The 72,089-nt window shown below is 41.4% G+C and overlaps 1 protein-coding gene across 1 annotated transcript; it reads left to right on the plus strand.

Annotated features, from left to right (window-relative positions):
• The first annotated feature begins 5,772 nt into the window (after positions 1 to 5,772).
• Positions 5,773 to 51,327, plus strand: LOC136866740 (neuropeptides capa receptor-like). The gene is made up of 5 exons (XM_067143849.2): positions 5,773 to 6,025; positions 24,388 to 24,478; positions 39,297 to 39,496; positions 46,242 to 46,481; positions 50,921 to 51,327. The coding sequence occupies exons 1-5, from the start codon at positions 5,773 to 5,775 to the stop codon at positions 51,325 to 51,327; spliced, it is 1,191 nt and encodes a 396-aa protein (XP_066999950.1).
• The last annotated feature ends 20,762 nt before the right edge of the window (positions 51,328 to 72,089 follow it).

Here is a 72,089-nt window from a genome sequence, read left to right on the forward strand (position 1 = left end):
AAGTTACAAGATTGTGAGCAACTGCAACGTGACCTCGAAAATATTGTGAGATGGACAGCGGGCAATGGTATGTTGATAAACGGGGCTAAAAGTCGGGTTGTGAGTTTCACAAATAGGAAAAGTCCTCTCAGTTTTAATTACTGCGTTGATGGGGTGAAAGTTCCTTTTGGGGATCATTGTAAGTATCTAGGTGTTAATATAAGGAAAGATCTTCACTGGGGTAATCACATAAATGGGATTGTAAATAAAGGGTACCGATCTCTGCACATGGTTATGAGGGTGTTTAAGGGTTGTAGTAAGGATGTAAAGGAGAGTGCATATAAGTCTCTGGTAAGACCCCAACTAGAGTATGGTTCCAGTGTATGGGACCCTCACCAGGATTACCTGATTCAAGAACTGGAAAAAATCCAAAGAAAAGCAGCTCGATTTGTTCTGGGTGATTTCCGACAAAAGAGTAGCGTTACAAAAATGTTGCAATGTTTGGGTTGGGAAGAATTGAGAGAAAGAAGAAGAGCTGCTCGACTAAGTGGTATGTTCCGAGCTGTCAGCGGAGAGATGGCGTGGAATGACATTAGTAGATGAATAGGTTTGAATGGCGTCTATAAAAGTAGGAAAGATCACAATATGAAGATAAAGTTGGAATTCAAGAGGACAAACTGGGGCAAATATTCATTTATAGGAAGGGGAGTTAGGGATTGGAATAACTTACCAAGGGAGATGTTCAATAAATTTCCAATTTCTTTGAAATCATTTCGGAAAAGGCTAGGAAAGCAACAGATAGGGAATCTGCCACTTGGGCGACTGCCCTAAATGCAGAGCAGTATTGATTGATTGATTGATTGAACCGCACGGCTAACTCACTCGGTACCCGAAGAGAGAGAGAGCATCTCGATTAACAACAGTTAGTGTAATGTTACTGTTGAGCAGTTGAGCGTTCGTAATTCTGTTTACCCTCCAGGGTCGGTTTTTCCCTCGGACTCAGCGAGGAATCCCGCGTCTACCGCCTCAAGGGCAGTGTCCTGGAGCTTCAGACTCTGCGTCGCGGCATGCAACTGGGGAGGACGACCAGTACCTCGCCCAGGCGGCCTCACTTGCCATGATGAACAGGGGCCTTAAGGGGAGATGGGAAGTTTGGAAGGGATAGACAAGGGAGAAGGAAGGAAGCGGCCTTAAGTTAGGTACCATCCCGGCATTTGCCTGGAGTGGAAGTGGGAAACCACGGAAAACCATCCAGGATGGCTGAGGAGGGAATCAAACCCCCCCCCTCTCTACTCAGTTGACCTCCCGAGGGTGAGAGGATCCCGTTCCAGCCCTCGTATCTTTTAAAATTTCGTGGCAGGGATTCGAACCCGGGCTTCTGGGGGTGGCAGCTAATCACACTAACCACTACACCACAGAGGCGGACTTTTAGAATATTGTACGCCGTATTTAGATCATCTCGACGTTTATGTATACATTGGCAATTCGAGCACGGTACATTATAATAGGCATGTACATAAATTAACGTGTTTATATTGATAATCTCGCGCACTGTCCTATTATTTCTGATGATGTTACTCTTTAATTTTCACGGAAATAAAAAAGACTTTTTCCAGGACCACACTAGCTTCTGCTGTAATGTTATTAGTTTCAGTTGAATTGTCTTGTAGTTATCTCAATACATCTCTCTCTCCTATTTCTCTCTTTCTCACACAGAGCCATAGCGAAAGCAGTGTAATGAGAAGAGTCTGCCGGTTTTTGTCAAGCTAAAACCACAGGACCAGTAGTGGTCGAGAGATAACACAGTCCATCAGCCACTCTCACGGCACTGGTTTGCTGACCGGATAAAAACAGACGACTAACTATAAGAGATTCTCCCTCTGTTCGCTGAGATAGGAGCAGGGAAGTAATTAGAAAACCGACCCTTACTGCAGTGAAATTATCTTTTTTGTTTCGCAGAACATTTGCTAATGTCAGCAAGCATGGACTACTACTACAAATATTCGAGAGCCGGTCTAATTTAATAAAAGCTGGGAGACTGAGGAGTAAAGAGAAGAGACGTTAGAAATGAGGAAATTAAAGATAATGGTTGGAGCAGGAAACGTTAAGAGAGGTAATTCAGGTGGAGTCTATTATACTTCTCCGAGCAGTTGATGATAACACGGAAACATGTGTTTTAAAAAATGCGTAAATGGAACTCAATCAGTGTTATCTATTTCGATTTAATAAAATATTTGTGTTCTTCAGCAAGTCAATGCGAGGTGATGTTTACAAAGGAACTGGGAATTTGGTCAAGTTTAAAATATTAAGACAGTTTCAGAAAAAGATACAGTTAATCATATAGATATTGTTTTGAATAGTGATATTGAACTGTAGTAAAATGCATAAAAAGATGTAAGAGATGGCCATGTCATCTTTCTTTAAAATAATAACAAGTTCTGGCTGCGACATATTTAAGATCCACTGAGATCTTCCTACAAATGTTTAATTATTAATTTTTATTTGCATGTACGCGTGGTTCAGTGCTTTCAGCAGCATCGAAACATTTTTGTGCCTGGCACCTATTGCCTCATTTATCTTCGTCTGTTCGTAGCATAAGTTATGCAGAATCAAGGATGTATAGAATTGTGTAAGTGGAAGAAAAGTGGAAAGAGGACTTTTTACATTTTACCTTACGTCGCACCGATATAGATAGGTCTTATGGCGACGATGGGATAGGCGATGGGATATGAAAGGTCTAGGAGTGGGAAGGACGCATCGGCGGCCTTGATTAAGGTACAGCTCCAGCATTTGCCTAGTGTTAAAATGGAAAACCTCGGAAAACCATTTTCAAGGCTGCCGACAGTGGGGTTCGAACCCACTGTCTCCAAAATGCAAGCTCACAGCAGTGCAACCCTAACCGCATGACCACTTGCTCGGGAGACTGCATTTTCTCCATGCTCTTCTATCCAGCGCTAGATGCGTCGCTTGATATAGATACCTCCTAACCAACTCCTTCATCTGGTCAATCCACCTTGCTGGAGCTCTACTTTGTGTCCTTGTTCCTTGCACTTCGCCCTCTACGATCAGCCTTTCCATATCTCCAGTCCTCCTGGATATGTGGCCAAAGTATCTCAAGTAGGCCTGTCTAATCTTCCTCATGAGTCTGTCTTTGTACCTTGAGCTCTTCTAGGACGGACGCGTTCGTCCGCGGCTCGGTCCAGGATACTCTTAGAACTCGATGGTACACCCATATTTCCATCGCTTCAATTTTCCTCATGTCAGCTGTATTAATTGTCCAGGTTTTAGCTTCGTATGTGGCGATGGATCAAACCAGAGCATTTGCCAGCCTCAGTTTGGTGTTGTTAGTGTTGGCTGTAAGTTTACAGATCTTACTCATTTTCGCCGTCACATTGCGTGCCTTTAGAAGGAGTCTCCTATCTCATCTGAGCAGCCCCCATTGCTCGTTGTCAGGGCGCCGAGATGAAGGAATCTGCCCACCACCTCAAAGCCTCCTATATTTATCATGTGTGGCAAGTTGTTTGCCAGATCTACGATCATGACCTTTGTCTTACCAATGTTGATCTCCATTCCACACTCCGCGCTGGCTCTTGTGAGCCGGTCCATAATAATCTCAAACTCCCTGGCGCTCGATGCTGTGTTGAGGTTATTGTTTGCATATCACAAGCTGCTGATCGTCTTTCTTCCTACGCAAATGCCTCCTTCTCAGGAGTATGCTATGAGTATGTGGATGTTCTAGAGAGAGACGACAGGATGCACCCTTGCCTGACGCCAGCCTCATTCTGGAATGGTCCTGAGAGAGTATCGTTGATGCGAACGTGGGACCTGTTGTTACCTTAAAGTCCCTTGGCGGTATTTATAAGGTGAAATTGCGTTCCCGTATCCCGCAGTATATCCCAGAGTGCACCGAACCTCACTTTGTCGAAGGCTTTTCTGAAGTCGGCGAAACACAGAAACATCGTGACGTTGAATTACATGGCTTTTCCGATAATCTGACGTATATTCAAGATCTGTTCTTTTGTACCGTTCCCTGGGACAAATCCTCGCTCTTCATCTGCGATCTGAGGTGGCAATAAATTCTTGAGCAGCTTATTGACGGTGTGGTGGAGGACCTTGCTGGCGTGCTTTATCAAGGCCACAATGCGACAGTTGCTGCAATAGGTGAGAGCTCCCTTCTTCTAGATGGGGATGAAGATCGACTAGCACCATACATCTGGCCACTTTACCGTCTCCCAACCCTTCTTTCACAAGTCCAACAACAAGCCTATTCCAACTTCTCGCATTTCTTTGAGAATATCTGCCATGACGCCGTCCACTCTAGGCGACATGTTCCGCTGAAAACATCTAAGAGTGTTTCCCACCTCTGATCTCACGATTGTTGGCTCTCTCTCTTCTGCTCGGATATTTTGGGTTCTTGAAGCTCGTGCTGTATCATTCTTATAACATTTCTTGCAGTAACACCTGCATACTTCGGTCATTCTTTCGGAATCCAGTTTGTTCTCCCCATTTGCACTGAACTCCCTGGACAAGTATATCCATTTTCTCTTGGTCAGCATTGTGATCCAATTCTTGACTGATGTTTCTGTGGTGGATATTCTTGTCTCTCTCGGTCTCTACCTTAATTCTTCTGTTCATCTCCATCAACTTAGCTTCGTTGTCTTCATTGGCTTCCCATTCAGACGTCAGTATTCTTCTTTCTTCATCCAGTGTCGGTGTACCATTCGTTATCCAGTGGTTTTTCTCCGTGAGTGGAATCGGATCACACTTTTAGCTGCCTCTTCGATCCAGCTTTGGACCTGCTTCCGCGACTCGTTGCTGTCTTAAGTCGCTTCAGGTCTCTCGTTGTTAAATTAGCTTAAAACAGGGTCAGTGGACCCTGTAGGAATTTGTTATATATCTATATGTGGTTTTCACTTCCTTTTTTTTTTTTTTGCAATTGTGTTTTACGTCGCACCGACACAGATAGGTCTTATGGCAACGATGGGATAGGAAAGGCCTTGGAATGGGAAAGAAGCGGCCGTGGCCTTAATTAAGGTAGAGTCCCAGCATTTGCCTGGTGTGAAAATGGGAAACCACGGAAAACTATCTTCAGGGCTGCCGATAGTGGGATTAGAACCCACTATCTTCCGGATGCGAGCTCACAGCTGCGCGCTCCTAACCGCACGGCCAACTCGCTCGATTTTCACTTCCTTAAGGATTGTACTGAAGAAAGTGGAGCTGATATTTGCCAATTCTTTGCTTAAGTAGGACGAGTACCGTGAGAGTAAAAATACAGTATTTATACTCGTAATTCATAAATATCAGATAATCTTCCACGACTACAGTTGTAACACAGATAATTAAATATGGATAACCGTTATATTGTTTTGAATTACGAATAGCCATTATTTAAAAAAAACGTATATTCAACACGTTTTGTTAATATTCTGCACTTCCTTTCAGCGATGAAAGTTTTATATACAGGAAACATAATCCTCAATATCCTCAATACCCTCAGGTCGCGCAGTGAGAAATGGGCAAACATGCGGGATAGTATAGGCGACCAGACGCAATACGCGAAATATGCGACTGGAAGGACAGAGCAGATCCATTCTGCTATTTTAAATGTCGACCAGCAGGTTGAGTTGTCAAGACTGTATCTTCAGTGACTGACGATAAAATAAAGAGAAGTAAAATTAGTGAAATAAAATGATTATATTTATGTCCTCCAGAATCTCAGAACTTCTAATCTAACCTAACTACTGAAGTGAATGTATATCTAAAGAACAATCAAACAATGAGAATGCTATGAATATGTCTGAAGATAATGTTTCTGCTGTGTGGAATGTCTCCTTGGAGACATACCTGCTCCTTATGCGAGGTCCAAAACACCTAGAATTCCATATTGTGCTGCCAATCACCATCGTGTATGCTCTCATCTTCGTGACGGGAATAGTTGGAAATTTCGCTGTGTGCGCAGTCATCATGCGCACGTCTGAGATGCACACCTCAACCAACTACTACCTCTTCAGTCTGGCCATCTCCGACCTGGCACTTCTTCTATTAGGTGAGTATTAGTTCAACTTTTACACAAAAGAGTCTTTCGATTCCTTCACTTCATTATAGAATAGTTTATGTTATAATATATGTACCACTGCAGATTGATGGGCTATCCCTCGTAGACGAGTATGGTTGTCTTCCTGAAGAACTTAGGTTTTGTGAGAACTTAAGTGACCGTAGAGATTATCCTTTAGTATACTTCATTTTGATCCTCACGGATGGTTTGAGCCTTGCGGAGTTCTTGATAAGCCAGGGAGAGTCCAAAGACTGTTTGGGAAATAATGTTAGTACATTATAGACAAGGAAAGCATAATAAAATATATGGAGTTGTTTAGTTTCCTTAATGGCCCAGTCAGTTATACTGACCGCCGAACGGTGTTTCCCAGGGTAAAACTGGAAAATGTTACGTGTCACATAATTACTATTGTATCGGACATCACAACTACGTTCAAAAACTTATAGTTTCGTACTTTGAGAAATTAAGGCCATATACAGCTCCACTTCACTCCGGCGTTAATTCTGATTACTCCGCACGGAATTATTTAGCTTAGTGTATAAATACTAATGCGATCTTTCAAGATGTTGATCTTATACCTGTTTTTCTGATACTAATGCAACAAACCCTTATTCACTTTGGTAATTATCGTTGTACATCGTCGATGATTAAATCCATTCTGAGCTGAAGACATCGGGCTATTCTGATTCAAAATATAATTAAGATGTTTATTATGACATTCACAATCAAGAGCAAGATGAATATTAATGCGAATTTCCGAAACACCCTTTTTTTTTTCTTTTTGCTAGTTGTTTTACGTCGCACCGACACAGATAGGTCTTATGGCGACGATCCGAAAACACCTTGTTCATGCTCTTGGTGCATTAGCTTACAGAAGACAAAAGCAAAGAAAATACAAGTGGGCATAAGGGAGAGAGACCATCCCACTGGAATTTCATCACAACGTCGCCCGATGCAAGTCTATTTTGAGTGAAATGAAATACATGGTAGATTTAAGGTAAATGAAAATCCACAGCCTGTTCCAGTCTTTTGACTGGGTCAGGGATAGAATGAATGAAGCCCCATCTAGCGGCGAGAATAGGAATTGTGCCAACTGCGGAAGCCTGTTGCACTCTTCTGGAGCAATGATTAATGACTGACAGATGAAATTAAATTGGAGATTGGAATTAGAGATGACAGGGAAAACCGGAGTACCCGGAGGAAAACCTGTCTCGCCTCCGCTTTGTCAAGCACAAATATCGCATGAAATGACCGGGATTTGAACCACGAAACCCTGCGGTGAGAGTCCAGAGCACTGCCACTTGAGCCACGGAGTCTCCTGAAATACACGGCAAATAATTCAGTACTATTTTAGCTACATGTGATCGATGATAACTACAGCAAGGGATGAATGACATCGTAGTGGGCAATTATTACGTCAGTAAAGAAAACATAGTCCGCCTGTGTGGTGTAGTAATTAGCGTGATTAGCTGCCACCCCCGGAGATCCGGGTTTGATTCCCGGCTCTGCCACGAAATTTGAAAAGTGGTACGAGGGCTGGAATGGGGTCCAATCAGTCTCGGGAGGTCAATTGAGTAGAGGTGGGTTGGATTCCCACCTCAGCCATCCTGGAAGTGGTTTTCCGTGGTTTCCCACTTGTCCTCCAGAAGAATGCCGGGATGGTACCTAACTAAGGGCTACGGCCGCTTCCTTCCCTCTTCCTTGTCTATCCCTTCCAATCTTCCCATCCACCCCGCAAGGTCCCTGTTCAGCATAGCAGGTGAGGCCACCTGGGCGAGGTACTGGTCATCCTACCCAGTTGTATCCCCCGACCCGGAGTCTGAAGCTTCAGTAAACAAAACATAAAATAAATAAAAACTGATTTAATTATTTTATTATTTACGGTTTTTATAGCCTGTAATTCACATTATTTCTTGCAAACTTATATGGCTTGTCACCTTTTGTTGACACCCATGGCTAATTATAAAGCCCGAGCATACCTTTCAATATATTTGATGCCGGGCTGAGCAGCTCAGACGATAGAGCGCTGGCCTTCTGAGATCTAGTTGGCAGGTTCGATCCTGTTTCTTTCTGGCGGTATTTGAAGGTGCTCAAATACATCTTCCTCGTGTCGGTAGATTTAAGGGCGCGATTTTTGAAATTTGTTATTATTCTTTGGGGGCTGGAGTGAAACCACCCTGTAATATGTAATACATACGAGGATATAAATAACAAACGCATAAGCCGTAAGTCACTAAGGATTCACAAAGGCTAAGTCTGCAAACAGCAACACCAAGAAGTCAATATAAGGTTAATTTAGGTTATGTTAGGTAGATAATTAAATTTCTTTTCATTTCAACTGATTCTCAGTACGTCAGAAACTTATCACAGAAACAAGATTAAAATACGTTCTTACTCCGGATCATGTTGCAACTCTTGTTAACATTGGTGTATCACTGCGGCATGTGTCTATGTTTCTGTTTCAGTTCCTCGTACGTATTTATGGCAGCCTTCTGAAGAGAGCTTCTTCTTAGGTGTCATAATTAAAATTTTCATAGAAACTGGGCGAAATTAGACCGTTAATAATAAATTTGTTCGTTCGTCATTTCACACCAGCTACATTATTAAATACATTCTTCAAGCATGCCACAAATCTACTTACCTGGTATTATCTAAATTGATTAACAATCCTGCAGAAAAGAAAATATGCAGTAGTTATTCTCGCAAACGTATAATCTCGCAAGCCACGACAAAATTATGACTATACATAGTGTCAACATGGGAGATTAATGGTAACCGTAAGACGTCGTATCGGCGAGTAGGGTTCCTAAACTTTATGGTTAGTTACACTGAAACATTTTATTTTCTACTTTTACAATCTGTTTTACGTCGCACTGACACAGATACTGTAGGTCTTAAGGCGACGATGGGATAAGAAAGGCCTAGGAATGGAAAGGAAGCGGCCGTGGCCTTTATTAAGGCATTTGCCTGGTGTGAAAATGAGAAACCATGGAAAACTATCTTCAGGGCTGCCGACAGTGGGGTTCGAACCCACTATCTCCCGCATACAAGCTCACAGCTGCGCGTTCCTAACCGCATGGCCAAGTCGCCCGGTTCCTTCAGTATTAATAGGGGGGAAAGTGTAAGGTTGTGCCCATAGTATACGATTATATGACGAGTAGTATAGCTGAGACCTAGATTTACCTAGCGATATCGGCACATAATATGTCTCGCTTACAGTTTACCAGAAACAGCCTGTGATCTACAGATTGATTTTCGTAATACCTCGTGCAGGGTTAAGGAGTGAGACATTGCCACGCAGAACATGCATTCAGCTGTTGTTTGTGTATGTGAACTCATCAGTTAATTATTGTATCACACATCACAACTTAAGTTCAAATGAATTACTATCCTTTAGTTTGAGAAATTAATACCATGTGCATCTAACGTTAAGTCGTGTTAATACTCAGGAAATCATTTGCAAGCCGCCTCTGTGGTGTAGTGGTTAGCGTGATTAGCTGCCACCCCCGGAGGTCCGGGTTCGATTCCCGGCTCTGCCACGAATTTTGAAAAGTGGTACGAGGGCTGGAACGGGGTCCACTCAGCCTCGGGAGGTCAACTGAGTAGAGGTGGGTTCGATTCCCACCTCAGCCATCCTCGAAGTGGTTTTCCGTGGTTTCCCACTTCACCTCCAGGCGAATGCCGGGATGGTACCTAACTTAAGGCCACGGCCGCTTCCTTCCCTCATCCCTGCCTATCCCTTCCAATCTTCCCATCCCCCTACAAGGCCCCTGTTTACCATAGCAGGTGAGGCCGCCTGGGCGAGGTACTGGTCATTCTCCCCAGTTGTATCCCCCGACCAAGAGTCTGAAGCTCCAGGACACTGCCCTTGAGGCGGTAGAGGTGGGATCCCTCGCTGAGTCCGAGGGAAAAGCCGAACCTGGAGGGTAAACAGATGATGATGATGATGAAATCATTTGCAGCGGCAGTATCCAGTTGTTCATTTGTTGAGTATGGACAAGATCACCCTGATTACTGAAGATCTTGCGGTATGGGGAAAAGTAGTCCTGTTATAAATTCAAGGTGTAAGGGAATGTTTTAACAAAGACATGAAACACACATAGTAGCCTATATGAGGAATGCTTTCGACTCATTTAATTCTACCGTGTTGATATTGCCCAGAAAGAAAACAACAATGTTTCCTGCTTTCTGAAAATTTCTCACACGTGTTAACTGTAAACAGATTATTTTAAAGTCGCTCTCCGCCTTATTCAATCACAATTGCATTTTCGGTCATATTATGTTAGTTATATCTTGCGGTATGCAATATTGTTTCCACAAAAATCTGAAACAGAACATGAAACACTAAACTTGTAGCTATAGACAACACAAACAACGATCCTTGTGCCCAGATCCAAGCGGCCTTCATGATTGTTTCTCATCGGTTGTAAAGTCCGGCTCCATGGCTAAATGGTTAGCGTGCTGGCCTTTGATCCTGTGGATTCCGGGCTCGATTTCCGGTCGGGTCAGATAATTTAAACTGGGTGTGTGTGCCGTATTCATCATAGGTAGGGCCCATAACTGGAGGGAATCGTTTTAATTACCTATGTTATTTTAGTATAGTAATATAATGCTTCGGTACATGTAACTTCATGGTTAGACTACACAACCATAAACTGGACGAACATTAGTCTTAAATCTCATATTTAGTGTTAAATTGTTTGTAAGATGTGCCTTTGCTGGTGAGACCTAGTGTTTACAGTGCACTATGACTTCTGGTATGGGCTTTCATTGACCTGCATCAGTCTCATCCTTTGTTTTGACGATATATGAAAGTATGAGCGATACTAGCAACACCGTTCTTTATGCAGCCAGCCCCCATTATGAGTGGTGTGAAAATTTCACTCATAGAGTCAGTTGATACGTGCATTTCATTGGGCTTGGTTGAATGAAATGTAATAGCAATGCCTGACTCAGTGAGGAAAGCAACGGGACACTTCCTCTCTCCTCATTTTTCCAGCATTCTTCTTCAGTGAAGCCTAGGTAGTTTAAGGCACCCGATGGCGGAGCTGTTCAGTATAAAATCAGCCTTCGGACTGGGCATTCAACATACGTATGTTTCTAAAATATTGTATATTGTTGAGAGCATTCACATTTCCAACTCATTGGCTGAATGGTCAGCGTTGAGGCCTTCGGTTCAGAGGGCCCCAGGTTCGATTCCAGGCCGGGTCAAGGACTTTAATCGCGTCTGATTAATTCTTCTGGCTCGAGGACTGTGAATTTGTGTTTGCCGCAACACTATCCTCGTCATATTCAGTCAACACAACACACTACCAACCACCACAGAACACGCAATAGTTATTGCATCCCTCCTTATACGGTTGGCGTCAGGAAGGGCATCCGGATGTAAAAAGGGCCAAATCCACATTTGCGACTTAGTTCTCACCCGAGACCTCACAGATGTGGGAAGAAGTTGAGAGCACATGCTGCAGTGCCATTTTAGATCGGCATGGATTCCTGAAATATCACGGCCACGAATTTATTTTCAGCACACATTTGTTCTACTTATACTAGTCCCTCAATGGCTATTAGACGACGCACAAATAATAATATTAATTGTTCCGGGGATTCCGTGGCTCAAAGAGGTGTAAGAAGCGTGAGGGGTGAATGGGTGGACAAGGAATTAACTAGAGCATAATTTATCAAAACAAATTTTGAAATTTTACTTCTTTCTTGTTTTTCTCTATTTTAAAATTGATTAATAGAAAATATCTGAATGAATAATAACAATATTAATAAGCTCGTCAGCTCTACAAATCACAAGGACTTAAAGTCTAAAAACAGGTACAAAATTTACAATATTTAACGGTTTGGTTGATTTACATGGAAAAGAGCGATATTGCCCTTGACAGGTACAATATTTTTCAAAGAACATGTTTTGCTCTCGAAAGTTACACTTGTAGGCGCCTACGCTCTAACTGTCCCATAGTCCAGCCTCGCAGAGGCATCAATTTCTAATTACACACTTACAACCTACCGGCTGATCTTAATTAATGTATTTACAGACCGTTGCCCTGATGCGGGCTGATCTATTGCTCAACAGTTTGTAACACACTGTTCCTAAAGGGAACTCTACTCCAGAAAAACTTAACACATATCAATAAATTACAGGGGCATAATTGCCGATATTAAATTGGCCTAGTGTAAAAGGGAAAGGTTAAAAATGATTGGCCATAAACAAGGCGAAACACTTGCCGTCCTTATAGAAACAGATAAAATCCTAAGTGGGATTATGGCCCAATGATACAGAGGCTAAACCTATTCTACACCGGGGTAAATAAATGAGAAATATTAAATACCAATTAAGTGTTAAGAATTTTAGAGGTTTAGAAACTTTATTCACCCCATGCCAAGTTCAATGGGAATTAACAGAGGGTAAACACTCTTTGTTCTCTTATTTCCCAGTAGAGAATAAAATAGATTCCTTAGACTTGTCGAAAATTCTACATTTAAACTACCAACTTTAGAAATTTACATGAAATAAAATAGGTTGAAACCTTCCCCTTAAGCTACCCGGAGGAGCTATCATATGTTTATGAAAATTCTGCCATTACCTTGAGTTGCTGGGCATTCCGAACGCCGTCTGCGTCCCATGCCTCCTTAGTACACGCCGCACTCAAATATCTGGAGCAATGAAAACAATACGGTCCTAAAGCTCCAAGCTTTTACAGTATTTTTGAGGATAAGCTTCCAGAACTCTTTACTGATAGGCTGTATTCCTGTACACACTCCCAATTTTAATTGGCTAGAGAAAACATTCACAAAATTCTGATAGGTTGACTGCTATTGAAAAAGGAACCAGCAGAAGTGTTGACAACTTTGATTCATGAGCAAAACCTAAAGTTTACCAACTGTGAAATGAAGTTTCCTTTAAGAATTAATTAACGTTGATCCCGCCAGAGGGGGCGCTTAAACCGATGATAGAGACATCTAACAGTTGGATACCAAAATGTCTTGTAATACATCAGTTCAAGTTAGATTTGATAGATGGCGCAATAGAAGGCGCGCAGTTTAACTGGCCGGAGAAGGTGTACCCACCGTACAATAATAATAATAATAATAATAATAATAATAATAATAATAATAATAATAATAATAATAATAATAATAATAATAATAATAATAATAATCGCATGGCTTCCACTGCCGTGTTGATGACATTTTATAGACGCCACCTCGGCTGCCTCTGTGTCAGTACTGACGATCCATGGTACACTCAGATGGCAGAGGAACCAGAACTCAGTCTACTCCACCTATGGCTCAGTTTAAATTAATTTTGTTGGGTGACCACCGAATGTCATCAAAGGTCTTTTAAATGATGACATTATACGATAGAATGTAGTGTCGAATGGACTTTTTTCCGCCGTCCAGAATAGTTGCCCAGTTATACTTCCTCTTAAACCACCGCCACCACCACCTTCAAGCATCCGACTACGAATCATGTGCGTACGGAGCAGTATTAGTAGAATGAATGAATGAAAGAATGATAGAACGAATGATTTCCCTCCTTTTATTTCCCTACATATCCAGAAATGTCTGAAGGATGTTCTGTCCATTTAAATGACATATAAATTCAGTAAATAGAGCTGTGAAGTTTCGATTTGATAATGAAAATGCTAATCTACAGCCTGTTTCCCGTAAATTGACCGGTTCAGGAATGGAATCGAATGAAGCCCCCATCTAGCAGCGAGGATAGTAATTTTGCCGGCTGCCGAAGCCTGCCGCACCCTTCTGGGCAATGATTAATGATTGACAGATAAAATGAAATGATACTGTAGTGTTGCTGGAATGAATGATGACAGGGAAAACCGGAGTACCCAGAGAAAAACCTATCCCACCTCCGCTTTGTGCAGCTCAAATCTCACATGGAGTGACCAGGATTTGAACCACTGAATCCACTGGTGAGCGGCCGGCGCTCTGCCGCCTGAGCCACGGAAACTCTCTCTGATTTGATTAAACATATTCTGTCTTATAGGATGTAAATCTGTCACTTACATACGTGTCCTATAACGTACACAACTACCAGATATAAAATAATACAAAAAATAATAGCTTATTGCATCAACCATACCTGATTTACAGTTTAGCATCGGCTATATGACCCATATATGCCGTGTTACGCGCGTTTAGTTTCATTCAGTTCATTATGCCCTGCCTGTTCTTGATTATTTAAAATATTTAACAGTGCCTTCCAGGTTTATGCCATTCTTGATTTAATAAGAACAGCCTATATTTTCTCGGGCTTTCATTTGCTGACTGCTCTCTTCCGTATACTATATTTTATCCTTAAGTTTCTGTCCCTTTGCAAGTCATTTATGAAATAAACCTTTCGTTTCTTTTCCCCATAGTAAGCATTTGTTTGCCTTTTATCCAGTCTTTGTTTATATACCTCCATTAACCACACTTTTCGTCCTCTTATTGCACCAAGCGAGTTGGCTACGCAGTACGAGTTGTAAGTTTGGAAAGTTGCTTCTTATCATTTACCCTGATGAAAAGTTTTCAAGGTATCCATCCATTCACGCCAGATAAATAATTGGATTGTAACTCAATTAAGGTCATGTCTGTTACTTTCACAGATTTAACCTTTTCTTACCCCAACATCGATGAAAACATATCTGTTGTAGTCTGATGTTAAATTGATACCTACCGAGCTCGATAGCTGCAGTCGCTTAAGTGCGACCAGTATCCAGTATTCGGGAGATAGTGGCTTCGAACCCCATTGTCGGTAGCCCTGAAGATGGTTTTCAGTGGTTTCCCATTTTCACACCAAGCAGTACCTTAATTAAGGCCACGGCCGCTTCCTTCCTATTCCTAGATCTTTCCTGTCCCATCGTCACCACAAGACCTATCTGTTTCGGTGCGACGTAAAACAAATAGCAGAAAAAGAAAATACCTAATGGTTCCTCATGCTATATTCCTATTACATTATAGCTTTGAATAGTTATGCCCATTCTTGACATAACCCCTTGCCAATTGGTTTTCTACATCTGCTACTTTTCGTATCACTTCCTTGTGAATATTTGCATTTAGTAGTAGTAGTAGTAGTAGTAGTAGTAGTAGTACTGTAGTAGTAGTTGAAGTAACGGCCGATGCGTCATCATCAGCTATACAAATAGAGATTTAAATGCATTTCGAATATTCTTAAATGTCAAATGATGGTGAACAGATATTAGCAACAGCTCGCTAAGTAGTTTTATTGCGAAACTACGGTAAGATCTTTCAGAGTAAAGTTATCTGAGTAGTTCAGTTTACAAAACGGGGAATAAGTACGATACTTTCGATTTTTATTGTTACTTACAATTGATATTCTAAATATATATATCACAATTTATATTAATCTTTCAAAAATTACAAAAGTACAAATTAAAATTAAAAATTTCCAATCAATGAATCAATCAATTAAAATGATTGTTTAAAGAAATGTAGTGAGCTGAAAACGATAAGCACACCTGTATAACAGAATAACAGTCTTGAGACAGTTTTACAACAGGAATTACAATTTATAATTTAAAGAAAGGAATACAAAAATAGAATAATACTCTTTTGAGAAAAAAACTATGTCCGCCTCTGTGGTGTAGTGGTTAGCATGATTAGCTGCCACCCCCAGAGATCCGGGTTCGATTCTCGGCTCTGCCACGAAATTTGAAAAGTGGTACGAGGACTGGAACGGGGTCCACTCAGCCTCGGGAGGTCAACTGAGTAGCGGTGGGTTCGATTCGCACCTCAGCCATCCTGGAAGTGGTTTTCCGTGGTTTCCCACTTCTCCTCCAGGTAAATGCCGGGATGGTACCTAACTGAAGGCCACGGCCGCTTTCTTCCCTCTTCCTTGCCTGCCCCATCCAATCTTCCCATCCCTCCACTAGGCCCCTGTTCAGCATAGCAGGTGAGGCCGCCTGGGCGAGTTACTGGTCATTCTCCCCAGTTGTATCCCCGACCCAAAGTCTGAATCTCCAGGACACTGCCCTTGAGGCGGTAGAGGTGGGATCCCTCGCTGAGTCCGAGGGAAAAACCGACCCTGGAGTGTAAACAGATGAACGAACGAACGAACGAGAAAAAACTATACAAAGCAAAGTGTTGTCAATTCTCATCCCATCACCATCTAAATACCCAGTACATAAAATAAGAGTTTTGTTTGCACATTACTCAGAATTTTGAAAAGAACGGTATTTCCGTATCGGTCGTATCCTCAGTAACAAGGAAATGCACTTGTTAATTTTCCGCCATGTAAGTCAGTCAGTCTGTCTGTCTGTACGGACATCACGAGAAAATTTCTTAAGGTATTTTAAAGAAAATCGGTAAGTAAAGTCGGGGAATGATGCACTAAATCTAGGCTATGAATAATTTTATTGACGTGTAGTTAAATGGTAGTTTAGGGGAAGGCCTAAAATGTAATTCCCAAATATCTATGTTAATAATGGTCCTATCGGTAGAATTAAATATTTTATTTTAGCCTACCGGCTATGATAACAGAGATATTCGTGAATTTAGTGTTTTTTTTTTTTGCTAAGTATACATCAACGCCGAACCACGAGAAAATGGGTGAATAGAATTTAATAAAAATCGGTATTCAAAGTTCGGGAATAAGGTGATAGAGGCTAGGTTATAAATAATTTTTATTCACGCTGGATGAAATGAAAGGTGTCTAAAATTTAATTTTTATAATACATAATTTATTGATCCTTTTGAAAAGTATTACATACAGTAACAAAAGTTATAGAGAATACAAGTTCCAGTCATTTATGTCTTATACAGTTTTACCGTACCGCCTATGACAAGAATTAATTTAGACTTTTTGTTATTTAGTCCATATCAACGCCAAGCATTGTTAATGGCAATATTGTTTAATCGTGTTAACTAGCGATGGTTTTTGTCATGATTGCCTTAAGATGTAAAACCGCGCGGTCATCGGTCAGTATCGGCAAGAAAAGTTGTAAAGATGATTATAAAAAGTGAGAAGAAATCGTAGACTCGCTGAGTGGCTCAGAGGGTTGAGGCGCTGGTCTTCTGACCCGAACTTGGCAGGTTGGATCCTAACTCAGTCCGGTGGTATTTGAAGGTGCTCAAATACGTCAACTTCGTGTCGGTAGATTAACTGGCACGAAAAATGACACTTGCGGGACAAAATTCCGGCATCTCGGCGTCACTGAAAACTGAAAAATGTAGTTAGTGGGACGTAAAGCCTATAACAACATTATTATTAACAAATCGTAAAGAAATGATCGCTTTAAGAATAAGACAAGAGAGAGTCATGAAGAAGGAAGAACTGCCTTTACGTTAGAGTTCTAATATCACAGAGTCGGAAAAAACTTTATGTGAAAGCCTACACTACCGAAAGCTCATAAAACTGATCAACAATAGCATTACATTGACCCTTGTTGTGGTGTGATTTGTCTCTTCTGTTGCCACTCATCTCCGATAGATGGGATTACTGCTACGTCCCGAGTGGGACAGCATGCCTCAATATTGGCGGAAAGTAGCTGGGAAGTTAGATAACTTTGCACATTCTATAAGATTCTCCCGTCAACCACGGCTACTGTAGCTAGTGTAAAATAAATTTTTAAAAAAATCCCAAATTTCTCAATATTGCGGCTTTTTACCATTTTCCAACGAGCAGTCATGGTTGAGCTTATAATGCCCACTAACGTCCATCCACTCCTATTGTTTGACGTTAAGTTCCAATGCACTGCCGCCGCTATCAACCAAGTTACAGCATTATCTTTTTGATTCTTCTGCCAGTTGAAATTTTCCAGTAATTAACTGCTCATTTCATAACAAAGACAGACCTCCTTGTATTTTCCGCACTGTATTAACAGTCCGTGGTCAGACATTAGACATCGACTTATAGCACATGTGGTAAGCTGATCGTGGAATGAGAGGGGGTGGGGTGGGGGCGCTAACAAGCACCGAGTTAAGCAGCCTCTCTGGCGGGCATTAAGCTATTAAGCTACGTCAGTCAGTGTGACAGTTGACACAACATCTGCCTCACGTATCAGTCGCGAGTGACGTGATTACAGCCCACAGATATAATTAGCTTGTCCTGAAATACGGGAGATGGTACAAAAGTCATGGCAACTATATTTTTTTACACGAAGGCGGGATATACCAAAGAGAAATATACAGACGGGAGGGAGGAGCGTAAAGTGCTGTAGAATTTATGATTAATGTCGAGAGTTTTACCAGATGTAGGATATAAAGCCAGGAAACTGTCAGCCATGAAATACTTGTGCCACACAATGTTTATTCTCAAAGAATACAGAAACCTTTACCACAGACCCTTAAAGTAGTGCCCAAGATTGTCCAAAATACGTTTCCAATAATGTGGGAGACGTCGGATGCCAGTCACTCATCATATGTTAATTTTGCAATCACATTTTTCACAGCGTTCGCAATGTTCTCTCGCATGCCAAACCATCTCCCACAGAATGATTCTTTTACTTTGGCGATGAGGTCAAAATCTCACGGAGACAGGTCCGGCGAGTATGGCGGCTGTTCCAGTAATTCCCAAGCTTTTCTTGCCTTGTCACATCCATTCTGCATGGAGTCTAACTTACTGCTGCAGTCCCATCGCCCTGTGGTACCTGTCCACCGCACCACTGCCTCGTGCTGTGTCCATGCACTATGAGTGCCATGCCTTCGAGAATATTATGACCGGACGAGTTGGCCGTGCGCGTAGAGGCGCGCGGCTGTTAGCTTGCATCCGGGAGATAGTTGGTTTGAATCCCACTATCGGCAGCCCTGAAGATGGTTTTCCGTGGTTTCCCATTTTCACACCAGGCAAATGCTGGGGCTGTACCTTAATTAACGCCACGGCCGCTTCCTTCCAACTCCTAGGCCTTTCCTATCCCATCGTCGCCATAAGACCTATCTGTGTCGGTGCGACGTAAAGCCCTTAGCAAAACAAAAAAAGAATATTATGACCATTTTATGGTAGTACCGCGCGAATGTAAAGAAAAATTTCTTGCTATGACTTATGCCCAAATCCTGTGCATAAACACTTAATTTTTTTTGCAATAAACTAGTATATATATAAGCCTGTCTTCGACAGTCGAAATTATCATCTACAAAGTAATTGGAAGTTTTAAGTGGACTATTAATATGTTGTTTTTGTTGTTGTATGAGTCATCAGTTTATAGACTGGTTTTATGCAGCTCTCCATGCCACCTTAACTGGTCGAAACTTTTTCATTTCTACGTACCAAAGTCACAAAAGTATCCATCCACATTCTGGTGTGATAAATACTTAGGTAAAAGGGCATACAAATGCCTTCACTAAGCCCCGAACATAGTCTCTAGCAAAGTAACATTAAGGCAGAATTATTATATATATCATTACATATTATGTGTACCTCCGTTTCTGTTAACAATCCATTGATGTACGGATATAGCGTAATAAACGGTAACACAACAGTATTCGTCCGCGGTGTTCTGTGTGATGTCTAACGTCCTAACCTGGGGAAATACATGAGTCAGGGTTCTTACGAGCACTACGTGGTGATGGTGCAACACGTAAACATCTCGTTCAGAGCTACAGTGGGTAAGATAAGGGAAAGCACATTTTGAATAGGAGCGAATTGTTGAAATTCCCAAAGAAGGACATTCCCAAGACAGGAATACTACGAGCAAGAGCAGAATGCATTATTCAGACATTCAAAACCACTTCGAATGCGATAAATAAACCTAGAACAGGACGCCCTAGGAAGCTCACACAACGTGAAGAGAGACGCAGCCGTGCCTCAAAATCCGCATGTTTCTAGTCCTGTGCTGCGAGAAGATGTAGAATCATGAGGTGGGACGGACATAAACACCGATACTGTAAGACAAGTGTTACGTATAGTTGGTATGAAGATCCGTATAAGCAAGTAAGGTAAGGTAAGATAAGGTAAGTAATGTAAAGTAAGGTAAACGGACGGAAGAGGTTGAGTTTGGAAAACAATATATCAGTAAGCCTCTTATATTCTGGACACGAGTAGTATTTACCCATGAATTTAAATTCATTTTGTTTGATACATCGGCAAAACGTAGTGTGTGGAGAAAGAAAGACGAAGAAATCCACAGGAAAAACCTTCAGCATGCAGTTAAATATGGAGGGGGGGGGGGGTCGTATGTTGGAGGATGGCACAAACAACTTGTACATAATACCTGCAACAAAGGATACGATGGTGTGTTTGGACATTTCAAAGCAGCAACAGAATCCTAATGTCGAAAAATTAGTGTCTGTTAGTGACTACGACTCAACAAGATATTGACCTTAAACACACTGCGAAGGTCGTTAAGCACTGGTTGCTTTACAGTACACCTTTTGTACTGCAAACACCTCTCCAGTCGCCAGATTTAAACCCCAGAGAGCATTTATGGGCGGAACCGAAACAGAGACTGCAGCAAAAGAGGAAAAAGTAAGGAAAGATGGAAGCCACCATTTCTTGAAGAGTGACAGAAAATAGCCCCGGAAATCACGGCAAAACTAGTTCACACCATGCCGAAGAGACTTCAAGCTGTCATTGCTGCCAAAAGAAATTCAACTGGATACTGAAGAGTTATTTGTTCTGTGAGCCAAGTGCGTGTGAAGTACAAGTGGACGAATACTTTTGCAGCACTACTTGTGGGAACAAACAGCTAAAAAAGCCACTCTTTTTAAACATGTTGTGTTATTATTTGATTGTTTTACATTAACACATTCTAATTTTCAAATAAAAGGTAACTAAGTATTTCAACATGGATTCCCTTGCTACCTTTCAACTACTGACTGTTATTTACGGCCACATCTGTGAATGCGACTACCTGTAATATTGCTGCATCCTACAACTGCTCTTATCTGCTTGTCATATTCATAACATCGTCTACCCCTACCGTTTTTACCACCTTCACTTCCCTTAAAAACCAACTGAACAAGTCCTGGGTCTCTTAAGATGTGTCCTATCATTCTGTCTCTTCTTCTCGTCAAATTTAGCCAAATCGATCTCCTCTCACCAATTCGATTCAGTATCTCTTCATTCATTATTCGATCTATCCATCCCACCTTCAGCATTCTTTTCTTCTGTAACACCACAATTCAAAAGCTTCTCTTCTCTTTATTTCTGAGCTCGTTATCGTCCATGTTTCACTCCCATACAATGCCACGCTCCAGACGAAAGTTTTCTAAAACATCGTTCTAATTCCTATATGAATGTTTGAACTGAGCAAATTCCTTTTTTTTTTTTTTTTAAAGAAAGGTCTTCTTTCTTTCTTTCTTTCTTTCTTAATCTGCTTACCCTCCAGGGTTGGTTTTTCCCTGGAACTCAGCGAGGGATCCCACCTCTACCGCCTCAAGGACAGTGTCCTGGACCGTGAGACATTGGTTCGGGGGATACAACTGGGGAGGATGACCAATAGGCTACCTCGCCCAGGTGGCCTCACCTGGGGAATGGGAAGATTGGAAGGGATAGACAAGGAAGAGGAAAGGAAGCGGCCGTGGCCTTAAGTTAGGTACCATCGCGGCATTTGCCTGGAGGAGAAGTGGGAAACCACGGAAAAGACTTCCAGGATGGCTGAGGTGGGAATCGAACCCACCTCTACTCATATGACCTCCCGAGGCTGAGTGGACCCCGTTCCAGCCCTCGTACGACTTTTCAAATTTCGTGGCAGAGCCGAGAATCGAACCCGGGCCTCCGGGGGTGGCAGCTAATCACACTGACCACTACACCACAGAGGCGGACAAGGTCTTCTTTACTTGTGCTAGTCTGCATTTTATGTCCACCTTACTTCTGCGTTCGTCTGTTATTCTGCTACCCAAGTAACAACATCTACTTCCTTTAAGACTTCATTTCCTTATCTAATATTTCCTACATTACCTGACTTCGTTCAACTGCTCTCCATACTTTTGTTTTGGATTTATTTATTTGCATCTTGTACTCTTTATCCAGGGCTGCCTGGCCGAGGCGGCAAAGGCGTGCTCGGTTCGCCCGGAAGGATGTGTGTTCGAATCCACGCCAGGAAGTCGTAAAAATTTAAGAAAGGAGATTTCCACTTCCGAAGGTGCACATGGCCCTGAGGTTCACTCAGCCTATACCAAAAATAAGTACTAGATTAATTCCTGGGGGCAAAGGCGGCCGGGCGTAGAGCGAACCACTCTACCCCATCAAGTGCCGAGGTTACGGATAGTGGAAGCCTTTACCTTCCACCCCTCCAAGGCCCTTCATGGCCTGTACGGAGATGACTTTGCTTTTTACTCTTTATCCAAGACTCTGTCCATGCCATTCAGCAACTTCACCAGAACTTCTGCAGTCTGATAAAATATCATCAGCAAATCTATTAATATATCTTATGAATAAAAGGTACATTTTCTAAATGTATACGGCATTCAAATGGAATCTAGGTATTGTAGTATTTCCTTACAAAACATATTGAGTGCAGTTGTAGCTCGGAGTTGTACTTGAAGAAATTTTATAATACAACCTCTCGTACCCTGCCGACAAACATTCCGATGGTAAATCTATTTTCAACTAACGGAACTCGAAACGTCTAACGGCGTTGGACCATATAGACTTGACGCCAGGTGGGCTACTTTGTCTCATGCTTATCGATAGAGATAAGCCCCAAAATTAAAAACAATCAAATTCACTGAAAGATAAAATTTTTCACTAAACAGTTCAAGTATAATGGTTAACATTGCATTGCTCCAGTAACTCATAACTGGTACGAGTTTAAGTCTCTCAAATACAACTGTGGAAGGCAACAGAAGCCAGGATGTATGGAACTCAACATGCCGATAGATATATCTGTGTACCTACGTCATTTTGGTGAATATCCGACGACGACTTCGCTGATAGAATCGTATTTTTCTTTTAAAAAGTACAAAAGTCGTGGTCGTGAGGGGTTCATTGTATTTTTGTTATTTTCTCATGGTCAGTTAGCACCCGAAACCTTAAGAAATGTGGGGGGGGGGCAGTTACTCGCTTAACATTAACAGTACCAATAGGAAAAGTAATGAAATTCAGAAAGGGAGGAAAACTTAGAATAACAGATGTTTTCACCTGCAGCGACAAACCACTGGAAATTATTCCATCGTTTAAATTCTTGGAAATCCCGCTCCTAACTATAGGTTTGACCATCAAACTTCAACCTCCACATTGCATATAAAAGACGACAGCAGCAACAAATGCCATGTATGAAGTTCCAAAGCTTCAGGATCTGTCAATAGACACAGTAATGACTCTACAGGGTGATGTACACGGAGCGTTTTTGGCCGAGTCGGCCGCCGAGTCTGCCGCCGCCTGTGCCTGATACACAGAGCGGTTTTTGCCGACTGTGACAAAACACATGAGCAAGCGCGACGTTAGATGAGGCAAGACAAAATACAATTTTCAGACCACTAAACAGAAAAAACATGGCTGCCGTACCGCGCCAAAGCTAACATAGCAAGGAGTAATCTAATAATGTATGAATTGATATTTACCAATGTTACCGCGTGAATTCAGCTGAATGTGTGTATTCTATCTATGGCGCTAGAGCGCACACAAAGTCTTCAAAACGCTCGCTGCACCGCCAGCAAACGACACACCGAGCCCGCAAATCTGCCGCCTGTCGGCGAGCACCGCTCTCTCTGTTTCAACCCATCTGTTACAAGAGAAACATGCGCCGACTCGGCAAACACCGCTGCGTGTGTCATCAGCCATGAGCTTAAAGACGCCCCAGTAATAACGTACGGTATCCAGTTAATATGGCGAAAATTGACTGTCCCGAATTTGAGAAAATTGGAAAATATAAAGGCTAGATTTCCGAAACCAATCCTTCATGTTTCAAAATATACGCGAAACCTATTTATATACACAATGGCCAATGATTCATTCTTCTTTAGACTACCGAATACTGCTGCATCGATCGCGCTGCTAGAGGGAAAACGACAGAAAGCACAGCGAATACCAAACGAGTTCTTCAACATTGAAGTAGTCTAACTTCAAATTGCACGTTATGTACACGCGCTTTGACATCCACAGGTTCCATAAGAATATATGTCTAACCAATGGATTCCACACCCTGCGGCAAGCCCTGTCCTCGTTACCACCTAATGAATTGCGCCAATAGAACGCATCCTCACAGTGTATCCGCTAAGCACTGGTGAAAAATTGTGAATAATATATATGACCCGTTATGTTTCTATGGATGTTACATGCATGTGATGCTTGTGTAGTATTTCATTATATTATGTATACGCATAGTGCTTAATAAATTAGTTATATAAATAACAAATAAAATAAAAAAAGTTTAAAAATACCATTTTTGCGTTTTCTCCCCTCGCTACCATGACCATAATAATTTCCTTTATGTTTACCTGTCCAGGTCTGCCCAACGAAATGAGTATGATCTGGCAGCAATACCCATGGGTTTTGGGAGAGGCACTCTGCAAGTTCCGAGCTATCGTTTCCGAAATGTGAGTATGAAATACTGTGATTGAGATTCGTTGATATTTGTAAATTACAAAATTTCTTACACTGATACAAGTTAAGTTTTCGAAACCTAAACATATTCTTTAGTGGAATTTGACAAAATGTGACACATTAACTGTATATAGTACGTAATCACTACTGATCTGCATTTAGGGCAGTCATCCAGGTGGCAGATACCCTATCTGTTATTTCCCTAGCCTTTTCTTAACTGATTGCAAAGACATTTGAAATTTATTGATCATCTCCCTTGGTAACTTATTTCAATCCCTAACTCCCATTCCTCCTGAATTCCAACTTTATCTTCATATTGTGATCTTTCCTACTTTTAAAGACACCACTCAAACTTATTCGTCTAATAACGTCATTCCACGCCATTTCTCCACTGACAGCTCGGAACATACCAATTAGTCGTGCAGCTCGTCTCCTTTCTCCCGAGTCTTCCCAGTCTTCCGAGCTATCGTTTCCGAAATGTGAGTATGAAATACTGTGATTGAGATTCGTTGATATTTGTAAATTACAAAAATTCTTACACTGATACAAGTTAAGTTTTCAAAACCTAAACATATTCTTTAGTGGAATTTGACAAAATGTGACACATTAACTGTATATAGTACGTAATCACTACTGATCTGCATTTAGGGCAGTCATCCAGGTGGCAGATACCCTATCTGTTATTTCCCTAGCCTTTTCTTAACTGATTGCAAAGACATTTGAAATTTATTGATCATCTCCCTTGGTAACTTATTTCAATCCCTAACTCCCATTCCTCCTGAATTCCAATTTTATCTTCATATTGTGATCTTTCCTACTTTTAAAGACACCACTCAAACTTATTCGTATAATAACGTCATTCCACGCCATTTCTCCACTGACAGCTCGGAACATACCAATTAGTCGTGCAGCTCGTCTCCTTTCTCCCAAGTCTTCCCAGCCCAAACTTTGCAACATTCTTATAACGCTACTCTTTTGTCGGAAATCATCCAGAACAAATTGAGCTGCTTTTCTTTCTATTTTTTCCAGTTCTTGAATCAAGTAATCCTGGTGAGAGTTCCATAATCTGGAACCATACTCTAGTTGGGCTCCTACCAGAGACTTATATGCCTTTTCCTTTACATCCTTATTACAACCCCTAAATATCCTCATAACTGTGTGCAGAGATCTGTGCCCTTTATTTACAATCCCATTTATGTGATTACTCCATGAAGATCTTTTCCTACGTTAACACCTAGGTACTTACAATGATCCCCAAAATTAAGTTTCACCCCATCAACGCAGTAATTAAAACTAAGAGGCCTTTGCCTATTTGTGAAACTCACAACCTGACTTTTAACCACGTTTATCGTCATACCATTGCCTGCTATCCATCTCACAACATTATCGAGGTCATTTTACAGTTTCTCACAATATTGTAAATTACTTATTACTCTATAAAGAATACCATCATATCATGTATATACTGTAAGAAAACATAAAGATCCAAAAATACTTCCTTGATTTATTTATTTAATCGTGTCAGAAACATACATTATACAATAATAATAAGAGGACAATAACAAATCTGGTACTATAATCATTAATCATTTCTGATGATGGCAGGTAACGATGTGATTTAAGCTCTCCATAAATACAAAATTAATTAAATGTGGTGTGACCAGTAAGCGGCTAATTTACATGCTCCCTTGGTAGCGCCCATCACATTCTGGAGAGTGCAAGTAGTTGGACACAAGTTACAAACATGGAGATGGCTCATTGTCTGTTCTTCACCACATTCACATAGAGTGGAGTCACAGACAAAACCCCACTTTCTCATGTTGGTCTTTGTTCTTCCAACTCCTGAACGCAACCTGTTGAGCGTCTTCCATGTTGACCAGCTTTCCTCGTGGCCTGGAGGAAGTCTTTCGGAAGGCGTCATCCATCCTGCAAGGTGGCTGGATCTGGAACGCCATGAATTCACTCTGAAGTTCGATGGTGATTCAGTGAGGCTTTCAGTTCTATGGAGAAAGCTTTTCCTTGATTTGAGCCGTTGGGTTGTTGGATGGTACCCATATAAAGTATGGGTCGTCAAGTTCAGTGCTTTAGATTTCTCCAGTCTGGATGCACACTCACGGCGGATATCTGGAGGTGGGATACCTGCTAGACAATAAACTTTATCAAGTGGTGTAGAGAAATCTACACCACTTCCTTGATGAAGTCCCCTCTTAATTATTATAGGGTCAGATAAAGCTTCACCTACTCTAATTCTCTGAGATCTATTTTCTAGAAACGAAGCAACCCAATCAGTCACTCTTTTGTATAGTCCAGTTGCACTCATATATGCCAGTAGTCTACTGTGATCTACCCGATCAAATGCCTTGGATAGGTCAATCGTGATACAGTCCATTTGACCTCCTGAATCCATGTTATCCGCTATTGCTGGAATCCTACAAGTTGAGCTTCAGTGGGATAACCTTTCCTGAACCCGATCTGCCTTCTATCAAACCAGTTATTTTCGCAAACATGTCTAATATAATCAGAAAGAATGCTTTCTCAAAGCTTACATGCAATGCATGTCAAACTGACTGGCCTGTAATTTTCAGTTTTATGATTATCACCATTTCCTTCATGCAGAGGTCCTGCTATAGCAATTTTCCTTTCATTTGGTATAGCTCCTTCATGCAAACAATCATCAAATAAGTACTTCAGACATGGTACTATATCCCAACCCATTGTCTTCAGTATATCCGCCGAAATCTTATAAATTCCAGATGCTTTTCTTGTTTACGAACAGTACTACGCTGCCGATCCATCAGTCCAAAGTTCCAGTGCTGGAATGATCAGGAAGCAATTACATGTACAGGGGTTTTCAGGAAGAATAGCAAGTATTTCGGGAGGCAGAAGTATGGACTCCTTCTATGTGTCTAATGTGGAATGCCTGTGGAATAACAGCTCTTGGTAATGTATGCAAAAGAACAATTTTAAAAAAAATTATTGAAGACACATAGATACATTTTTGTGCATTTATTGAGTTAAAAACCCTTCATAGTGTGCAACAGTTCAATCTTAATCATTTATTGATGCAAAATCCACACATGATGTGCAACTGTTCAACACAAATGACTTCTCGATGATTTGATGAAGTACAAACATGGCATCCCACGAAATAGTTCACAGTACATGTTCATAAATTGCACCACTGAAAGCAATGCACATTGCAGATTTCTTGACAATAGTACGTGTAGCTCTTCGGAGGTAGTCTAGGCATTATTTTATGAGGGCAGAAGTATGCGTAATACACTGACTGATAGAGCAAATGCAACACCAAGAAGGAGTGGTCAGAACTTTATGCCAATTGCAGGGTAGACTGACGTCACTGAGGTATGCTCATGATGTGAAATGCGCCGCTGTGCTGCGCACGTAGCGAACGACAAATGGGACACGGCGTTGGCGAATGGCCCACTTCGTACCGTGATTTCTCAGCCGACAGTCATTGTAGAACGTGTTGTCGTGTGCCACAGGACACGTGAATAGCTAAGAATGCCAGGCCGCCGTCAACGGAGGCATTTCCAGTAGACAGACGACTTTACGAGGGGTATGGTGATCGGGCTGAGAAGGGCAGGTTGGTCGCTTCGTCAAATCGCAGCCGATACCCATAGGGATGTGTCCACGGTGCAGCGCCTGTGGCGAAAATGGTTGGCGCAGGGACATGTGGCACGTGCGAGGGGTCCAGGCGCAGCGCGAGTGACGTCAGCACGCGAGGATCGGCGCATCTGTACCTCGACGTGTTTCTGCGTGCATCGCCGCTCGCGGTGGTCCTACATCCTACTGAGTCGATGCCGTGCGCATTGTGTAACCTGCATATCGGTTTGAAATAAACATCAATTATTCGTCCGTGCCGTCTCTGTTTTTTCCCCAACTTTCATCCCTTTCGAACCACTCCTTCTTGGTGTTGCATTTGCTCTGTCAGTCAGTGTATAAGCGACTAAACGTTTATTGTGTTTAGATTTTATTTGTAGATTTCACATTTCATCCATAACCAAAGACGAATATCTATAGGACGAAAGTTTGTGCATTAACAAGTCATTTGTGCCTTTAAAAGATTTTTTTTAAAGATTGTTGTATACGCACATATAACCTATAATATCACACACATTGGAAACTAGACACATATCTATATGTCCTTTCTTACTAAAAATGGTCCTTTACTGCCTCCGGAACACCCTGTTTATGGTGTAATCCCAGGAAATTGTTTAATAATAATAATAATAATAATAATAATAATAATAATAATAATAATAATAATAATAATAATAATAATAATAATAATAATAATGTTTCGTTTCGAACGATTATGAACCACGTGATTTCACCTATCTCATTCCTCGTGATTTAATTATTACCTAGTACTCCCTCATTCGTTCCTGCTGATACTTTCTCTTCACAGTCCACAATTTTCCTATTTCCACCTTCGGCTTTTCTTGAAAATCCCGATGTGATCAAAGTTTCTCCCGATGTCTTTATGTCTGACCCCCCTTTTCTTTCCGATCTATTTCGTTTACAGAACCAGTTCCCATCCTGGAAGAATTATTATTATTGTTATTATTATTATTATTATTATTATTATTATTATTATTATTAGTAGTAGTAGTAGTAGTAGTAGTAGTAGTAGCAGTAGTAGTAGTATTTTATGATCAAATTCCATGGCTGATTGGTCAGTTTCTTGGCCTTTAGTCCTCAGAGCACTGGGTTCGATTAGCGGTTGGCCCGAGAGATTTTATTCTTAAATGATCACTTCATTTAGTTCGGGAACTGGGTGTTAGTGCTGTCCCTAATATTCATGCAACTACCAGTACACACTGCACACTATCTCCACCACTCCACCACGCAGTTTGTTGTTCACCTCACAAGTCGCCCATCCTCATCGGAGGGTCTGCCTTACAACGGTCGCACCAGGCTAGCGGTAGCCACGTATTATTATTATTATTATTATTATTATTATTATTATTATTATTATTATTATTATTATTATTATTATTATTATTATTATTATTATTAAATACTATACAAACGTGGAGATATCCTGGTGATAACGTCTGCGTACGGTAGAATAGAAAACGCTTCCTGAATAAAAAGTAATTCCTTTTCGAATGATACATAACAATACTTACTTTAATATGAAATATAACTTAATGTTTACGATACGTGAAGGCTACGAGAAAAACGTTATATTGAAATATCAAAAGAAATGTTCTACTACCAGGAGATAATGCCCTTTTCAAACACAACAGCAATTCCAACCTGTAAAAGAAATACCGTACAATCTGTAGTAGATCTACATTGAGCACTACACTCTTAGCTTATTATAACAATTTACAACATAATTGATTTGAATTTGAAGGTACATTAAATTCATTCTAGTGATTGATCTCTTCTTGAGTCTATCCTACTAGCCTACCTACATCCAGAAAATTACTGGACCCCTGTGATGTTCTGCGAACTAGTTTGAGCAAAAGCACCTTGATGACACGAAAAGTTTAATCAGCAATGAGTAGGCCTAGCCCGTGTCTCCGATTTTTCAAACATGTTTTAAGTAGATGCAATAATACATCAGGTGGACCGTGATCGCCGTGGCTTCTACTTACAAATATCACTCATGTACAAGTTATGAATGGGATATCTACTAACTGATTTTCACATGGGCACTACTACCAGCAGGCAGGTTACGTCGGAATATGAAGGAATAACGACCGGATGGTCACTCGCAGCACGTTTCTCAGCGCTACCCGTCTAATGTAACCCCCTGCATTAGTAAACCTCATTACATTTGCTGTCTGAATATTGGCAATGGCTAGTATATTCAGCAACGACGAATACACAGAAATCATTTTAATCTATAGAAAATCTGGTCGAAATGCAGCCGAAGCTCGCATGCGGTATGTACAGGAGTTTACAAACAGACGTCTGCCTCCTACACACGTATTAGTTTTGTTTCATACAAACAAATCTTTTATAGAGTGGAATGTGTGCACGTGTATAAATTAAAAAAAAAATACTTTTTTTTTTTTGCATCTTTGGCGTATTTACAAATGCAACCTATTATGGAACGTGTGCAATAAAATGACTGTCGTGCTATTTGTTTCATGACATCCTAAAATAGAGCATTTTGTAGCATTCCTTCGAAAACAAGTGATTAGCCCCCATGCATCACTAGTGCATTCGGGACATTCGTAAGTAGAAAGTACGGCGTTCGCTCGTGGGCCTCCTGGTATATACACAACTTCGTCCTATTTGCTTCCAACATGTGACAAAAATACGATTCCATGATGTCTGCTAAGACCGTCAATAGTTAAAACTAGGTTAGAATGGACGTAAAATGAGTTGTTATTTGCTCTATGAAATAATGTTCATTTTACGTATTTCTACAAACCATTATATTCCATTTGTACGTCAGTAGTTCCCGGTCAACGTCTGCTTCTTCATGGCCATTAACTACTTCAGAGCCTTGTTTTAGATGTATGCAGAGGCTTTCTTTGCCAGGTTTTTCGAAAAAAGAAATCATGTAATTGTAAGTATAACCTTATTTGGAACGTCATTGAAAATTTTGTAGTAATGCCGAAGAAACTTTTATTTCGTAGAATTATCACGTAAGGTTGTGAATATTCACATATACCAATTGTGTGAAATTGTCACTCATAAAGTCTGCGGGTGTACACGTTTAAGTGATATTTGTTAAATAGTGAGTAACAGCAACTTCTGATTTGGTAAATGAAATGGCGTATGGCATTTAGTGCCGGGAATGTCCGAGGACAAGTTCGGCTCGCCAGATGCAGGTCTTTTGATTTAAAGCCTGTAGGATGAAATGATGTTGAAGACGACACATACAGCCAGCCCCGTGCCAGCTAAATTAACCAATAATGGTTAAAATTCCCGACCCTGCCGGGAATCGAACCCGGGCGCCTGTTACCAAAGGGCAGCACGCTAACCATTTAGCCATGGAGCCGGACTTCTGATTTGGTGGGGAAAGAATTAGTAAACTATCTCACTGCTCATTTCTTGAGGACGTCTCTCTAGTAATACCTTGGTTATGAAAGCTGATCTGTTGTAGATCTACCGTTCTTTGGGCTGAGTATTTAACAAACAACGTACTTCGATCTAATCCAAAGGCAACAAACAACTAGAAATATAGAAAACATTTCTTTTCTAGAGTGAATGTAATACTTTACGCAATGATCTTATACGTAGTTCTGGCGGGCAGGCCCACTCTACATCATCCGAACATCAAGAGCAAAATTTTACTAATTAAAACCGAGTGAGTGGCTGTGTGGTTTAGGCCACGTAGCTGTCAGCTTGTATTCGGGAGATCGTGGGTTCGAAGCCCGCTGTCAGCAGTCCTGAAGATGGTTTCCCGTGGTTTCCTATTTTCACACCGGGCAAGTGCTGGTGCTGTACCTGAATTAAAGCAACGATCGCTTCCTTCTCAACCACTCCTAGTCCTTTCCTATCCCACCGTCGCCATAACACGTCTCTCTATAGGTGCGGTGTAAATAAAACCTAATTAAGAGCATTTCAGTCAAAGCTGGTTTTAAAAATTATCTGTATACACCGACTTGACCAAAGAGAAGTTTCATACGTAATAATAATAATAATAATAGTAATAATAATAATAATAATAATAATAATAATAATAATAATAATAATAATAATAATAATAATAATAATAATAATAATAATTGTTACCGTGGTTTGGTGGATCAGCAGAGGAGAAAGAAGGTGCGGGGGTGAACAGGTCCCAAAATACGAAATTAAAGTTAAGATAAAATTTAACAAGGTTATATTTTCTTTTCAAGATTAAGAAATAACAAATAGAACAGGTACTCAGTAGCCGAAACACAAATCGATAATGTACAATTACAGAGTTACAGAATTTGGGCTCCGAGAGCCAGACACACAATTCTTGAGCTATAAGCCCAACCTTACGATATACAGAATTCAACAAAGGGGCAGAAGACCCCAATCATGCCCAGGAGCACTTGCTCCCAATTACACAGTAAAGCCTCCTCGAGGTGCGCAAAAAACAAAATTTTAGAAAGAGCAACCCGCTCTTAAGTTTAGGCCTATCAAAGGCCACACCAAACTCCACTTTCAAGATGTCCTCCAAGGACATGAAAACAGGGGTAAAATTACCCAACCTACTGAGGCCTATTAAGTAAAGAAACAGGTCAATTACATGGCCTCTAAAATACCAACTTGAGAGGAGGCGTTCTTGCACTCCTACTACACTTTATTTAAAACCTACTTGGCGCTAGGCCTCTAATGCAAGGGCTAATCCCATACTAAAGTGGTGACTTATAGAAGGAGACAATTTACATTACGTTAAGGAAGAAACGGTTGTGAAAATAAGTTCACCTCAACGCAATATGAGTGGGAGCTCGAGAGGGTTAAGCACTCTCTATCCCAATATGTAGTTTAAAAACGATAGAATTGATACCAAGTGTCTTTACATTTTAGAGGAAAGTTACATGGTAAAAAGGCTTCGGACCTGCCCCGAGAGTTAAACTGCTGAGCTAGCAAGAAAAGAAGTTATTAAACGGCCATTACCTGGTGGTTGAACTGCTGCCCGAAGAAAGAGGCGCTACCCGCCCCCTGCTACGTACTTTACACACTGATAGATGTTACTGAAGTGGCGCGGAAACCCGAAAATCAGCAGTTTATATACCCTCGTGGAAAGTTCGAGGCGTTTCAGGAATGAGAACACCCTCCCACAAGAATTTTATTGGCTAACAACGAAAACCCCTACACTAGATGAAGAAGAAACACATTATTGGTGGAAAATTAATTACAGAAATTCCTTATTGGTCAAATTCAAAACTGGCGGAAAGAAAGGGTTAATATTGCCAACTTAAACAATAACTGAAAGAAATTTAACAAAGAACAAACTTATGAATTCAAAATTTCTCCAAAAACACAGTTCTTTCACTTCGCACTAGGGTGCATAATTGTAGTCCTTCAGTAGTGCCATCTGGAAGAGAATGTCCACACTTCTTAACACAGGCAAAACAAAAATACATCGAAAACGACCCAGTTCAGAAACTTCAAAATTTACAAGTAGGGACATCTTCTGAGAAACTTGAGAATTAACACAGTAGATAAAGTTCAGACTTCCTCCAGTAGAGGAGTTTCAACTGGCGCAAAGTTTGAATTAGCGGCGTGGAGGTGTACCGCCCGGTACAATAATAATAATAATAATAATAATAATAATAATAATAATAATAATAATAATAATAATAATAATAATAATAATAATAATAATAATAATAATAATAATAATAATAATAATTTCGTGTGGCTATTTCTAACCGAGTGCAGCCCTTGTAAGGCAGACCCTCCGATGAGAGCGGCATCTGTCATGTGTAGGTAACTGCCCGTTATTGTGTTGGAGGATAGTGATATGTGAGGTGTGTGAGTTGCAAGGATGTTGGGGACAGTACAAACCCAGCCCCGGCCCATTTTAATTAACCAATGAAAATTAAAATCCCTGATCCGGCCGTGAATCGAACCCGGGACCCTCTTAACCGAAGGTCAGTACGCTGACCATTCAGCCAACGAGTCAGACATAATAATAATAATAATAATAATAATAATAATAATAATAATAATAATAATAATAGTAATAATAATAATAATAATAATAATATTTAATATCTCACTAAGTACTTTTTCAAAGGGTTCGGAGTCATCGAGGTACCGGAATTTAATGCCGCATGAGTTCTTTTTCATACCAGTAAATCTACAGACACGAGACGGGTGATCACCTTCAAATACCACCGAACTGAGCCGGGGTCGAACTCGCGAACTTGAGCTTAGCAAACCAGCGCTTTACCGTCTGGGCCACGCATCTTGGAATAATAATAATAATAATAATAATAATAATAATAATAATAATAATAATAATAAACAAACAAAGGAAGACATCGATGGCATGTACAGCTCATTATGAAAGGTCTGCCAAATCTACTGCTGCCCAGCCAAATGGCCGGCAGGTTGGGATGTTACGTAGTGAGCGTGACGACAGTCTCAGTCGTATTACTTGGATTTCGCGCTAATATGACAGGAGTCCACGAGGCAGTGTGAGCCTCATTCTGCCATTCAGTCCAGAATTAAAATTCTTAAAAACACTATTTTATTGTTATAACTTAAGGTTTCAAAAGCAATGTATGTACAAGGAAGTGATACAGTGGAAAATAATCTGCAAGTATGTCTTACATTTGTATATAACAGAAGAGAAATCATGGACTTGCACTCGGAACACAAACGATAGCAAATGAAATTATTGTAATAATAAAAATAACAATAATAATAACATGTCAAGAAAATATTTCAAAACTTAACTGCGATTTCGTCTATGGCCTTCATTTAAATTATCTATTAAACTGGTTTTATTATTTTCGTGTGACTATTCTAGCTGAATACAGCCCTCGTAAGGCAGGCCCTCCGATGTGGGTGGGCGGCATCTGCCATATGTAGGTAACTGCGTGTTGTTGTGGTGGAGGATAGTGTTATGTGTGGTGTGTGAGTTGCAGGGATGTTGGGGACAGCACCAACACCCAGTCCCCGAGCCAAGGGAATGATATGGTTTTGTTTGGTAATAGTTAGGGGAAGGGGGTCAAGATGGGGACGGTAAGAAAAAAGTAGTTCAGGTGCGTAATACATGTTGATAATATATTCATAAATAGTTCCATTTTGTTGCGTCACTATCTGTTTCTCATAGTGCACTAAAATAGTTTTTGAAAAGTCAAACACAAAAACTCCACACACAAAAAATCGTGCATACTACCGATGCCCCGTCTTGCCCCGTATGTGGGGCAAGATGGGGTGGGGGTTTCCTTGTCTCCATGGTGCTGCCACTGGCCTGGAAACTTGCATTTTCAGTAAAAAATTATACTAAAATTTGAATCTATTCCCATAACCTTGAATTACTAATATCAACGTAAAGTATTACACCATAATAAACCATCATAAGGCTCGTAGATGGCATAATGAGCAAGAATACAATGTAAATTCATTTTTATGGTAAAAATGTATGGATTTTTAAATGACCGATTTTTTTTCGTGTGACCTCCTGAGAGGCCGTGTGCAGGTCTCTAAAGTCGACTCCCGTGGGCGACCTGCGCATCGGGATGAGCGATGGAATAGATGAAGATGAATGAAACTAGGCAAGGGTGTTGAAGGAAGGTAGCGTCAGAAGGTACCGTCTCAGCATTTGACTGGTGTTGAAAATGGGAAACCACGGAAAACCACTTCAAGGACAGCCGACTGTGGGGCTCGAACCCACGCGTCTACCGAGTCAGCAGAGAGTTTGGCCCCATGACCTATCGCTGCGCTTTAGCCAGCGTAGCCACTGCCGTCGGTAATGACTGATTGAGAACCCCACTTCCCTTTGCACTCGGTATTTGATCCCTGGGCCTATACTAGGGGACATAATTTATAAAAATGAAATATGGCTAGAAATTATGTAAGTACATACAGGGGAAATACTATTTATCCTAAAGGGCAAGATTAGGACTGGGGCAAGACGGGGACTTGCCCCAAATGTAATATTGAGACTAACGGAATAAAAATATCTTTATTCATTTATGAATTACCTCCACAAGCTCAATATATCTATACATTAAGGTACAGTCTAACGGATAGTGTTCAAGAAAAAATTTATTGCAATTCCAGTTTACCTCCTCAAAGTCCAAAGGATACAGATGTATAAGATCACAGCGGTGAGAAACAGTAAAATGGCCACTCCACGCATACAGACAGCTCACGCTGACTAGAAGTTGTACGAACTGTGTAACCTTCATCTGCCCTTCAAGCTATTTCCATTTTCAGGCCAGTGGCAGCACCATGGAGACCAGGAAACCCCCACCCCTTCTTGCCCCGTGTCCCCGTCTTGCCGCCATTTCCCATATTTATATCCTTGTATCCTTTCATGTGCGAGCGCGTTAGATGGCGACTAATTCCGTATGGATCAATTATGTATTTATTCACTTATAAAAAGTGGACAGTATTCTTATATTTCAGATGCCGAGAGCTGAAAGCGAGGCCGATAGTCCGTTGGAACCGCGAGAGGGGGTGAGATTCTCCAGTACTTTTTCACTCGCTGCGAGCTGATTAACATTTTTTAAACAAGCCCTTGCCGGGAATCGAACCCTCGACCTTCTAGACCAAAGGCCAGCACGCTAACCATTTAGCCATGAAGCCGGACTATTACACATGGTGATGAACCAACGCAAGCACTGTCCACCATACTGACTGATCCATCTTCACACCACGGAGGACAAAGTTCTGCTGGCTGTAAACCAGCTTGAAGTTCAAATGTAAAACATAAGATGACACCACAGTATAGAGACGTGATGATACACCCTATTTCCACTGAAATCTCTTCGTGTTCTTCTTAATTTGTTTCCCTCCAGGGTTGGTTTTTCCCTCAGACTCAGCGAGCGATCCCACCACTGTCGCCTCAAGGGCAGTGTCCTGGAGCGTCAGACATTAGTTCGGGGATACAACTAGGGAGGAGGATCAGTACATCGCCCAGGCGGTCTCACCTGTTACACTGAACAGGGGGCTTGTGGGGGGATGGGAAGATTGGAAAATATAGACAAGGAAGAGGGAAGGAAGCGGCCGTGGCCTTAAGTTAGATACCATCCCGGCATTTGCCTGAAGGAGAAGTGGAAAACCACGAAAAACCACTTAGAGGATGGCTGAGGTGGGAGTCGAGCCCACACCTACTCACGAGGGAACACATACGTGTGTTACACGCGGATTCGGTTGAAATTTGGTAGGACTATTCGTGGGAGGCAGTAGAATGCTAAGGTGAAAACTGCATGTGCCCAGCGCAAGTTTAAACGCCCAAATTGAACAAATAAATAGTCGTAAAATTAGAAGTGCCGCGGGAGTATCGGAGTGTGGCGGAGAGGTAGGGAGGAGCGAAGCAACAGACGTGAGCCAACAGGGCTGCGTCGAGCTCCGCCAGCAGCCAGGCAGCGTATAGTTAGCGCGTTCCCCGTAACTTCCCGATCAGATGTGCAAAACGTAAATATGAAAACAGCACACGAAACATGAGTACAAAGGACGATGTTTGAACAACGATGCCAGTAAGGTTTGAAAAATTACAACGAGTAACAAGAACTCGGGCGGGAATTTTTCAAACCTTATTGGCATCGTTGTTCAAACATCGTCCTTTGTATACTTGTTTCATGTGATGTTTTCATATTTACGTTTTGCACATCTGATCGGGAAGTTACGGGGAACGCGCTAACTATACGCTGCCTGGCTGCTGGCGGAGCTCGACGCAGCCCGGTTGGTTCACATCCGCTGCTTCGCTCCTCCCTACCTCTCCGCCACACTCCGATACTCCCGCGGCACTTCTAATTTTACGACTATTTATTTGTTCAATTTTGGCGTTTAAACTTGCGCTGGGCACATGCAGTTTTCACCTTAGCACTCTACTGCCTCCCACGAATATTCCTACCAAATATCAACCGAATCCGAGTGTAAACACATGTATGTGTTTCCTCGTCAGTTGACCTCCCGAGGCTTGAGTGGTTCCCGTTCCAGCCCTCGTACTACTTTTCAAATTTCGTGGCAGAGCCGGGAATCGAACCTGGGCCTGCGGGGTTGGCAGCTAATCACGCTAACCACTCCCCCACGGAAATGGACCCACTGATATCTCACATTTAAAAAATTGTTGTTTACATCCTTATTACGGGGAGGTCTTCATTTGTTGATATGGTTTTGTTTGTTAATAGTCATTTATGTCCTTGTATCATGTTTGAGTGTGTTAGATGGCGATTAATTTCCTACGCCGTATGGTCGTCGTATACTTAGTAATTTCTGGAAACGTAGGCTTTCAGTTGAACGAAGAATGAGGCACCATACGAACAATTCCTGTAACAGCTACTCATATACAGTACATTCTTTCACTGTTTAAGTTTTGTGGTTTTGAATTACACTTAGCCTTGTACGACACTTATTGGGAACACTCTATTCTAGGTACTAAAGGAGTATTTGACTGACCTAGGAAGATATGCAGCCGGCCGGTATTCTAGGGGTAGCAAGTCTGCCTTTATACCTGGAGGCCACGGGTTCGATTTCCAGCCACGCCAGGTATTTTTACCTGGATATGATACCTGATTAGAGGTCCACTCAGCTTACATGAGAACAATTCATTAGCTATCAGACGGTGAAATAGCGGCCTGAGTCTAGAAAGTCAAGAATAACGGCCGAGACCACACGTCACATCGTAATGTGTAGGCCTTCCGAATGAGCAGCAGTCGCTTAGCAAGTCAAGGGCTTTAGCGTCATGGTATTTTTGTTGTATAGTGCTAACTCCAGAGGAAAGTTTGTGAAAGTATTCCAACGAAATGAACTGAGTATTGCATAGAGTATCCAAAACCCCATGAGATCTTCAGGAAGTCAGACAAAGTGCTGTTATATTCAACGTAAAAGGGTGCAAGGACGGAAAATAACTAAACATGTAAATATTTGCATTGGTTAATTAGGCCTACTTCTTTCATTTGAACCATATTGGACTTGATGTATTATGGTCAACAGTCCGAAATTTTTAATGTGTATGAACTCTGGGTGATAACCCGTATGACCAATCCATCAGGCTCTTAGGTAATCTAACCTCCTCCATTTATCTCCTACAAAGCTTGTTAGTACGCACGGCCTCATTTCTAAATTGGCATTTATCTCTTCGTTTCGATTATCGCTGTGCCGATTCCTGCTAGTGTGATGCTTTGTCGGATATTGTTGCAATAAATTATTTTGTTCCAGGATGTCGTACACCTCGGTGCTGACGATAGTCGCTTTCTCTGTGGAACGCTACCTCGCCATCTGCCACCCACTCTACTCCTACACCATGAAGGGGTTACACAGAGCAGTACGTATCATCGCTATACTTTGGTTCGTGTCGCTACTGAGCGCTGCCCCCTTCGGTGCTTTCAGCACTGTTAGTTACATCGACTACCCACCAGGTAAGTTACACATCTATCACTTTCTAGTGATGTTGCGTGGTCTCAGGGTCCAATAGGGTAGGATTTATCTGTTTATCCGACCATCTCTAAGGAGCTTTTCCTCATTAACTAGACCCTCTCTTAGACACTCGGTTCTTTGTCACAATAAGGCCCCAACTTCTCATTTTTCACTCACTGTAAAAAATGAATATCCACAACAACGAGGAAATATTACAATTAGGAAAGAAAGGAAGAGGAAGACCAAGGAAGGCATACTTCCAGGATGAGAGAAACTTAATGGGATATAAAGACTACAAGGAAGTGAAGAGAGCAGCAGGATTGAGAGGAAAATGGTTGCACCGACAAGGCTTAGTCTTTACTGTGTGATGATGATGATGACAACCTACTTAAGGTTAATGTCCCGTTATTTGCCCACGCCCAACTGATGCTAGAGATTTCATGAAAAGGGAGTTGGGAATTTTCGTAACAGGAGTTCTTTAAGCTGTCGGAAACTAACGACACGAATTTTGTATTTAAAAAATCTCAAATGCTCCAACCTCATTTGAGATCGATAATAATAATAATAATAATAATAATAATAATAATAATAATAATAATAATAATAATAATAATAATAGAGGAGGGAAAAACAGTGAAATAATGAAGAACTATTGGAAAGAAAAAAGAAAGCAGGAAACAAACGGAAATGGATGCAGAGGCTTTTTTACGTGGTCTTAAGATGGTGAAAATCACGAAAAGAAATAACAATAATAATAATAATAATAATAATAATAATAATAATAATAATAATAATAATAATAAAAATAATATTTTTGAGAGCCTCCGTGGCTCAGGCGGCACCGCGCCGGCCTCTCACCGCTGGTTTCTGTGGTTCAAATTCCGGTCACTCCATGTGAGATTTGTGCTGGACAAAGCGGTTTTCCCCTGTCGTATTTCATTCCTGCAACACTCTCCAATATCATTTCATTTCATCTGTCATTCATTAATCATTGCCCCAGAGGAGTGCGACAGGTTTCGGTAGCCGGCACAATTCCTATCCTCGCCGCTAGATGGGGGATTCATTGATTCCATTCCTGATCCGGTCGAATGACTGGAAACAGGCTGTGGATTTTCATTTTTAATAATTTTTCTTTGTTTCTTTCTTTCTTTCTTTCTTTCTTTCTTTCTTCTTTCATTCTCAATACGTTTACCCTCCAGGGTTGGTTTTTCCCTCGGACTCAGCGAGGGATCCCACCTCTACCACCGAGCTCGATAGCTGCAGTCGCTTAAGTGCGGCCAGTATCCAGTAATCGGGAGATAGTGGGTTCGAGCCCCACTGTCGGCAGCCCTGAAGATGGTTTTCCGTGGTTTCCCATTTTCACGCCAGGCAAATGCCGGGGCTGAACCTTAATTAAGACCACGGCCGCTTCCTTCCAAGTCCTAGGTCTTTCCTATCTCATCGTCGCCGTAAGACATATCCGTGTCGATGCGACGTACAGCAAATAGCAAAAAAAAAAAAAAAAAAAAAAAAAAAGAAAAAGAAAAAAACCCTCTACCACCTCAACGACAGTGTCCTGGAGCGTGAGACTTTGGGTCAGCGGATAAAACTGGGGAGGAGAACCAGTACCTCATCCAGGCGACTCACCTGCTATGCTGAACAGGGGCCCTTGTGGGGGGATGGGAAGATTGGAACGGATAGACAAGGAAGGGGCAAGGAAGCGGCGTGGCCTGAAGTTAGGTACCATCCCAGCATTTGCCTGGAGGAGAAGTGGGAGACCACGGAAAACCACTTCGAGTATCGCTGAGGTGGAAATCGAATTCCCTCTACTCAGTTTATCTCCCGACGCTGAGTGGACACCTTTCCAGCCCTCGTACCAATTTTCAAATTTCGTGACAGAGCCAGGAATCGAACCCGAGCCTCTGGGGGTGGCAGCTAATCACACTGACCACTACACCACCGAGGTCAACAAATAATAATAATAATAATAATAATAATAATAATAATAATAATAATAATAATAATAATAATAATAATAATAATAATAATAATAATAATAATAATAATGAAAACGAAAATCTACAATCTGTTTTCCTTTCATTGACCGGGTCAGGAATGGAATGAATGAATCAGATAGGCTATTAATACGATGGGGTCGCCACTCCCAAAGTGATTTAGCAATGACTGATAGATGCTATGAATGAGAATGGAGAGTGTTGCTGGAATGAACGATGACAGGGAAAACCGGAGTACAAGGAGAAAAACCTGTCCCACCTCCGCTTTGTCCAGCACAAATCTCACATGGAGTGACCGGGATTTGAACCACGGTATCCAGCGGTGAGAGGCCGACGCGCTGCCGTCTGAGCCACGGAGACTACAATAATAATAATAATAATAATAATAATAATAATAATAATAATAATAATAATAATAATAATAATAATAATAATAATAATAATAATAAAACCTCCTCTACACAGGTGGGGTCATGGGTACGAACTATGTCACACATGTTAATCTGGCTCAGTTTTACGGCCGGATGGTTTTCCTGACGCCAGCCCTAAGTGGAGGGACGTATTTACTATTGCGCGTCTCTGTGGTGGTTAGTAATGCGATGTATTGTTTTAATGTAAATAGGAATTTGTTGGGACAAACACAAACACCCATTTTCCGAGCTGTAAGGATTAACTGTACAGAGCCTAGAGTTAAAATTACCGAGCTCGATAGCTGCAGTCACTTAAGTGCAGCCACTATCCAGTATTCGGGAGACAGTAGGTTCGAACCCCACTGTCGGCAGCCCTGAAAATGGTTTTCCGTGGTTTCCCATTTTCAACCAGGCAAATGCTGGGGCTGTACCTTAATTAAGGCCACGGTCGCTTCCCACTCCTAGCCCTTCCCCGTCCCATCGTCGCCATAAGACCTATCTGTGTCGGTGCGACGTAAAGCAACTAGCAAAAAAAAAAAAAAAAAAAAAAAAGAGAGAGAGAGTTAAAATTTCCGGCCCAGTTGGGAATTTCACCCGAAGACCTCTGAACCGAAGGCCAGTATGCTAATCATTCAACTAAGGAGCCAAGCAATAATAATAATAATAATAATAATAATAATAATAATAATAATAATAATAATAATAATATGTTTAAGTGAACCTGCATGAAAGAATCCATATTGTTAATTACATAAATTATAAATGATACAAATTACAATTCATGAACGCAGGGGCATGATAGCCGAGTGGCAATGTTGGTGGCTTCTCACTAAGATTGCTACGGTTCATAATCGAGCTAATGACTAAGAGGTTTCTCAAATGAAAACTAACGTCCCTGTGGTTCGGATTCTACGTAATTTGGGTTAGTGTAGTTATGATAACGATACCAAGATTCACGTAAAACTACAAGATGACATGCTTTTGTATTGTTGATAACAATGTGTACTGTAATTTAATTCCTAAGCTGCAGTTGAATTTTCGTATGCACTCCTCCGAGGGATTAAGGTTTGAGTATTAAAATATCAAGAGAATTTATGTCGACAATTAATAAAAGTGTTATTGGCTGTACGTCCCACTAACTACTTTTACGGTTTTCGGAGACGCCGAGGTGCCAGAATTTACTCCCGCAGTAGTTCTTTCACGTGCCATTAAGTCTGACGTATATAAGCGTCTTCAAATACCGCCGGACTGAGCCAGGATCGAACCTGCCAAGATCGGTTCAGAAGGCCAGCGTCTCAACCGTCTGGGCCACTTAGTACGGTATGTTGACAATTGGCCTACCGTGAAAATTTCATGGCGGAATGAGTTCTTGGTTCATGATACTTATAGGAGTTTACACGGATCATCTACGAAAAGATAATTATGTACAAAGTGGCAGGGAAGAGATTCGGTTAGGTGGAAATGTAGTAAACAGTTCGGCCTATGCCGACGACTTTGTCTTAATGACAGACTGTGTTGAAAGCCTGCTATCTAATATATTGAAGGTTGAAAATGGATGCAGTGAGTATGATATACAAGTTAACGGTTCCAAGACTAAAGTAATGTCAGTACGGAAGACTAAGGGAATTGAATGTGAGGTCGCAAATACACAACTGGAACAGGTAGACCATTTCAAGTGTTCAGGATGTGTGATCTCCCAAAATGGTAGCATTGTAGATATTTCGATCAACAGTGTTCTATAAGAAAGAAGTCATCACTCGGACGAAACTATATTTACAGTCTGTGTTCAGACCAACTTTGATTTACGAGAATGAAAACTGGGTTGACTCAGGATATCTTATTCATAAGTTAGAAGTAACTGACATGAAAGCAGTGAGAATAACCAAACCAAACCAAACCCCATGGGACAACAGCCCTTGAAGGGCCTTGGCCTATCAAGCGACCGCTGCTCAGCCTGATGGCCTGCAGATTACGAGGTGTCGTGTGGTCAGTACGACGAATCCTCTCGGCCGTTATTCTTGGCTTTCTAGACCGGGGTCGCTATCTCACCGTCAGATAGCTCCTCAATTCTAATCACGTAGGCTGAGTGGACCTCGAACCAGCCCTCAGGTCCAGGTAAAAATCCCTGACCTGGCCGGGAATCGAACCCAGGGCCTCCGGGTAAGAGGTAGGCACGCTACCCCTACACCACGGGGCCGGCAGTGAGAATTACTGCTGGTACAAATAGATGGGAACAATGGCAGGAATGTACTCGGAAAGAGGATATAAAGGCTAAATTAGGATTTAACTCGATGAATAAAGCGGTTTTGCGGTAGGGTCATAGTGAGGCGTATGGAGGATGATAGTTCACCTAAGAAAATAATGGACTTTGTTATGGAGAGTAAGAGAAGTAGAGGGATACCAAGACGACGATGGTTAGACTTAGTTTTTAATTATTTAAACATAAGAGGTACAGAAGTAAACGAGGCCAAGGAGCTAATTACAAATAGCGAATTATCCGTTTACTAAATTCAAAGAGGCTTGCAAACTGAACGCTGAAAAGCATAAAATAAATTGTTGAAGATGTATGTATGTATTTATTAAGTTACATTGCTTTGGATCATTAGAGAAACCTTGTGCCGAAACTTTCCGACATCCTCATCTTCTCACCACCATACCTTCTATTGAGCGTAAGTTACGCCTCGTAAAACGACAAGTTTACTTCCTCTGGTGCTTGGACAGGGAAAAATGAACTGTGTATAGCACACGCAGAACGTTAACTATACCGTTCTGTTGTCACTCGTGTAACAACATCGAAATGTTCTATTCCAGTAGGACATTATTCTCCGTCCACATTCCAGTCTTATAACTCCTCGTGCTTTCCAAGGTGCTATTCAAATCTCCTGAGAGCTAGGTCCTGTTGATAAAGTGTGAGATGGCTTGAAAATCGTCTGGTTCGGTCACAGTCACTGACAACAACCCTTGCCAGATACGCCATCAGGTGGAATATGAATGGAAGTGATCGTTTCTATGCTACAGTTGAGGTCGAGAATTTCCTATTGATCACATATAAAACCTTTCCAAGTACATATTTTCAAAGAGCTTCCACGAGTTATGTGGGTGGTATTGATCCAGATTTCAAAACCTACATCCTCTTAAACTTTTTCCGAATAGAGAAGCAGATACAAACTGAAAGATGCTTCGTCGTTCATGTAACTTACCGGAACTCTCACAATGTATATACTCTGGCCTTAACTGTTTACATGCACGATGCTCATATCAAGACAGGATGACGGAGAGGTTCAGAAAAAATATACAACCATTTTTGTTTAATTTTTCAAGAGTTGTAAATTATATTTGCTCATAAATAAATAACAATTTAAGTGGTTACGATGATATTTACTAAGGCAATACATAAATAAAAAATAATCGTTACGCCCCTCTTTCAACGACAACGCAAGCATTTTTTTAAGCTGCGACATTTTGAAATAAAAATCGCACTCTGTATTCGGATATTTTTTCATCGCCACGTTCCACGTTTATGCGGGTTTGGTCTAGTATTCAGGCTCAATAAACGGCTTGTTCTGTGGTTAAAGATCGAATGGTCTTCCTACCACCACACACTGGTCATAATGAAATCACTCAGTCGAATAGCTGGACTACTGCACCAGGAAAAATAAATAAATAAATAAATAAATAAATAAATAAATAAATAAATAAATAAATAAATAAATAAATAAATAAATAAATAAATAAATAAATAAATAAATAAATAAATAAATAAATAAATAAATAACCACTATCTACTGTTACGATTCTCAGAGACGCCAAGGTACCGGAATTTCGTCCCTCACGAGTTATTTTAAGTATTGTTAAATCTACCGACATGTAGCTGACTATTTTAAGCATCTTCAAATATCAACGACAGAGCTAGAATCGATCTCGTGCTCAGAAAACCAGCTCTCTCCCATCTGACGCACTCAACCTAGTTGGCAAGTGAAGACTTGTCCGACTCCCTAGCTGAATGGTGAACGTACTGCCCTTGGTTCAGATGTCTCGGGTTCAATTCCCGTACACTTAATTCTTCTGGTTCGGGGACTGGCTGTGTGTGTTCGTCTCAATGCACTTCTCTTCATTTACTTAAAACATATCACACTACCAAGCACTAAAGAAACACATCCCTCCACATCGGTTGGCGTCAGGAGGGACAGCTTGCTATAAAACATGGCCAAATGTTGTCCCTAACAAATCTTGAAAAAAGAAGAAGAGTGATAGGGGAAGGGGAAATGTTCTCAATCACACAAAAGGAGCTATTTCTTTTTCTGATGATATGCATATTTCAGTTGTACCTCCACTGTTCTCAGGTTCCGGCCATATTGTGGACGAATCTGCGTTCTGTGCGATGCTCGACGAGAATGTCCCGGCGCACTATCCAGTGTATGAGTTGAGTTTCGGTGTCTTCTTCCTGATACCCATGTTGGTAATGGTCGTCCTGTACGTGCGCATGGGGCTTACCATCTGCAGGCCGCAAGAAAGAGTAGCAGGATCCATACATCGCAAAATAAAACAGAACCAGTCCAGGAAGTCCATAGTGCGCATGTTGGGTGAGTACATCGCAAAGGCCTAAAGAAATTTACGTTTATTGAACAGAAATGCTTAACCTATCTTCAAAAAGTAAAGTTAAAATAGATGGAGATATCTCTCTGTGTCTTCTTTTGTGTGCATGTGTGGGAAAGATAATGCTATTGGTTATATGTCCCAGTAACTACGCTTGCAGTTTTCGGAGAAGGTGATAAGTCAAAATTTTGCCTCGCAGGATTTCTTTCACACGCCAGTAAATGCAGCGATTGGTGTCTGTCGTATGTTTATGAGATTGAAGTCAGACAGGTATCTTGTATCGATGCGATATCCGTACTGAAGTGTTCATTTGTATTTAATTATGACTGAAATGGAAGGAAAGGCAATCATGGGCTATAGGTTAAAGTTTTAGGTAATAACACGGCATACTTGAGTTACATCGTGGAGAGTGGTGGGGGCTGGACGGAGTGGGAGGGAGTGGATGAACAAAAGAATTTTTTTTGCTAGTTGCTTTACGTCACACCGACACAGATAGGTCTTATGGCGACGATGGGACAGGAAACGGCTAGGAGTGGGAAGGAAGCGGCCGTGGCCTTAATTAAGGTACAGCCCCAGCATTTGCCTGGTGTGAAAATGGGAAACCACGGAAAACCATTTTCAGGGCTTCCGACAGCGGGGTTCGAACCTACTATCTCCCGAATACTGGATACTGGCCGCACTTAAGCGACTGCAGCTATCGAGCTCGGTGAACAAAAGAAAGCCACTTCCATCATTATCATCATCATCATCAGTGTTCTACACATTTGCAGGTCCAGTGTGCTGTCTTCTTCCATTCTTTTCTATCGTGATCTTTCCTTTCAATGTTCTCGTAGTTTCTTTCTATAATATCGTCCACGAACTATGTCCTCTATCACAACTCGCGTCTTCTTTCCTTTGGTTACTGTGCGTGTTTGAAAATTTCCGAACGGATGTTTTGTTTGATAGACATATTGCCACCGCTCCTCTGACTACCATATTTTTAAACTGGTTAAGAGCTGCACTGTGGTGTAGAGATTAGTGTGATTAGCTGGCATTCCCGGAGACCCGGGTTCGATTCCCGGCTCTACCATGAAATTTGAAAAGTGGTACGAGGGCTGGAGCAGGGTCCACTCAGCCTCGGGATGTCAACTGAGTAGAGGGGTTTCGATTCCCTCCTCAGCCATCCTCGAAGTGGTTTTCCGTGGTTTCCCCCTTCTCCTCCAAAATGCCGGGATGGTACCTAACTTAAGGCCACGGCCGCTCCATTTCTCATTCCTTGTCTACCCCTTCCAATCTTCCCATTCTCCACAAGGCCCCTGTTCAGTACAGCAGGTAAGGCTGCCCCTGGATGAGGTAATGTTCCTCCTCCCCAGTTGTATCCGAAGACCTAAAGTCTCACGCTCCAGACACTGCACTTGAGGCGGTAGAGATAGGATCCCCCGCCGAGTCCTAGGGAAAACTAACCCTGGAGTTTAAAGTGATTAAAAAAGAAAGAAAAAGAAAGAAAGAAAGAAAGAAGAAAGAAAGCGCTGCCAACTGTAAATAATACTGTATTTCATTCTGTAAGGTCATCAGCCCAAAAGCTGGTTGGGTCCTCAAATAACACCATCAAAGGCTGTGCAGTTACAGGGAAACCGCAAAAACCAATGGCAGAACCCAAATGAGGCGTACTAGGCAAGACGAGGAGTGAGGTAGTTTGCCATTGCTTTCCGCACTGGACCAGAGTGTGCTACTGCAGCACGAATGATCCTACGAGCAACACCTTTCATAACACTCAGACACAAGTTGTGCTCCAAATGTCATTACTCAGCACCACCCAATATCCCAGCAGCTTCCATATTGTTACAGCCATGGATGAGACTGGGACTTCGGTGGAAGCTACACTTTGCTCTGGCCTGTGCCAAGAGACGGATACAAAAATAAAGCATCCATCAAGAAATGGCAACAGGCAACAATACTGTATATAAACGAAATGTATTAGCATTTCTTTCCGCCAAAATGGCTAATCTCATTTCTTCTATACTCCTTATTCAGTTAGTACTTCTCATCAATAACTATCCCTACATATTTCATATTTCATCTTCCAAGTATCCTGGTCTAAAGGTCAAAATGGTGTTCACTAAAGCTAATAAGGGCAACTGTCGAATATGAGAAACAAGACTGATCATGAGAGTCGAAAAAAGTCGTCAACTTTACTGCCTTTTTTTTTTTTTGCTAGTTGCTTTACGTCGCACCGACACAGATAGGTCTTATGGCGACGATGGGATAGGAAAGGCCTAGGAGTTGGAAGGAAGCGGCCGTGGCCTTAATTAAGGTACAGCCCCAGCATTTTCCTGGTGTGAAAATGGGAAACCACGGAAAACCATTTTCAGGGCTGCCGACAGTGGGGTTCGAACCTACTATCTCCCGAATACTGGATACTGGCCGCACTTAAGCGACTGCAGCTATCGAGCTCTATTTTACTGACATCTACACGTCATCTCTATGAGCAACAGTCGCCTTGGCAGTTCATTTTAGTTTTATAAACTAGACCTCTCCGATATTGGGATAATGTGATATGGAACATCATTTCAGATTTAGGCGATAACCGTACATTAAACTTTTTGACGTCATTCACAATTAATGGTGATTGGAAGCGTTACAGATGAAATGTTTCAATGTTGGTGCATGACAATCGATGCGCCCACTTCTCCACAGTTCCTGAGGATGTGCGATATGGCAGGGTGAGTACTGTCAGAAGAAAGAGCACAAAAGCTTTAGGGAATATTTAAAAAAAATCTTAAAATTGTAGCAATATTTATGAATGGGTCTGTGGTCGATTTTCAAAATTAAACTTTCTACTATTTGTCACCTTTTTACAATTTTACATGTTTGACTTCTTGGTTTGAACAAGGTTGTTGTAATATGCTTGTTACGATAATCGAGAATATTGAGAAGGGTTGTAGGGTTTTGACAACCTAAAAGAGTATGTGCTCTTTCTGACGTGTTTTTTTTTTTTTTGCTAGGGGCTTTACGTCGCGCCGACACAGATAGGTCTTATGGCGACGATGGGATAGGAAAGGCCTAGGAGTTGGAAGGAAGCGGCCGTGGCCTTAATTAAGGTACAGCCCCAGCATTTTCCTGGTGTGAAAATGGGAAACCACGGAAAACCATTTTCAGGGCTGCCGATAGTGGGATTCGAACCTACTATCTCCCGGATGCAAGCTCACAGCTGCGCGCCTCTACGCGCACGGCCAACTCGCCCGGTTTTTTCTGACGTGTAGCCGATGTGCGAGCTATTTATGTTTGTCACAGTTTTTCATAAAAGCTTAATTGTAATTAATTTGAATGAACACGCCAACTGAACACGCCATAAAAGTAAAGAGGGCCAAATATTAAACATTTTGTAAAAGGTTCAAAAATAAAAATTGATGCAAGAATGAAAGTTAAAATGTTGGGAAGATCATTTAATTCTTTATAATTTCGTCTCGTTCGTTTGTGCCAAATCATGCAAGCACCCACGAAACATGTATGCTTGTTGGATAATCAGCCGGAAGGCTGGTTTGATCTTACACAGCTCCGCCAATAGCTGTCATAGATAGCCTAGGTGTCACTGAAAAGGTATACTAGGGAAATGAGGAGTGAGGTAGTTTCCCGTTGCTTTCCTCACCGGGTCGGAAGTTGCTGTTACATATCAGTCTGTCTGCCAAGCCGACTAAAATGCATGCACCAACCGGACCCATGAGCGATATTTTCACACCATTCATAACAGGGACTGGCTGCATAACGAATGGTATAACTTTCATATTGTCAAAGCCAAGATGTGACTGAGACAGATCAATGAAAGTAACAAATTTATTCTATCGCATACCAGAAAGCATAGTCCACTATAAACACTACTTCTCACCAGCAAAGGCATCCAAGAAACATATTTTCTGTTTAAAGAAAGGCTGGAACACACTGCTGCCAGTTTTTCTCTGATTCTGGTGCATCTTACATCATCAAAACAGCGGCTGCTAAATGGTTGGGGCACAGACTGTCAGGCTGCGACATTCAAACGTTTCATTGCAAAGTTTTGTGTCTGCGTTAAAGGTCGATCACAGCATCGAACTTAACGTTCAGTCATCTCATGAACCTGAAGCTATACCACTCCCCAACATATCGTCGGTGCCAGGACAAAACCTCCTATGTATTAATATTTTTGGAGATATACTGACCCGCAGCACATACATTATGAAGAGCGAGAATGCCTTGACAATGTTCTCACAATATTTCACCTTAGATGACAGAACCTTACAGCCCAAAGTTCTAAGCTAAAATATTTCACATAGGAGGTTTTGTCCCGGCAGCGACGATATGTTAAAATTGCGAAGATGAAGTGGTTGAATGATTCTTGTCATGTTAAATCATACATTTCTGCGTCTGATTGGAATCTTCTTATAACGAGGAATATCCTCCTGTGTTTCAGCTGCTGTGGTCGTCGCGTTCTTCCTGTGCTGGGCTCCATTCCACATCCAGCGGCTACTATACCTCTACGGCCAAGACTCGCCAAATTTCGCGGAGATCAACGAGTGGATGTTCTACATCACAGGATGTTTCTACTACCTATCAGCAACAGTTAATCCCATCCTGTACAACGTGATGTCGGCCAAGTACAGGAACGCCTTCTTCAAGACACTGTGCTGCCATTCGCAGAAAGAATCACCTCGTGACTCGTCAAACTTTCATGAATCTTCCATCAGCTACACTAGTTCTGTGTACAGGCACAGACGATGTTCCAGTAGAGTCTACTCGGTATACAAACAAAACTTGTCTCTGAAAGTTATTCAAGAACCGGATGAAGGCAATAAATCCGATCAGGACAACCATTCTTAAAGGATTACAGTATGGCGGAACTGGGTAATATGTGCCCGCAAATGACTTCCGAATTTTCTTATTTCTGACAAGAAATGACTTCAGAGAATTGGATTGCCTGCAGTTTGTACTTGAACCCAGGTACTCCCGGTTCTCCCGGATTGGATGGCCACATTCCCTTGAAATATCCATGCTCAAAAGCGCTACATTTTCAACTACAGGTAGCCCGGCGAGATAGATGTACAGCCAGCGTACAGTAGAACCGATTATCCGAGGTAATTTAGGCCTTTGGCCTTTGTTACCTCGAATAACTCAATATTCCGGTATGTATAGGTAGCACATACCAGGCTAACATGGCATATTAGCTTAGATGGTCCCTTGATAGATCCCCCCGCCCCCTCCTTTGACAGTATACCACGGTTTCGAATTCTAGCTTAAACGAAGAGTTTAGTTCCGTTCTCGTGATTGACACAGAGTTCATTCTCTACCTTAAGGTTCACCGAATCACTCAGACACGGATGCGTTGTTTTATCTGGAAAGCGTCCGACTTCATGGCTAAATGGTTAGCGTACTGGCTTTTGGTTCAAGGGGTCACGGGTTCGATTCCCGTCTGGGTGGAGGATTTTAACCTTCATTGGTTATTTTTAGGCTCGATGAATGTGTGTATGTGTGTCTTCTCTTTCAACTTTAGAATCCGTTTGATCCCTCCTGGAAGATGCGTAAGTTCAGTCGCCTAGAGGCGTCAGTTTGAAAGACCTTCACCATGCCTTTCTGGAGACCATACACCATTATTATATAAGAAATTGTGATACCGATCATAGGAACAGAGAGGGATTGTCAAATATTACCACAGGAACGTCACTCTATTTAAATGCTTAATCATTTAAAACTCTGGTCATCGTTGTGAAGTTGTAGATAGTAATAATATTTTCTTTACGTCCCGCTAACTACTTTTACGGTTTACGGAGACAAGGTGTAGATAGTTAGGTAAACGTGTAAATGAACCATATCTTCATTTGCCACTCAGAAAACAACGGAACATATCAGTTATGTTTACAACTTATATGCAGTCTATTGGATGTTAGTTCATTACACCATTTGTTGTGCACAATCAAATAAAACTGCACCATTTCTTATTGGTGTCCGACTCGTTGGCTGAATGTTCAGCGTACTGGCCTTCGGCTCAGAGGGTCCCGGGTTCGATTCCCGGCCGGGTCGGGGATTTTAACCTTCATTGGTTAATTCCAATGGCCCGGGGGCTGGGTGTTTTTGCTGTCCCCAACATCCCTGCAACTCACACACCACATATAACACTATCCTGCTCCACAATAACACGCAGTTACCTACACATGGCAGACGCCGCCCACCCTCATCGGAGGGTCTGCCTTACAAGGGCTGCACTCGGCTAGAAATAGCCACACGAAATTATAATTATTATTTCTTCTTGGAATAATACGGTTCTAATAGCAATTTTTTTGCTAGGGGCTTTACGTCGCACCGACACAGATAGGTCTTATGGCGACGATAAGATAGGAAAGGCTTAGGAGTTGGAAGGAAGCGGCCGTGGCCTTAATTAAGGTACAGCCCCAGAATTTGCCTGGTGTGAAAATGGGAAACAACGGAAAACCATTTTCAGGGCTGCCGATAGTGGGATTCGAACCTACTATCTCTCGGATGCAAGCTCACAGCCGCGCGCCTCTACGCGCACGGCCAACTCGCCCGGTCTAATAGCAATTAGTGATGGGATATTTGATTCAATTTACTGAATCGATTCATTGGATTCTGTTCACGTTACTGATTCGATACAGGGGTTCGAGTCACGACACATTAGAGTCAGCATTCCTGTTGCATTTCCATCACATCACTAATTTACTTCCGTATTAAGCTACAGTACAAAATTTACGTACCGATTAATAATAATAACAATAATGATAACAACAAAAACAACTGACATAACTCAAATTTTATACATGAACTTGTGGTTTTCCACAGTTCTCTAGAAGTCACAACTCTACTACACTGGCAGAAAATAATATCCAGACACCATGAAATAAGGAATGTAGAATACGGAAATTTTAGCAATATCTTTCTCGATGTAACATATTTAATTGATTAAATGTATAAGGCTTAATATTCACGCGAGAAAAGCCATCGCAAATATGCCATGCTGGTCCATTAATAACCAGTGTAATCGCCTGACCATTGAATGTAGACATGTAAACGCGCATGCATTGTGCCGTACAGGTGTCGGATGTCAGCTTCTGCGATGGAGTTTCATGCTTGTCGCACTTGGTCGGTCAATACAGGGACGGTTAATGCCGGTTGTGGATGACACTGGAGTTCCCGTCCAATGGATGTCCCATACGTGCTCACAGATCGGGGAATCGAGCAAGCCAAGACAACATATCGACACTCTGTGCAGCACGTACAGTTACAACAGCGGCATGGGGGCATTGTCCTGTTGGAAAACACCCCCGGGAATGCTGTTCATGAACGACAGCACAGCAGGTTGAATCACCAGACGGACGTATACATCTGCAGTCAGGGTGAGTGGGATAACCACGAGAGTGCTCCTGCTGTCATAGGAAATTGCTCCCCAGACCAGAACTCCCAGTGTAGGTTCAGTGTGTCGACGCCGCAGACAGGTGGAATGCAGGCGCTCACCCGGCCTCCTTCTTACTAACACATGGCGAACACTGGCACCAAGGCAGAACCGGGCGTCAAATCAAAAGACCTGCATCCGGCGAGCCGAACTTGTCCTCGGACACTCCCGGCACTAAAAGCCATACATCATTTCCATTTCAGTGAATGCAAGTGGGTATTAGTTTCAAATGAGCTGCGAGCGAGAGTCCGTTATAGCGTACGATTCATTCAGTGTGCCATAGCTCTGTATGTCTCGCTGCAGCGGAAGTCCGGTTCCCCGCCAGTGCCCAGTGTACCGGCAACGAGCCGTGTGTGTGTAGTGTCTCACTGATCCGTGAATGCGCCACTCAGCACTGTCTGCTGCGAGTCAGCTGAATCTTGTGCCGTGAGTTCGCCGTTCCTGTGAATCGATTCACACAGACACTTGAATGAATCGATGCACTGCTTCGAATCATACACTCAGTAGCCAACACTAATGGCAATACCCTTTAACTGGTTTTAGAAAAATAGTGTGCTTTCACGTCAACAATGGTATCGTTTGTTAGGTTTCAGGAATTGTGTTGAAATAAAAAAATGAAATGGCGTATGGCTTTTAGTGCCGGGAGTGTACGAGGACATGTTCGGCTCCCCAGATGCAGGTGTTTTGATTTGACTCCCGTAGGGGGCCTGCGCGTCATGATGAGGATGAAATGATGATGAAAGCGACACTTACACCCAGCCCCCATGTCAGGGAAATTAACCAATGATGGTTAAAATTCCAGACCTTGCCGGAAATCGAACCTAGGACCCCTGCGACCAAAGTCCAACACGCTAACCATTTAGCCACGGAGCCGGACTGTGTTGAAATGATGATTGGTGTCTAGTCTTATTGGCACCAACATCTTACGTCTCCGCATCAGTTTGGTCAGAAAAGAGACGAATTTCGTCTGGGAATATCGAGGTTCATGAATTCTATAGCAATGAGACAGAAAAATGAAGGACAGTGGTATATCATTCTTGTACTGCCAATGGTTGGTGATGACGTTATGTCGGTGATAAAAGTTGTTGCGTTTTTACTAGGCTTATTAAAAACGGAACTTCGAAAATAACACTTTCGGGACTTACCTGCAGTCTACTTAGCTTTGTCTCCTTCGAAGTTTACACTAACGGAAACAGTTCTGGTGGGCAATTTGGTGAATCACGCGCAGTTCCACCAGCGATTTCATTTTGATTTCCTCAAGCGACGTTCTTTCAAGGCTAATTTCAGTTTTGAGAAATATAGAAAAGTCTATTGGGGCTAGACCAAATGAGTAGGAAACACTGTTAATTTTGTGTTCATCAAAAATTCTTTAATCGACGGCAATGCATGAACTGGCGGAGTTGTTTCTCCACAAGTTTAGAATTTTTCTCGTGACAGTTTCTATCAAAATTTTCAAAATGTTCAAATTTTCAAATTTTCAAAATTTTCAAATGTTCAAATATCAGCTGTTCATTATTTGACCTTAGAAGAGGCCGCCGTTGTCAACACTTTCAAGTTTGATTTCACCTGCTGCACTTTCTTCGGTGGTAATTGTGGTGTTGATGGTGGCGGTGATGATTGCTTTTTGAGGAAGTACAACTAGACAACCAACCTCTATTAACACTAATCGGAAGAAAAATGAAAGACGTCCGACGCTTCGAAAAATCAAGGTGTGGGAAAAAGAAAGGGAAGCGTCATGCAGGGCGTGAAAATGAAAGACTTCTATAAGCCTCGCAAACTTAATACCGTTGTAGTCGGAAGAATATAAGATTTGATCAAGGGCGGTCAAATAGGAAAGGTGAAAGTGGGGAGTCTGACACAATTGTGGAAGCAATGACAAACTCAGGTAGGAGACTGTAGTTGCCAACCCACGCTCCATAGCTGAGAGCTTCTGATTCCCCATTAGGTCACCTCTTTCCGCAAGCTGCGGGTACCACGGATGTATTCTACCGCCGCCACCCACACGGTATGGTTTCTTCGGTCTCGGTGAACTTTTTGCACACAACCGTGATGATTTAATTTCTCCAATTTGAATAAGAAGCAAATATTGATACGCTGCTCATGAGACATCTCTATAATCATAACATGTACTCAACACACACGCTGACAACTGACAACTGACAGTTTTTTCGGAAGTGTGCGTCAAATGGACTGTTACTACGTCACTACGTAGTGCAACATCGCAAAACACGAAGACTTCACATTTGAGTGATACTTTCGTAGTTTTGTTATTTATTGAAGAGGCCTTGTAAGTGCACTGGGTTCGTTAATCATTAACCAGTCGTTCGTATCTACCTGTTGAGAAAACACACCAATGAGACGAGAAACAATTAAACGCTGTGTTATTTAACACATCCCCATTTCATCTACAGATATCGCATTTTCGAAAGTCACTGTCTCTATTTGGCATGGGGAGTTGCAACACCACAAAGAAATCGTTCTTTTCTATTAATCATTTTCATCCATTAAACTATTCATACCTGAATTTCGAAAATATGATAAAAGAAATCATCATTTTCGTAAAAAAAACTTAATTAATTGAGGAAAGATGCTGTTGTTGACTCTGAGCCCAAACATCGATGACATCGAACATCGTCTCAAAATTATCTCTGACATTTATAATAAATTATTTGTCTTGCAAACCGAAAGTTAACCGATATATTCCGGACGTTTTATACGTTGCAAAAAACTTACCAGAAATTTACAAAATCATAGTAAATTTGCGGCACTCAGAACACAGTCAGTTGGTCCGCAATGAGTGGAAAAGTTTTAACATCGAAGCTCGTAAGGAATACCACTTTGCTGCAGAAGGCGGAGTATTGTTGAAAATAATAATGTTGCTACTCTGAAGGAGTTAGAATTGTGGAGCATTCCAGAGACAGTTCTTCTATCAACATGGTCGTTGTAACCCACTATAATGGAGAGATCCAGGTTAAATCCTTTCCCACACAAAGATTCCAGATAAATACATCCTCATTGATACTGCATGTATACAAACTATAATATCTCAAAGCTGATTATCTGCGCAAATGGTCATGATTCACAAATTTCTTGATACCTTGGTTTACCTAAGTTCTTCTTCAACCTACCGATCTTAAAGATCAGATATATTATTTTCACGCTTGTTCTTATTCTTAATATTATCAATACATTCCGTGATCAATAATTACTCAGAAGGTTAAAAACATCGAGACACTCTAAATGGCAGCATATCAATGTTTTCGCCCTAGTAAGAGAAAGTTGATGTCTGAAATGGCCAAATACGAATGTGCTAGATTTATTTATTTATCGTATGGAAAATACACAAAAGAAAAAGAACATATACAGATAAGAATTATGGTAGCATTTACAAACAGATATCCAGTTGTTTTAGCCAGTCTAAGAAGGGAGGTGTGTAGCATTGATGACATCTCGGGCTATGTATTATAAGAAGACGCTACATAAAGGGGCTTTTCAGTCTCAGTAGCATGTAAATCATGATCAATAAATTCAATTCAATTCAATTCAATTCAATCATACTTCCTCAGAGGGCACTCCTTAACAATGTGCTCCACTGACTGGAAAGAGCTCCGCAGTCACAGACAGGGGACTCTCGAAGTCCCCACTTATGTAGCATGGCATTACATCTAGCATGGCCTGTACTAGATATATTCCTCCAACAACTGACCTCGCAACTGGCTTCCTTTTAGATTTACGGGACCCCATGTTTCGAAAAAGTCGTTGGCAAAACGATTTGGCGACACGGATGGTATCGATTTGAAATACGTAAAACTACAGTCGAACCTCGATATCTCGAACCTCCATTATTCGAATTTTCACTGTCTCGAAGTAACTTAAATTTTCCGGCCGTTTGTACCATTCTTCACGTGTATTTATTTCTCTGTTACTCGAAATCCGATTACATGAATTTATCGATTTCTCGAAGCAAACATTTCCTCCCTTGAAGCAAAAAACACTCTGTAACTCGAATTTTGTGCAACATTAACTGTGCAAAACGGCATTTGTGGTTTGTGAGGAACAGTTACCGCCTCTGTGGTGTAGTGATTAGCGTGATTAGCTGCCACCCCTGGAGGTCCGGGTTCGATTCCCGGCTCTGCCACAAAATTTGAAAAGTGGTATGAGGGCTGGAACGGGGTCCACTCAGCCTCGGGAGGTCAACTGAGTAGAGGTGGGTTCTATTCCCACCTCAGCCATCCTGGAAGTGGTTTTCCGTGGTTTCCCACTTCTCCTCCAGGCAAATGCCGGGATGGTACCTCACTTAAGGCCACGGCCGCTTCCTTACCTACCCCATCCAATCTTCCCATCCCTCCACAAGGCTCCTGTTCAGCATAGCAGATGAGGCCGCCTGGGCGAGGTACTGGTCATTCTCCCCAGTTGTATTCGCCGACCCAAAGACTGAAACTCCAGGACACTGCCCTTGAGGGGGTAGAGGTGGGATCCCTCGCTGAGTCCGAGGGAAAAACTGACCCTGGAGGGTAAACAGATCAAGAAGAAGAAGAAGAAGAAGAAGAAGAAGAAGAAAGAGGACCGGGCGAGTTGGCCGTGCGCGTAGAGGCGCGCGGCTGTGAGCTTGCATCCGGGAGATAGTAGGTTCGAATCCCACTATCGGCAGCCCTGAAGTTGGTTTTCCATGGTTTCCCATTTTCACACCAGGCAAATGCTGGGGCTGTACCTTAATTAAGGCCACGGCCGCTTCCTTCCAACTCCTAGGCCTTTCCCATCCCATCGTCGCCATAAGACCTATCTGTGTCGGTGCGACGTAAAGCCCCTAGAAAAAAAAAAGAAAGAGGAACAGTTAACAAATAAAGAATGATTTACAGTTTTGCTGGGAGCTAATATGACACGAACCGAAAAACTAAAACGTCTAATGATCGGAAAATCGGTGAAGCCTCGCTATTTCTCGGGTGTGATTTAATTACCGGTTACGTACGAAACCAATACCAGGAGTCGCGGATGATAAGCTTCATTTACGAATCTTGGCTGTGTGCTATTGACGAGAAGTTTCAACGTGAAGGGAGGGAATATTAACATTAACAAACAGAAGAGAGTATTTTTTTCGAAGGTGTTAACCGGGGTATGTTCCTTGCTTCACTATTGTATGTACTATTATATTCCATGCTTGCCTTACCTTTCATCTAAGTATAAAATACCTATCGATCGGTGGTTTGTCAGAGGCCTGCTATTCGGAGCAAGAGGCGCCCTCCCTAGTCAGACATCGAACTTCCTACAAAACTTGAAAGTTCCATTCTGCGAGTTAGAAAAAATAGTAATACAGATACTGAGGGACTCTCCGCAAATCATTCACTTCCATTTGTACCTGAGAACGTGATTGACATTTCTCCCCCACTAACTCCGGGAAAAAAGAAGATATCAGCTTCAACGATTAAATCTTCATTTCTTGATATTTTTAAACTCCATTGAAATTGAAACTGTATTCCGGATCCAAATGGTCACCCTCATTGGAGGACGGACGATTTATTTCTTTAATAAATCTCTCTCTCATCCTGTCTTCTAAAAAGTGACTATAATAAGGGTTATAATTCAAGTGATGCCGCAAAACCGACTTTGTTTGTACATTTTTAAATACTGTTAAATGTAATGTATTCAGTATTAGTCCGTAGATAAATATGATTCGATTATGTGTTATACATACTCAAAAATGGTATTCTCTATATCTCGAAACTTCGATAACTCGAAATAAAATTTAGCTCCCGAGGTGATTCGATATATCGAGGTTCCACTGTATTTTAACAGTAGAAAATGGTAAGTAAAGGACAGGAAGGGGTGGGAAATAAATTGAACTGGTACTCGATTTCAATGTGCTCACACCATGACTGTTTCAAAGAGAAACTAAAGGGGCTTCACTTGTCAGATAGTTTCTGCGTGAGAACATAGTACACGAAGCTGAGGTTCAGCGATATCTCTCCACCAAAATGATGTGAAAACGTCAAGAGTCGATGACTTTTTAATGATCATAGTTACGTTACTGTCACGAAAACAATGAAGAAAGCCTCAAACTAACTATAGATCAGAGATTAGTATCGAAATGTAATTTAACAAAGAGCGAGTTAGGAAATAATATATCTAATTTACTAATTTACTCTAGCTCGTCGGAGTAGATATTATCTCAAGGAAATGTGATCCTAGTTACAACGAGATGTTGAATTCCAGAGAAGGAACACTCAAGCACATAGAATTCAACAACCTCATAGGATTCGAACGTCTTCGTGCTACATCCGTACCTCGCTGACGGAGGTATTTTGTGTTTGTGGTTGTAAATACTCTCCAATAGAACGAATGACTATCAAGAATATTCAATTAAAATAATATTACCTTCATGTTGTGCAGTACAGATACGAACCTGTTCCAGATAAAATGTGCTCAAAATAGAACGTTATTTCAAAATGTCCATGTGTATTTGTGACTAATGTGATGACATCTATTCGATATTCATTCCAACTTACATGCAATAGTTTCTGTATGTACTTTTGAAATTAGCAAGAAATAAAATTATTTTGTGTATCAGTGTAATATATTATGCTTAAATTTGTTTTCCGTGACCACTGGTTTTTCGTTTCCTGTATATCCTTAATCGATGAGTTCTGGGGAAGAAGGGCTTTTGGACCAAAAGTTCATTTTGAGAAAACTGAGGTGAAATATTTTTATATGTGTAAGTCATATCGTCGTTCCGTGAACTAACTTCTGTTTTAATGAAATTTTTACGTAGGATACTAATGGTTCATTTATTTCACTATAATGAGAGGAGAGCCTCTCATAATCATTTCAAATGCAAGTTTTAATCGCAATCATTATCATTTATCATTATACAGAATATTTTTAAACACAATGTTGAGAAGAAAACAATCAAATTGTTTCCCAAATTGTCCACATGACCTCCTTCTACTTAATCAATGAATGCACCATGCAAATGAATTGAGAATGATAACCATTAACATATATTACCACATTTACAGATTTTTTCACCTTTTCAGCATTCCATTCACTCGACAAGTTTAGTTTGTCCTATCTTCCTTGGTCTTCCTTACTTCAGGATTCATATTACTCGAACTTCTACTCTTGATGTTACGTGTCCACTTTCTTTGGTCTGATCTTAAATCATAGGTACTACTTCTGTTTTGCTCTGTACAAACGTTGTTCTTATAAATCTCGGGCATTTTCTAACAGATATTTGAAAAGACCTTGGAAGGAACACCATTCATGTTTATCGTTATATCCTGAAGATCCTGCGCTTTGAAAATGTTCATCTCAAACACGAAAGGAAGCTACAACGTAGGAACGGTATGAAGAGAACGTTAATAACCTATCAGACTTACGTACTTTGTTATGATATAGTTTGAAATGTCAAAATACATCTCCTCCTTCAGGTGCTTTCATAAAATAGCTTATCGATGATTCTTCTCAATTTCGAATGATTTTCTTGTCAAATATATACTGCAATCTAGAGGTCTCCAACAGAACTAAAATTTGGTGAGCATATACAGGGTGACATGGCGATCAAAATAAAACATTCTGAGGAAAATTGACCCATAATACGATGGACCCTTCTTCCCCAGAAATCCTCAATTCCTTGTATTTGTAAATATATAAACAAAAATTAGTTAATAATTTAACTTGACATTTTCTCTAGGATTCGATTTGAAGCAAGTGTGAACAATTTTCCGTTGTTTATATTTTATTCTTAACTATCGTGAAATATGTGAAGTGCTAGGTAAGTAAATTACTTGGTAATTATGAAAGTTTGGTTTAAATATTATGGACGCGTAAGATTTTTAAATATGGTAGAGTCGTAACTGAGGACTACCGAAGTGATGTATCACTGAAATTGACACAATGATCTGAAATAATAACATTAATATCAATACAATGACAAATTATGACAACATGTTCCTCTTAAACGAAATTACTTACGAAATACTCGTATTAAATAAACTTAAATATTTCTTCATATTCTATATTGCTTTCATAGTGATTCGGAAGCTTCATCTCTGGATCAGTGATACGTAATGTTGGTCTCCGGATGCAAAGATTACGGCACAAACCCGACGGAGTTGTTAAAAAAGGGGGGGGGGGAATGAATTATGTTCGGCACACAATTGCCTATGATGTTGGCATGTAGAAGAGCTCAGGTTATTCAGTCAATATTTGCCCGACATTTTACTTGCTAGAGCAAAATGGAACATCGAAAATGAAATACAGATAGCCTAAATGACATCAAAACAAAACGCCTACAAACAATAGCTCAGGCCACAAAATAATTTTTATTATTAGGGCTCAGAGGTTCCATAAAAGTCGTTACGTTCAATGCTTAATGTCTCCAGGCTAAATGTTTTTAAAATGATGTTTTTTTAACTTCGCACTAACACATCGAAAGTAGTGATGGGCAGTTCGAGACGGAGGTTCGCGATTTCTCGAGATTTCTCAAGACTAGCGCAACCAAATTTTTTCGCGAAAAATTTCGAGAGATCTCGAGAGCGTTGTCCGCGCATTGTGCGGCATGCAGCATGTCGCAGGCTTATAGACAGACAGAGCTGAATGTTGTTTGTGCCGAGTATGCGAACAGTTGTCCGACTGTATAGCTAACTGGTTAGCGTGCTGGCCTTTGGTTCAAGGGGCCCCGGGTTCGATTGCCGGCTGGGCCGGGGATTCTAATCTCAATTGGTTATTTCCACTCACTCGGGGACTGGGTGTGTGTGCCATCCTTCACTAGACAATAAAAGGAAAAAGAAGTAAATAATGAGAAAAATAAGGTAACATCAGAGAAAAGATTTATTTTAAAAAACCGGCCAACTACGAGCCTTCGCCATTCCGTAAATAAGTGTTAACAAGCGAATAGGGCGATCATTTCTTTCATTTCTATCGAGGTTTATTTTGATGTAGTATAACATAACTATAAAGGATACGTACGCATTCTGGCATTGTATGCAGCGTTAAGTACACGAATGAGTAGGCTAAGTACAGAAACTGACGGCTGCTGTAGGTGTACATAGTTTATCAATCAAAATTTATTACACCCTACATTCAATATCCATTTGACCAGCGCTTGTGTGACGAAAGAAATAATTCATTACAATGTTGTAGAGTATTCGCGTCATAATTAGGTGCTTCGGTATACGACGGTACAATGTATAATTGCATCTCATTGCACGCGACAACTTTCAAACGATGTCCAAAACGCAACGTAAGTCGTGAACGTGGGATTATTTTGAAGATATGCCACATAGAACAGTGCGCTATGTTGTTTCTTCAAAGTAAGTAAAATACGTCAGTAGTAATACTTCTGGGATGATCCGGTGCTTAAATACACACGAATCGTCATAGAGAACACATCCGGCCAGGTCTGCATCACGCCTACGGGCGTCAAATCAAAAGACCTGCACCTGGCGAGCCGAACATGTCCCCGGACACTCCCGGCACTAAAAGCCATACGCCATTTCATTTCACCGACACTCTAAACAACAGATGCTGACAACGAATGTCGGTAACACAACACCAGTATGATTTCTATTTTCGATGTTAGTGACATTTCCCCCACTCCCCTTCCGTTCATTACCACTCATCACGCGACCACGCATCACCCGCCAGTGTCTTCCTCTGTAGCGTTAAGGGTTAGTGCTATTAGTTGCTGTCTTCGGGGACCGTATAGGTGACCTCAGCGTCTGTGAGGATGGGGCCCTATCTCAGATGGAATCTAAATCTGAAGACGTCACAAACAAATACTCACCCCCGAGCCATACGAATTAACTAATGAAAGTTAAAATCCCAGGCTCGACCGGGAATCGAACGCGGGACCCCTTGAACCAAAGGCACACATGGTAAGACAAGAAACAAATTCGACCGGTGAAACAGGACCTAGACTGACGAGTGAAATATTTACCGGGAACTGTACTGCCCCATCTCGCGAGCGCTACAGATGTAAATACATGCAGGACCAACAAGCCAGATTTACAACTGATTACAGGTTTTGAGTTACAACATAAACCAGCACAGTTCATAAACAGCGCACACTAAACGCAGTGCAGTTTTTCACAACGCAAGTGGAGATGCATCCAGTACCAAATAACTTTGTAACGTATGGCCAAGGCAAATCAGTAGATGTAAACAGACCAGGAATATTTCCACTGGCAGATCGTTTCAAAATTGTAGGACTGGAGCAATATATGTAGATCGCGTCCAAGTTAAAGAACACTCATCCACCTTAAACTAAACTTACGACAGGAAACGGAATTATTAATTCTGAACTAGCAAATACAGAATTTAACAACCAGTTTGTAGTAACCCCAACACTAGCAATCCTCTCCTCTCCACAAATACAGCTTAATGACAGTAGTGAAATTCCCTCCAGTGACATCGTTCCGCCAGTGAAGAACATTAGAGAGATAAAAGAAAACACGGTCAACAAAAGATGGCATCCATAAGTTCGTACAATCTTACATGAGTCCAAAGGACCCTCGATGACAAGGAGCGTGGGTAGGCGGGAAACTGTAGTTTGGTAATGTCTATCGGATCAAAGGGCTCGGCAGTTTAGTATCAAGTTGAACGTTACATTCCTCATGTTATTAACGTACACTATAATAACCTTAAACATTAACTACCGGGCGAGTTGGCTGTGTGGTTAGGAGCGCGCAGCTGTGAGCTCGCATCCGGGAGATAGTGGGTTCGAACCCTACTGTCGGCAGCCCTGATGATAGTTTTCGTTGTTTCCCATTTTCACACCAGACAAATGCTGACGCTGCACCTTAATTAAGGCCACGGCCGATTCCTTCCCATTCCCAGGCCTTTCCTGTCCCATCGTCGCCATAAGACAAATAGCAAATAGTTGATATAAGTGTCAACGTAAAAGGAATTCTAAATGTAAATATTTATGCACCTTCTAGTTCCCAGGCAAGAGCCGAACGTAATGAATTCTATCATCATCATCATCATCATTTATTTACCCTCCAGGTTCGGTTTCTCCCTCGGACTTAGCGAGGGATCCCACCTCTACCGCCTCAAGGGCAGTGTCCTGGAGCTTCAGACTCTTGGTCGGGGGGATACAACTGGGGAGTATGACCAGTACCTCGCCCAGGCGGCCTCACCTGCTATGCTGAACAGGGGCCTTGTGGAGGGATGGGAAGATTGGAAGGGATAGGCAAGGAAGTGGGAAGGAAGCGGCCGTGGCCTTAAGTTAGGTACCATCCCGGCATTCGCCTGGAGGAGAAGTGAGGAGTCGCGCTGCGACGTCCGAGTGCGCGAATTTCGCTTCACTCTGTATATGGGATCTGTATGAGTAATTGTGTCCTTTAAAAGCAATCAGAGCTGCAGGTAGCTTGAGGAGGTGTGTATGGAAACTAAATACGAATATTCTCGACTGAAGGAGAACTGAAGGAACAATTTTCTGTGCAGTGGCAATTGAGGAGGAAGCATACTTCACGTTATAAAGGGGGACTCGAACGGCGGTTATTTAATGCTAACTTCAATATAATCAAATTCATGAAATGGTTTAGTGTTGAGTATACTCGACAAATAATTAAAAGTTGGGCTGAGTGGTTCAGACGGTTGAGGCGCTGGCCTTCTGACACCAACTTGGCAGGTTCGATCCTGGCTCAGTCCGGTGGTATTTGAAGGTGCTCAAATACGTCAGCCTCTTGTCGATAGATTTACTGGTACTAAAACAACTCCTGTGGGACAAAATTCCGGCACCTCAGTTTCTCCGAAAACCGTAAAAGTAGTTAGTGGAACGTAAAGCAAATAACATCATTAAATAAATAAAAAGTCCGAAGACTTTTACAAGTGCTTTCGTCAGCGAGGCTTATATGGGGAATATCCTAGGAACTCATTAACATATCTCCGGATCAAAATGCTGAGCACTTCTTCTCAAATTATACAGAGAGATGAACGAAGTACTTAAAATGTGAGCAAAATATTATCGAAATGGTACTGCCGAAATGGCATCATTGTACCACCACATTCGAGAGCGTATGAGAGGGGAAACATAACTATCTTTCTAGTCTTCAGCAATGTAAGATCAACGCAACAAAATATACTAACAAGCATAGTTGCAAGGGAGCATCTACCAGTGGACACTATCATAAAACTGAAAAAGTTGCAAAAGATTGAAAGAGACATTAGAGATCCAAACGCATTTCGTGGAATAGCTCTAGAATGTACAGCCCTAAAAATATTGACAAGCCTTAAAACGAAACGTTTATACAGCTTGGTTGAAGGATCAATACCGGAAGAGCAATTTGGATTCATGAAGGGTAAATCCACTCTCCAAGCATTAAAATGTTACAAGGGGATATAGAAAATGAATTAAAATTACACAGAGGTAAACTACACGCCGTCTTTATAGACTACACTAAGGCCTTCGATCTCGTAATTAGAAATATAGCAATCACTAAAATTGAAAATCTCATTGGGAAAAAGTACATCACGAGGATTTTAAGGAAGATTCTGAACCAAAATTTCATACAAATTGATGACAAATTTCATATATCAGATCCGATAGAACAAACAAACGGAGTTTTACAAGGTGTTCCGCTTAGCCCGCTCCTGTTTAACATAGCAACTGCGGACATAACTCAGAGCATTACAACAGAAAATGTCAAATTGTTCGCATACGTGGACGACATGGTGCTTGTATCCACTGAGTTAACGAATCTCCAGGAGGCTCTCATTAAACTTACAGTCTGGGCAACCGAACAGAACTTCAGTTAAATGAAAACAAAAAAAATTGTGTCAGTGACCTTCAGAAAAGGAAGCGAACCGGCAGCTAGCAATATTATAATTTTTAAAAGAGACACACCATCGTCCGAAACACATTACAAATACTTGGAAATCATACTACAGACTCACGGAAATATATGCAGTATCCATGTTCGGGAGAGAGTTTTAGCTGCTTTATCAACTATGAACAGTATATCGAATTTACGGAAGTCATCATTAAATACTTCGTTGCCGGTCTGAGTGGCTCAGACGTTTGAGGCACTGGCCTTTTGACTCCAACTTGGCAGGTTCGATCCTGGCTCAGTCCGATGGTATTTGAAAGTGCTCAATTACGTTAGCCTGGCCTCGCTAGATTTACTGGCACGTAAAAAACTCCTGCGGACTGAATTCCGGTACCTCGGCGGCTCCAAAAACCGTAAAAGTAGTTAGTTGGACGTAAATAAAACAACATTATTAATGTTATTATTAAATACTGCGTTAGAAAATTTAAGTTAAAAGTCACCCCAATAGTGACATATGGTTTGATATTAACCTAAGACCAACTAAGAAAATATAACCTCAAGGACATCGGAAAATATCGAGCTTGATTTTTGCAGTCGCTAAAGTGCGGCCAGTGTCCAGTATTTGAGAGATAGAGGGTTCGAGCCCCACTGTCGGTAGCCTGAAGATAGTTTTCGGTGGCTTCCTATTTTCACATCAGGCAAATGCTGGGGCCTTATCTTATTAAGGCCACGGCCGATTCCTTCCCACTCCTAGCCCTTTTCTGTCCTATCGTCGCCATAAGACTTATCAGTATCGGTGCGACGTAAAACAACTTGTAAAAAAAGACATCGAAAAATTAAAATCAAGATTCCTAAAAAAGGCCTTGTGTATTTCAAAGTATACACCCTCACGCCTGACATATGTTCTCGCCAGAGAATCCTTCTACATTGAGGATTTGAGATACGACCTATTCCTGCCATCAACAGAAGCGTACCAGAGTCTACTCCGAGAACTGCAAGGATAAAGGGAGAAAATATTTTCTGAATTTTACGTTGCAGATGCTATGATCAACAGAGAATGGGTAAAAGCCAACTATGCATTGAGACAAACATGACGCGTTTTGCAGTTCGTGGTTTTCACCACCGTATCTGCACGAGAGTGATCTACCATCAACCGGATGAACTATGCGTATGCAAAGAGATATCACATAATGACATGTAAGCGCAGAGACATATCTCTGACAAAATTCTGTGGAGGTGCTTAAGATTATGTCCTCTACTTATGCACATCGTCGATTCGGGAATCTTCCGGTGAAGTAAATATCATAAAGAATGTAACTGAGTATTACTTTACACAGTTGTATGAACAAACGAAAGATGTCGTTATTGACAGCAACAGTGACTTTTTTGATCCTGTCAGAGGAAGACTGACGCATGTGCAAGAAGACTACCTGATCGAAGAATTGCCGAAGGAGGACATTATTATTTATTTATTATTTATTTAGCGTTTGGCTGTACATATCAACATTAGTCAAAAATAAAATACGTATTTACAATATTTACAGTTTGACTTTCAAGTTGTTAATAAAGTCTATTACAGCTGGACCTGCTTCCACAAAGTCACTGAAGTTGCCACTATAGGAATACGTCGGGCAGTCATTCACTATCTGCCGTTTGGTCTGTCTGGGAGCACCACAACTGCATTCTGGCGAAGGTATATGTCCCCACTTGTAGAGAAGATCTGCACATCTGCCATGGTTTGTTCTTATCCTGTTCAGCGTTGACCACGTTTTCCGGGGTAGGTGAAAGCGACTTGGTGGTGTTGTGGTGCTTGTGATGTCTTGCAGCTGACATGGAATGTTTTTTTTACCAATTCATCCTTCCAGGTTTGCAAGAGGTTGAAATTATTGTTCACCAGATGTCTCGCTGTCCGGATGGAGGGGTTCCGCCAACGTAAACGTCTGGCTTCAGCAGCAATGAGGAAGATATTATTATAAAGTTATACAGAGGAATCTTCCCACAAATCCCCTGAAACAGATGGGTTTTCATTTTTATTTTGTATTACTTAATTCATTCGATGAAAAAATGAAATGGTGTACGGCTTTTAGTGCCGGGATGTGTCCGAGGACTTCGGCTTGCCAGGTGCAGGTCTTTGGGTTTGACATCCATAGGCGACCTGCGCGTCGTAATGAGGATGAAATGAGGATGAAGACGACACACGCCCAGTCCCTGTGATGGTTAAAATTCCCGACCTTGCCGGGAATCGAACCCTGGACCTCTGTGACCAAAGGCCAGCACACTAACCATTCAGCCATGGAGCCGGACATTCATTCGAGCTTCGCCAGCTGTCGACCTCGTGAGGAACTTGATGGTTTTCCTTCCTTTGCCTTCCTGTCTTTCCAGTATTTCTTCATTCCTTCACTATGTTCCTCCTTTCCTCCATCCAGACAGATTTCCTTTGCTTCTTCTTTTTCTCTTGGAATCCCTAAACCCCTTAATACTTTTTCTGAAAATGGCTCTACCTAATATCTCGTTTCTTGTTATACCCAGCTTAGCCACATCCTTCGATCGGTTTGTGTTTTGGTACTTTAATATAAATAATTAAATATACAGATTCATTTGGACCAAATGGCCATAAAAAGAAGTCCTCCTTTTGTGGCACTATTGGAAAGCTTTTCATTTTTCAAATAAAGTTCTTTATTCTCCCTTACCTCTATTACATAAAGCCAGAAGGCTAACTGACTGACTCATTGACATTAATCTTTACCCACTTCCAGATGAACTAGAAACTTGAAATTCAGCAGAATGATAGCTATTAGTCTATAACCTAAGGAAAAATTCCAGAAAGTTCAAATTTTAAGTTGTGCCACCCTCCTCTCAAACAAAATGGCGGACGCTATGTTGCAGTGCCCTAGAAAATTTAAATTTGGCAAACTTATAGCTCTTAGCTTGTAACCCACGGAAAAATTCAAAGTTGTTCAAATATTTAATATTTTATTCCCGAAAAATATCGAAGTATTCAGCCAACTTTAATGACGGTGCTGGACTTCATGGTTGGCCCCAACCGTCGGCTATCCTGAGAATGGTTTTCCGTGTTTTTCCATTCTCCTGCACTATGGCGAATGCCGGAACAGTTCCTAGTGTAGGCCATGGCCGCAAACCCCCTCATCTTCTCCGTGTATCTCATTCACCGCAACAAATCTTCCGGCCTGAGAGACGGCGTTACTGTCTAAGAGACTCGCCTCTCCCTTCAGGGGAAGAATGAAAACGTTTTAGTAAGTAAGTTGGTAGTGGCCAGTGCTGGTCACCCGTCGAGTATGTGACAGTCGTCGTCCGTGAAAGACTAATATTCTGAGTGTCAACGAGTTCTGACTTCTCATACAAGTCGAACCAAGTATGCATGACATCTCTAGTGAGTTTATTTACAGTATTCCATAACACTTGGACATTAGAATAGTAGCAACTGCTAAATACTTAATTTGTCTCCAGTGCATAAAAAAAAGAAATTTTCTGCACAGCGAAGCGCTTGACATTATACAGTGTGCTTAACTCTAAAATATGTCACGGATAACAGACCATGTGCCGGATGGTTTTCAATGTTACGTAACACAGAAACTGGTGATTTTAAAATTAAAGAACTTGTATTTCCATAAGCAAATTAGTGTTCATTTTGAAAAGTGAATAATTTCTAATTTAGCCGGTGAGCTATCTCTCATTTATCCAATGACGAACTTTTTAAACCTTTTAATCAAAGCATTGTGTCTATTTTTCACACTAGTGAACAGTGTTTAATTGAACAATTTTTTTCGTTATTTCTGAGTGAAATTCTAATTTAATTAATACATGAGTTACGTCACAGTATAACAGAACTTTGCCAACGGTGAGGTGCGTTTCTTGAACACACTAAAAATATTTGAGCATATCACCAACACTGAGAGAACTGCGTCGATTATTATCATTCGTATCACGTTGGTTGAACTTTCTCACGCGTCACACAGTTATTCCCACAGATAATGAGTGATCGTGTGAAATTCTGACGTACTTGTGATCTATGTTAGCACATGACAAACGCGAGTGAATGCTTTACGAACTTCTGCCGTGGGTGGAATTGATCTTCCGTCGTTTGGATCGTGGTGACATTGTGGGAACGTGCTGCTATGGTTCCACGGTTCTATGGTAGTTCTGTGGTCAGAGGGTCAGAATGGATCGTGGCACAATGGGCCCATGGTGACGTCAGCAGAGCATAGGCAGCGTCTTCAAGAGTCAACGTGAAATGATAAGGTGATATAAAAACTCAGTGCTAACTTAACTCAATTACTTTCAAGTGAATATTTATTTAGGAAGACCCCAGTTAAGTTCATCAAATATATGGAACTTGAGTCGAGTCAGTGTAACTTTAAAATTCAAAAACGAACATTTATAAAGCAGTGTAACTGCTCCTAAGATAGAAAAGACTGCAGGGACAAGAAACTCATAATTATTTCCCTTACTCTCAAAATTATACTTTGAAAATTCGTGATAGTTTAACTTATTTTCCTATTGCATCAAGGAAGACTTTGCATAACCATACCTATCAATTTCAGTATTGCAAAGGTGATTGATGGCGTCAAGAAAATACATTTCTTCAGGTATGAATGCCTTAAATTTGTATTTCAGTTGTGTTTCAGAAATTAATATCCTTTCGCAACCTCGGCAAGTCCAAGGAAAGGAGGGTACTTATTTTCTTGTGAATAAAGCAAGCCCATCTAAATTAACTCATGATAATTATTCGAAGGAGAAACCTGTCTCTGTACCTGCTCCAATTGAGTACCGCACACTCCCTGTGTCCGTATCATGCTCATTCAATTGCGTAGACATTTCCCGGTAATGTAATGTATGTATATATGTATATTGTACCGGGAGGTACACCTCTACGCCGCGCGTTCAAAATGAGCGCCTAAAAGAGCTCCTCTATCTACCAAATGTGAAACCAATAATACAAGTTAGAACTTTACCCTGAAGATGTCACCACTAAAACCTGATATAATTTTGTTATTGTGAAGTTTCCTGTACTGTGTGAATTTCTCCTTGTTTTGTTTGCCCTTCATCAAGAAGTTTGGACATTCTTCCATAGATGGCACTGCTAAAAAACTATGATCATGCACCCTGGTGCGAAGTGCATGAACTTTTGATTTAAAGAAGTTTTTTATCCATAAGTTTTTAAAACTAATTGATGTTCCTTGTTTTTGGGTTGGCAATATTTATCTTTTCTCTCCGCCAGTTTTGAATCTAGCCAATCCCAAATTTCTGTAATTAATTTTCAACCTATCACAGCCTTCTTCTTCGATTTTGAATGTAACCTTTAAATCAACCAATAAAACGAGAGGGTTTGGCTTGTTTAATCTTGAATGGTCTCGAACTTTCCCCGATGGTTTATAAACTGCAGATTTTCACGT

The sequence above is a fragment of the Anabrus simplex genome, chromosome 3, assembly GCF_040414725.1.
Source record: "Anabrus simplex isolate iqAnaSimp1 chromosome 3, ASM4041472v1, whole genome shotgun sequence".
NCBI lineage: Eukaryota > Metazoa > Arthropoda > Insecta > Orthoptera > Tettigoniidae > Anabrus > Anabrus simplex.

Coding starts and splice junctions, on each gene's coding strand:
- LOC136866740 (XM_067143849.2), top strand. CDS start 5,773: ATGTCTGAAGATAATGTTTCTGCTGTGTGGAATGTCTCCTTGGAGACA. Junction 6,026..24,387: donor CCTGGCACTTCTTCTATTAG/GTGAGTATTAGT, acceptor TTACCTGTCCAG/GTCTGCCCAACGAAATGAGT. Junction 39,497..46,241: donor TTACATCGACTACCCACCAG/GTAAGTTACACA, acceptor CACTGTTCTCAG/GTTCCGGCCATATTGTGGAC.